General features: G+C 45.6%; 1 protein-coding gene across 1 annotated transcript; it reads right to left on the bottom strand.

Moving 5' to 3' along the window:
* Positions 1 to 5,670: 5,670 nt before the first annotated feature.
* On the bottom strand, positions 5,671 to 55,935 carry RCOR1 (REST corepressor 1). Its single transcript, XM_040478298.1, has 10 exons — positions 55,332 to 55,935; positions 31,321 to 31,373; positions 28,136 to 28,297; positions 27,308 to 27,426; positions 24,169 to 24,247; positions 21,103 to 21,297; positions 14,261 to 14,338; positions 13,727 to 13,784; positions 12,984 to 13,213; positions 5,671 to 9,712 (listed from the first exon to the last, which is right to left on the bottom strand). Exons 1-10 carry the CDS (start codon positions 55,507 to 55,509, stop codon positions 9,671 to 9,673), a joined length of 1,194 nt encoding a protein of 397 aa, XP_040334232.1. The 5' UTR covers positions 55,510 to 55,935; the 3' UTR covers positions 5,671 to 9,670.
* Between the last annotated feature and the right edge of the window lie 10,392 nt (positions 55,936 to 66,327).

Here is a 66,327-nt window from a genome sequence, read left to right as displayed (position 1 = left end):
TGCTTTGAGCCATGGCACAAAACTTGTACTCTTCCTCCCAGATCTGAAACCAGCCACTTCTCCAAAGATCCCTGGTTCCTTTCACTGGGAAATAGCATTCAGGGACCACAAGCCTGGCTCTGAGGTGGGGACATAAGAGAGGGCAGGTCCAGGGCCACCTGCATGGCTCAGTCGGTTAAGCGTCAGACTTCAGCTCAGGTCATGATCTTGTGGTTCGTGAGTTTGAGCCCCACGTTGGGCTCTGTGCTGACAGCTTGGAGCCTGGAGCCTGCTTCGGATTCTGTGTCTCCCCTCTCTCTGCCCCTCCCTTTCTGTCTCTCAAAAATTAATAAACGTTAAAAATAATAGTAAAAATAAATTAAAAAAGAAAGGGCAGGTCCACATTCCAGCCTAGGTCATGCTGCACCGGCTGGGGACCTGCCTGCCTTTGCCTTCGTGCCTCACGTCCAGGGCTGTCTCCCCACTGCTGAAAGCCTTGGACCCATTCAGCAACTTGAACCCGGCTCACGGATGGCTCACGCTCCTGGCAGGACAGGCTCCGTCTCCTGAAGTCAAGCCAGAGCTGCTGACGAGGCCTTCCCGGATGCCACGCAGGCAAGCAGGCTCTGGGCTGAGCCGGGACGAGCCCCATGGTTCCCTTCTGACCGGTCCCAGCCTAGCCACCTCGTCTCGTCGCAGGAAGCCAGTGGTTGTCCTGGTCGTGTAGCTGCCCCCACTTCCGTGTCTCTGCGACAGGATGCTCCTTGAGGGCAGAGAGGGCTCCTCTCTGATCTTCCTCAGTCTCTCTCCCAGGGCTGAGCTGCGGGCGCCAGGAAGGACTAGCTGACAAGCAGAAGCACCCCAGGCGCTGTTCCTGCGGTTCCCAGCGGCTGAATGGCTCCCCCGAGCTCATAAGCAGAGCAGAGACTGTGGCTCGGGATCCATCCAGGCTGGCTGCCTCTAAGGCGGCCCGAGCTCCACTGTCCATCCTGCTGCTGGGCCCGGAGGTGCCTCAGGGCCGTGCGGAGCAAGCTGGCCCTTGGCACTTGGCTTGAACAGGCCTGTAGGGACCTCAGTCCTACTGGCTACTCCCAGAAAGACTGGGGACGCTCCCCGGCTTCATCCTGCCCTGCACCCCATCCCAGGTTAGCAGGGGAGGCAGCTGGGTGGCCACCTCCCCACCAGGTCACCCAAAGAAATAGGGAATGTCCCCCTGTCCTCACGGAGAGGAAGAAAATGCTAGGGACTAAAGCTTGCCTAAGGTCACGGTGATTCGGGGACAGGATCCAAGCCCCCCCATTTCTACCCTGGAATGATCTGGCTTCACGAGCTGGAAGATGCTCCAGCCGAACACAGGCTGGAGCAGGTCAGGGAGGAGGAGGGGAGGGAAAGCATTTCAAGTCCGAATCTCCTCAATGAGAAAGGCGGTCAACCAGCAGGGCCCAGACTTGAGTCTAGAAGGCTGTTGAGAGCAACGGCCAAGCAAGCCCCAGCAGCCGCCTTCCCCCGGCAAATAGGCTCAGTCCGTTCTGGGCTGGAGTCACGCCGCCGCCTGGCTCCGGGGTCCCGGAAGAACAGCGCCAGGGGCCGCCAGCGCCGGGGACTCCCCACTGCCAGCCGCGGAGCTAGAGACGGGACGCCCAGGAAGGCAGGATCCAGCAGCCTGCGGCTTGTGACCCTGCCTCCGAGAGCCCCCGCCACAGCTCCAGGCAGCGCCCAGGTACCAAGAGCCCGGTGCCCGGCCGTTCGGCAGCCTGAACCTTCCCCCACGCCCCCGGCCCCACACTCTCCCCACGTCCCAGCGTCTGCTGCTGGCAACAAACCACTCCCACGTTCAGGGGCTTCGGACGGCAGTCCTTCCACTAGCTCACGATCCTGTGGGACGGGCTGGGCTCGTCTGGACAGTCCTTTGGCCTCCCTGGGTCACTCTCGAGGTCTCCCGGTGGCTCCCCTGGGGTCGCAGGCCTTGCTCACAGGACATCCCAGCAGTGGCCCTTGGGCCTCTAATGCAGGATAGCCTTGGGGGGCTGCATGGAGGCTCGGGAGGGCGGGCGAGGCTGTGACCCAACTGAAGAGGTGCACCCCAGTCGGCCCCAGCCCAGCCCAGCCCACTTTCCAGCAGCCGTGGAGGCCCCGTGAGGGATTCCGTGTCAAGGGCCACCCACCGCCTCCTGGCCGGCCGAATGACCCGGCAAGTCCCGCCCCGAAGGCTGCTACGAGCATTAATCAAATAACGCATACTTTGGGGGGCAAGGCAACCTTCAATGTATTAAGCAATCATTACTAAGACCCACAACTTGCTACACATGATTATCCACAATATGCGACTTAATTGCTGCTAAATTTATTTTCAATCGATTAAGTGCCATGAGCCACCGCACACGAAATAACAAAACCGAGTCTGTGCGGGGGAATCAGTGGACCCTGCAGCCAAGCTTCTCCTCGGGCCCAACGCGAGCGCCTGCCCAGCCCCGGGCCGGACTCTCGGACAACCTGAGCGCCCTGAAGAGCTCAGCAAACACCTCAGATCGAGCGCTTGGTTGCCACAGTGTCAGGAAGGGGGGCAGAAGTGCAGGACGGTGCTACGTCTCCACAAGACAATCAGGGTCAAGTGTGAGAATAAACAGGTCTTTTGACCCAGAAATTCCCATCCTAGATATCCATGCCACGGCTACACTGGCTACATCACCGGGTTATGCCGGTCGGTGACCAGTGACTGAGGGCAGTAGAAACAAATCAGCGGTCATAAGCAGGGGACCGTGAAGCCAACGGAGGTGCAAACCAACTGGACGCGTCCGTGCTGGTGGAGAAAGACCAAGGTAGTGGTGTCGAGTCAGAACAGCAAGGTGCGCGACAGGGTGCGGGGCGTGTTACTTGCACAGAAGGAGGCTCTTTGCACGCGTGCGTGGAGAGGAAATCTCCCGGGAAGGACGTGCCGGGAATGGGTAACCGCGGCTGCCCGGGGAGGGAACGGAAGCGCCGTTTACCTGTTTCAAAGCACAGAATAACAACTCTCAGTCATTTCGTCGCGGTCCAGAGAGGTGAACGTGGTGCGAGCCGGTGCCAGGAGGAAGGGGGCGGCCCTGCGGCAGAGCAGAGCACGCGGGAACGTCCCTGACGCAGGAGTGTCACGTGGCACGTGAGTGCAGTGTGTGTTTCTCTAGAAGGCAAACGGCCCGTCCTGAGCAGCAGCCCTGCCGCGCTTGGGGGAACGGGGAGTGTGACGGGAGCGGAAGGGGGCGCCGGGTCAAGATAAGTGGCTGGAAAGGGCTCGGGCGGTCACTGGCCACTGGCGGCAGGAAGGGGACGCCGAGGAGGAATTCGGGGCTTCCGGTGCGGTGACCAGATAGGCAGCAGTGCGGACGCCAGGGAGGAGAACCCGGGCGAAGGAGCAGGGAGGGATGTCCCTGATGCCGACGGACCCAGGGGGACCCAGGAGCGGAGCCGGGGCGAGCTCGGTCAGGCCACAGGTGCCAACGGGGGCCCAGGCAGGGGACACGGTGCAGGGAACACAGGCTGAAGGAGGGGGGTGGCCGGACGTGGCTTCGGGGTCTGGCTGCAACCGTGGCCCTGCTCTGGGCAACGTGTGCCCGGGAGGCTGCCCCGGGGGACCCGTCATCCCGCCCAGGCCCGGGGTCCACCGGGACACGGCGAGCTCCGCCGGCCCGACGATGCCCCGCGCTGAGCGCCTTCGGGGAGGAGCGAGTGTGGACGGAGCTCCGCTGAGAAGGAGAGAGAGTCGGCCGGTAGGAATGTTCCACACGCCGCGTGCCCCCGGGAGTCAGCACGCGGCCGTGGTCCACGGAACCCGGAGGCACAGAGCGCGGGGGTTTGGGGAACAGAACCGCGAGCCCCTGGGAGCAGCAGGCCGGCCGCCGGTCCGTGCGTTCTCCGGATGGAGCCGGCGCGGAGGCGGCCACGGGAAGCCGGGGTTCGAGGGGTGCTGCCACTGGCCGAGTAGGTCGGCCCGTGCTCTCCAGGTCTCTCCCTTCGACAGAAGGGCTCGAGCCCGCGCCACAGTTGCGGGCATAGGGCAGTTTTTCCCGCCTTCGTGTGCCGCCCTGGTCTGGAATGCACCAGAAAGCAGAGCCTGGGACGAGGGTCTGTGGGGTCTGTGACTCTGGACGTGATCCCAGCGAACAGGAGCGGGGCGAGAAGGGACGGGAGCGTTTCCAGCCGGTCGCCACCGGGGCCCGCAGGCGGAGCTCTGGAGGACACGGGCACCCCCACCCCCGCTACCAGGGGCTGCCCACCCACCGCCTCCCACTCGGGTGCCATCAGGTACACCTGCCGAAGCGGGGCCACGCGGGACGTGGCCCGAGAGACGAGCTGGGCCCACGTCAAGCCCCCTTCATGCGGGGACCCATGACCTGTCTCCCCGCTTCCAGACGCCTGCACGCGCACGGTGGTCCGGGCCGGCCTCTGGAAAGGCCTCGCACGGCGCTAACTCCCTCCGCCTCCTGCCCTCGGTGCTCACCACTCCTCCCAGGCGATGGAGGCCGAGCGCAAGCAGCCGGGCGGGCAGCCGTCCCGGCAGACGGCCAGCCGTGCGGGCGGTGGGCCACCTCCCTCCCTTCCTCAGCCCGGCCCTGCCCTCCGCTCCCCCTGCGCCTGCACTCCCCCGGTCTCCCTTCCTCCACCTCCTGGCAGGACAGCCCGGGGTGCGGGGTAGGAGTCACCTCCGCAAATCACACACCGAGGCTTCTGAGCCTCTGTCCACCCCTCCCGGGTGCCGCCCTCGGGTCTCAGCCACTGAGACGGCGTGTGTCCCACACAGGCCCGAGGGCGCCCAGGCGAGGAACTCGCACGAGCGTCCCGGGAGCCCCTTCCACCCCGGCCGAGTCACACCGTGGAGGGCCCCATCCGCGGGTCAGGCAACACTGGATTTGGAAGTGGGGCTGGTACAGCGGTTCTCTAACCAAGTCCTACGTTCTGGCTAAGAAACGAGAGTGCAGAGGCGGCCAGTGTTCTTCCTGCCACTCCGAGGGGCCGAGGGCAGAGCTGCGTCCACGCTCCGCGGGCCAGAGGCGCCAAGGCGGCGGGCTCACCTCGTCACTGCCACAGTCCGGGGGCCGAGCAGAGGCCTGCATCCAGGTGTCGAGCCTGGTCACACTGAAAACAGAAAAACCACCGATGGGGAAAGAAACGTCCTCTCCCTGAACCTTTAAATTTAAAGCCTCAACCGCTGCCAACTTTTTTTTCTTTTTTAAAAATGTTTATTTAATTTTGAGAGAGAGAGACAGACACAGCGGGAGTGGGGGGAGGGGCAGAGAGAGAGGGAGACACAGAATCCGAAGCGGGCCCCAGGCTCAGAGCCGTCAGCACAGAGCCCCACGCGGGGCTCGAACCCACCAACTGCGAGATCATGACCTGAGCCGAAGCCGGCCGCTTAACCCACCGAGCCACCCAGGTGCCCCCAACCGCCGCCAGCTATATGAACTCACGCACCTCAATTTGGTCCCAAGCATAAGATCATCCTACGTTAGAAAAGAAATGCAGCTCAGGGACAGCTACAGGCTAAGAATAAGAGGCATCCCTGGCTGTGCCCACAGGGTGCCATTCTGGGGGATTTAGACACTCAGAGGCCCCAAGGCCCAGTGCAAAACCCCACCACGTCTGAGGGCGGGGCTCTGCTTGGGTGCAACGTGGAGGGTGCAGAAAATGGTTTTCTTTCATATTTTATTACATCAATGGCTTGAAAATTTTTATTTAACCTCAGCAAATATTAGAAATAGAAAAATGAATTCTGCAGAATTTCACAAATAAATTTTTCAATCTCCACTAACAAATGTTATCATTCAATGGCTAAGCAATTATAATGCTATGAACATTCACCACAATGAATGTGCTGATATAGAAAACAGGCAGAAAGAGACATTAAAATATTACTTACAACAGCATTATTACAACATATTTTCTTTAAAATTCCAACGTGGATTTTATCACTTTAAAAGATATACAGCATTTCCATTATATTTGCAAACTTAACCTTATACATCTTTTAAAATCTTGAAAAATTTTTAAGCAATCTAAAAAGCACTTAGCAAAGTTGATAGGTCTACATAATGGAATACTATCCACTCCAGTATAAACTTTAGTTTTCGGAGGTGACTGTAAACACTCATCATCACACAACATGCATAGACTACACTGACCTTCCTTCTGAATTGTAACATTGCTGCAATTGTGCTTTACTATCGTGAGGGAAGAGCTGCGGGGATCCGGGGAGTGGCAGAGAGAGGATTTGTTTCCGAGCATTGCACGAGATCACTAGGTTCAGATCAGCTAACTACCTTGAGTCCACTCGCAGCAAAGTTTCACTGGGTACTGAAAGCTGGACTCCTGGGTCACTAGGCTCGGACACAGGCTGGACGAGAGAGGAAGCGAGGCTCTCGTCGGGAGTGGGCTCCGTCTTTCCTTTGCTCCGCGAAGCAGGGATCCAGTTAGTGTAATGCACTGTGTGGCTTAGTTTTGGTACGCAAGTATACCAATAGTACATCTGATATTTAGAAAGACAAAAATAGGGCGTAGTTGAAATTTAAAGTGACGATGAGCACACTCAGAGTGGCGTGTGATGTCTGAGGGAACTTTTACACACGGGAGACGACTCCGTAATTAGCCCGTAAAACGCAGCAACGTTTTCAGTTGCGCGTTTTCATCAGAGAGGTGTGCGACTATCGAAGGGTCTCACAGGTTACAAACTACCAAAGACCCTTCTGAGGAAGTGGTGTCCCGATGGGCACAGATGTGCTGAGGCCACACAGTGGGTATGTGGTCAGCACGACGGAGGCCTGTACTTGCTGGGCAACAGAGCTACGTTACAGGACCGGTCACTGTTTCGGACCAGTCAGCACAATATTCAAGTAACAAGGTGTTTAAATGGATAAGTGAAAACAATTTTTTCCTAACGCCTTACACACCTACATAAAATTAAATAAAACAAACTTTTAATGCATATGCAATACAATTTATATCTTTTAGGATTTCTAAACTAAAAGTTAAACTATCATTTGCTTCAATGGTACTATATTTTGCACAATAACTTATACTTAGGAGAAATTTCCCACAAAAATATATATATAATTATGACATTCACATTGATCGTTTTTAAGAAGACAAAGCTTAAGTGAACATTGCATCCGAAGCAGCTGTCACTGTGGACCCTTACACATCCAAACACGACCTGCTATGCACCGAAGTCTTGATATGTTAAAAAGGGGGCTTCACATAAATAAGATCAATCACTCGGCTTTTAAAGCGAAGTAATTTCTTGCATTTACAACATCGTCGCAAAGACAGTGTAATGGAACGTCTGAAGCACAACGCTACCTTAGGCATGAAACTACAAGGGGGCCAGGCAAAGACAACCACCTTTCTAATCTTTCCAACCTCAGGCGAATGAGAATGCTATGCCTCTGCTCCGTGGAGGGACCAGAACCAGGCCGCTGTGGTCCGCCAAGCCGGAGCAGCGACCCTTCGGGACGGGGGACCGCTCGGTGCCCGGCGGCACGTAAGGGCACGGGGCAAGACACACGGGGGCCCACCACGCTTCCGAGGAAGCGCCATCGAGCCAGCGAGCACTGCCAGGAGGGACCAGCTCTCCAGGCAAACGGCCCGGGCGTGCAGAGAGGGACAGGCCTCCGACCTACGGGCAGAATGAGACCCCTGCCGCTGCCCTGTTATGAGGAAGGAGGCCCCGAGAAGCAGCACAGAGAACCCTCGGCCTCGCTTCTCGCCCAGTGTCCCCTCGAAGCGACGTGCAAACTGCAGGCCGCCTCCTCTCCATGTTCGCCCTGCCATCTCCCAAAGCCAGAGCAGGCTCACACCCCGCGTCGCTCCTAAGTGTCACTGCGCTGCCCGCGCCAGCCTCCTCTCATGCCGTTCACACGCTCTTACCTGACCCACGGACACTCCGGGAAGGGACAAGATGACGAAGTCAGGAGAGTCCCACTTCACTCCCCTTGAGAATGACCTTTCTCCGGATTTCTAAAAATGTACAATTCCAAAGTCTAGGTTTCTAGCTGACACTCTTCCTAAAGAGACAGTCAGCTGACCTTAAAAAAAAAAAAAAAAAAAAAAAAGGGAAAAAGCAAGGTGCTTGGGAGTCAAAACACATCAAATTTTAATTGCATATTTTAAATTCTTACGAATTCTGTTTGTGCCTTAAAGCATCTGCATTTTTTTTTCTTTTTGGTATTGAAAGCAGGAAAAGTGTTTCAATGACGCAAAACTACGGCGACAGAAAAGCTCCTTCAACATATTTAGTGCGGGCTGCACGGACCGCGGGCGGGACACAGGGGACGCGAGAGGGCAGTGTGAGGTCTGTCCCTCAGCCCTGCAGCAGGTCCACAGTCCAGTACGAGATTAAGTGATTCTGGAAATCTCAGAACATTTATGAGAAATATTTACTTGTTCCCAGTCCAACCAAAAGGCATTACAGACCACTTTTGCACACTGCTTCTTTCCGTCTTGGTCTTACTAGAGCCAACCAACGGGTCACTTCTCTGTCCTGTACTATGATAGTAAAAGAGGGAGGATGGAGTTTAGACGATCACATCAGCACATGAAGGACAAAAGGCTGTACGGGGTGACACGGCGTACCAGCAGGATGGGGAACACACAGCGTGTGGCTCTATAAAGCCATCACCCGCCATTCTAATCCCCTGTATGGAGCTAACCTGACATTTAAAATCTGCACTCTGTCAGAATCTGCAGCAATTTCTCCCCTGTCTCCTAATCTCAGTGATGTTCTCTTTGGCAAGCAATAAACTTTAAAGAAGAAGTAAGACACTAAAACAGAAAACGGGCCGATAACGTGGTTTGCCAAAAGGAGAAGGCACCAATTCCAAATGCACGAGCACCAGGTGCAGTGGTGTGGACCGCGTCTCTTGGAGCCGGATGGCGGGGTGGGGGGGTGCGGGGGCCGGGAAAGACAGAGCGGCACCTGTCCCGGGATTCCAGTGCTGAAAGCTGAAGGCAGAAAGTGTTGAGTCCACATTCCCTCTAAGCTGATGTCCAAGGACAGTTGCTGTGAATGAGCTTTCTACCAGCTGGGAAGGGAGAAGGGCGAGATTTGAGCCAGCTAAATTTACAAACCATAATTACACCCGATGTCTGGGGAGACGGGAGCTGTCTCGGGACGTTTGGCACGACGAAGGTTACAACGCAGTCTGCCAGCATCCTGCGATTTCCAAAGAAGCATGATATCGCTTAGGTGGACGCCTCAGAAAAGAACGAGAGAAACTTTCTAAAAGGCCGACAGGTCACAGTCACTCTGAAAATTACACGATGCGCGAGGTGGAACCGCAGGCCATGCAGGAGCAGAGTCGTGCCTTCCAAGTCGACTACCTGTTTGAAGCTGCTGACTGGGCAGAGCTGCCACGGGTGGGGCTCAGGAACTCCGACTGGGGAGGGGTCCCCGGGGTCACGGGAGGCGTGCGGGCCACGAGACTCCGCCAGCGCCGGGGCAGAGCGTGAGATGCGGCGGGACTCTGTGGGGAGCGGCGCCAGCGTGGAGGAAGGAGCACAGGATTAAGGCAGATGCAGCACAGGACTGGAAGTGTACGCCTTTTTTGGTAATAGCTGCTTGTCCACAGAGATGTGACGCAGATGGCTAGGTGATGGCGTGTGATACCTGATATCCTGGATAACACAGGCGTCCATACCAAGTGCTCAAAGCCGGCAGAGTTTCTCAGGACGCAGATGCATATCTGACGTCTAGCACAGAAGCAGCCTGAGGAGAGGAGAAGGAAGAAGGACGGAAGCATCAGAGCGCAGGTGAACAACTCAAGCCGCTACCTCTGGCGGACCCGAGAGGGCAGGAAGGTGTGGGCCCGCCCGGCTGTCCCGCAAACCCAGGGCCCCGCGGGCTCTCAGCACGGGGCCCGAGGAGGAGGCGGCAGGCGGCACGAGGGAGGCCTCTACAGCCAGGAGTCTCGGGCTCAAATCCTGGCTCTGCCGCTTTCTAGACGTGTATCCTTGGCGGAGGGATTGCTTTTTCAGTTTCGGCTTCCTTGTCCCCAGAATGCGCACAGTAACGACCCCCACTCCACAGGACTACGTAAAATCCCTGGGCCGACAGCAGCACTCGGGGCCGACCGCCCTGGCTGGAGGGGGTGCCGTGGCACGGGCCCCATTCAACCAACAGCCCCCGGCCCCTGCTGGGACGCGGGGACACACGGGAGAGTGAACACACGGGAGAGTGAAGGCGGCAGGGTCCTCTATAAAAGCCTCAAAGGCATTTCTTAACTGCACTCCCAAGTGTCCCAAGTATCTTACTCAGTGCTCACTGCTACCCTCATGATGTCCTTTTTTTAAAAACGTTGAAAAATTTTTTTAGGTTTATTTATTTTGAGAGAGAGAGAGAGTGAGCGAGCGGGGGGGAGGGGCAGAGAGTGACAAAGAACCGCAGGCAGGCTCTGCACCATCAGCACAGAGCCCAACATGGGGCTTAAAACTCATAAGCCGTGAGCTCAGGACCCGCGCCCAAACCAGGCAGGCGTCAGACGCTTAACCGACTGAGCCACCCAGGTGCCCCTTGATGTCCTACTGCTGGGGGAACCACTGGGCTATGAACCCCAATCTGAAAACAGCTGTTCCTTCAATCGACACCGTAACTGATGAGAACAGTTGGCCGGGTCAGGGGCTTTGTGTTCATTCCGTAACTGTGAGCGAGACTCTACCTCCAAGCCGGTCATGGTCCGCATCCCCTCACCCGGACACACATCCACCCCTCGCCGGGAACGGCATCCTTGTCCACCTCAGAGAACGCGGAATCTCAAACGCTCAAAAGCCTCGGGCCGCCTGCCCTTTCTCAGCCCCGAAGGAAACAGCCCACGGCTAACGGTTACGTTACTAGAACTTCTGGCAGTTCTCAAGGCCTCCTCCCTCCTTGTGCCGCGTAACACGTAAAATCTGAGGGCAGAAGGGGCGGGCAGGACGCCAGCAGACACCTCTCTTAGCTGCTGGATTCCACAGCATACACAAGAATGAGGAGGCCAATTTCTGGGCACTGACTGGACAATTAACCAGGGCTCTTACAAGTCCCCCCGGGACACAGAACGGCAGCTGGTCCTTACAGATTCATTTCCTTTTGCAAACTAACGTATGGAGAACAGAAAAGCAGGGCGGTGGAGCGGGAAAGCGGGTACTACAGGGGGCACGAAAGGGACCAAAAAAAGGGAAATGAACCGTGGGGGGAGGGGGTGGAAACGGCTGAAGAGGGTGACAATGTTTACAGACAAGATAAATGTTGTCCGCTAAGGACAAGTCAGGCGATGCCGCCAGCTCCGCGGAGAAGGCTGGGGAAACAGATGCGTGGAAGACGGACCACCAAGGCCAAGCAAAGGCATGCCTGTGGCGGGAGGCCAGTCGTGGCTGGGCCAATGCTACCACGGGGCGGGCAGAGAATGACCGGGCTGTTTTCATGTGCGATCAACGTGGTAAGTGGGCCGTGAAGAATGGCCTTCTGGACTTTTTCAGAAAAAAAAAGTAACTGAGAGTGAATGAAGCAGACGTAAGAAAAGAAAGGAAAGTATATGCACGAGAACTGAGAGCCTGTCCCGTGGGTGGAGACCCTTGGTCCCAAATTTATGACCGTATTTTTAGGCTTACCCCTGCCAACACCTGCTTTGATAAAATCTGGAGAGTTTCCTATGATTTCTGCTTCCTGGCTCTAAAGCTGGAGAACATACATGGAAGAAAGCTTTCATTCCGGCAAATTCTAACGTTCCTTCCTTCATAATTCTCATCTTCTCAATGCCTCCTAAATTGAGTCCAGGACTTCAGAGAGGTTAATCTGTTGCTAAAGGGGCAACAAGCACCGGGACAAACATCACTGCTGAGAGATAAAAACTTCCGCTTGTAAGCCATTATGTTCCGGGGTCTCAGGCTCGGGGGAACCACTCACATTGTTAATAATACGAATTTTGCTATAAATGTCATCGACAGTCCAAAGATTTTCTGGCACAAAGCTCTATAAAGAGCCCAACCCGCTGGGTGCGTCACGTTGGGCGGGGGGGTCTCCCTCGTGAGGCACTCCGTGCTCGGCTCAGGAGGGGGTCTCTGGGCTGCTTCTACAGCCAGACCCTTGGAGCAAAGGGGGAGAACAGACAGTACTAACTAGGTAATTTCAAATCACTCCCGCATGGTTTGGGGGAGCCTCTGATGAGAAGATTTTCCCGGAAAGCTCAACTAATCCTTAAAATTCCGTGTCTGTGAACAAACTCACACCAAAGCGATTGGCAATTGACTCTTACCTCTGCCCGGCCCCCTCCTCCTCCTCTCTGTGGGAGTGGGGGTAAATACGTGGCAGGGCAGGCCAGGCCGGACGGGGAAGTGGCAGGTGACCCCGTCACAGGAAGCAGGGAGGTAGCAGATGGGTCTGTGCAGCCTCGGTGACCTCGTGCCTAATCTCTGCTGAGTAGGCGATGAAATCGGTATAGCTAACCTGGAGAGTGCCAGAAAGTCGGCCACCAGCCTGGAAGCTGCGGCCAAACGCAGGACCCAGAACGGTCTCCATCAATACTTCAACCTGTTGGCCCCGACAGCATCAAAGCCTGGACGACTTGGGACAGCAGAGATGGACGCAGGAGCTCCTGGCTGGCTAGCCAAGCCGATTCACCAGTAAGGTCATTAACCTCCCACTGAGCCGACAACACATTTTCGATACCGAGCTTCACCGACACTGCTCACGGCACCTCCAACTTACCGTTTTATGGCTGAGTTCTTACAGGACCTAAGGAAACTTTGGTAACGTGCAATATTTTGTGGCTGGAGAAAACCAGGATGGAACTAGGAATCTGTACAGGAATTAAAATGTGAGCAATATACCTAGTGACCAAAACTAACTGGTGTCAACACACATATTAAGGTTTTTATAGGTAAAAGTCAAGTCACTGACAGAGCTGAGAGCTAAAAATATTTCTCCAGCTGAGAAAGGCCATCAAAGAAGAAACTGAATATGGAGCATGAACCTGGCAGAGATCCTACTGTTTCAGATTTACCTCGTCTTCCTCTTCAGGCATCTTGATAGAATTATCTGGGGACTTGATAGGTTTCTGGCTACTGGGCCCATTGGTCTCTTCCTTCCCATGTTCTGCCTCCCATTCTTGTAAAACTTCATCTATGTTGAAGCGGCGTCGATAGTTTACAAAAAAGTTTTTCACTTGTACCACTGATTTGTTCCCAATCACATCTGAGATCGCCTGAAAATCTCGGCCGTATTTCCTGATGGCTAAGGATGTAAGAGAGCACTGTTTTTCAATACAGGATATAAACAACTTTTAAAACCCCACACAACTGAGACTTACCCCCCTTCCTTTAGATCCAGATAAGAAAACACATGGAGCTTTTAACTGCAGGCACGATCTTAATGTATTATACAGTGGAAAAAGCAGCAACCTAGATCTGTTTCGTAGATGACTGATCCAAGAAGGCCAGTATGACCCTGTCATCCAGAAACCTGCACCTCCAGTCACGTATCCCAAGACGACTGATGTCACCCAGCCGGCACCCGGTGGACTTTGTGCATTCTTTTCCGGGTCCCTAGGACTAGAAGAGCTCCAACCATAAAACTCTTAACATTCAGTCTGCTGCTTTCAGGATTTTATACTTTCTGACCATTCAGAACCCGACACACTCCTAAGAGCGTGTTTCAACACAAGTGGTGCCACGGGAGTGGGGTGGGGCATGACTCTTCCTAAAGGCACCTGCGGCCCCAAGCCCCTTACTAGGAGGACCCCCGTACCTTGTACTGCGAGAAGCTGCTCTTCCGTGGTCCAGCGTGCGTTACACTTCTGAGCGACCTGCACACCCAGAGGAGCCGTATGAGCATAACGCAGTTACAGGCGAGGGCATCCTCATCAGACTTAATGAACCTTAATTTTTTCTTACAATTTCTCAGAATACCGGAATTTCAACGTCAATTGGGTTTATAAAGATTGTGTCTATAACTTTCTTTCTATGGGACGTATACTGGAGATACATTATAGAGATATTAAATTCTTTTTTTTTTTTAATGCTTATTTATTTTTGAGAGAGAGAGAAAGAGAGAGAGAGAGAGGGAGAGGGAGGACGGGAAGGAGGGAGACAGAGAATCCAAAGCAGGCTGAGCTGTCAGCAGAAAACTGGATGCGGGGCTTGAACCCATGAACCGGGAGACCATGAGCTGAGCCCAAGTCCGAAGCTCCACTGACTGAGCCCCCCAGGCGCCCCAATATTAAATTCTTAAACACATGAAACTTGAGTATGACTTCTAAGGTGATGGTCAATATAGTCCTACCTCTGGAAGCCGATACGGTTCTATTCCACCGTCAAGTTTTTCTTTAAGAGCACTGTTCGTCTGTTTAATATTCTGAATCTGAAAGAAAGGAAATTTTTAAATTTTAAAAATGAACAACTTTTGTAAAGGTATGAAAAGAAAACAGAACTAAAAAAAAAAAAAAAAAAGAGAAAAAACCAAGAGCAAAGAAGTTCCTAATCTGTATGGTAACCAAAATTCGAGGTCGCTATAGTATCCCTTCAGAGCATCTACCGAGATTCTTTAACGGACTTGCTTAGGGCAGCAGACAAGGGACAACAGGAAGGAGGACATGGTGGCTAAAAGGCTCCTGCGTGCCCAGCCCTGATTCACAACTTGAGAACATGTCACCCCGAGTGGCGGAACCCACATCTGAAGCCTGACACACAAGACCAGGCCACACCTGGCGTCCCGCCAAGTGGACCGAGCGGAAGCAGCCGAGAGGCAGTGCTCTGCAGGCCGGCAGGTGCACCTCCTGGGGCCCGGCGCGGTCCGCCCAGGCACCCCCTGCGCAGGAGCCCGCAGGGCAGCCTTCTTTGACGAGGGGAAAGCAGAAAGCAGCGTGTTACCTTCCCACAGCCTAATTTTGGCCAACTGTAATTCTTCACTTTCTCACAAATTAGATCTTTTCCACGTGACCGTATTGCTTCGACGCACCTAATCTTTCACTGCCTCTAAGTAATCGAAAGAAAGACATGAACAACGCCGACCACTGAATCGATCCACCGGACAATCCGCTGGACTTGCGCACGGACTCCTGAAGGAGCTGGGCCTGGGAACGGGCTCCCTCTCAGCTCCACGTGCAGGGGCACCTCCGTGCCAAGGACCAGGGGGACATCAACCCTAGGGTTTTTCATTTCTAAATAATCCCATGGGCAAAAAAGCAAGCAAGGGGAGGATCAGATTCATTTTCCCAAATAAAACATCAGAGACACTCCGGAGCAGAAGGTGCCCTCAAAAGCAGCAACCTTATTAAGGCAAACGAAGAAAAAGCAGGACTTTTGAGAGGTGGGGGATGGTGGTGAAGGACACAGCCTCACAGACCCTTTAATAATTCTCTCCTCCTTGAATAATCTTTTCCTACTTAGACTCAAATTTCATTTTCAAGTACTTACACTTCACAGAATTCCAATTTTGCATTTCCTTTCCTGGGTTCACTTCTTCTGAAAGGTTTAAAGGGGGGGTGGAGATGTACAGGGGACTGGCGGCCCCGTGAGTAGGACCAGCACTCTAGGGACGAGGAAGTGACCCTGTCTGCCACTAGTAAGGGCCTTAAAGCCTGCCAGACACACGGCCCACGCCAAGTGAGAACACAGAGACAACTGAAAAGAAAAATGAAGGAAATGTGCATAAAATCTGCTCTATAGTAAAACCAAAACTGAAGACCTCGGTTTTCTGAAATTTGCTTTAGTTTATTTTTGAAAAGGTACAAGTCAGAAGAAAATAAACTGGTACCAGAAATTCACCCACAGTAAGCTCTTGGGAAAGTAACCCCCAATTCTCAGACCGGCACCGTGTCACAGAACGCTCTCTGACGTGACGTCATGCTGAAGCCGTGCCGTCTGACACGACGGCCACCGCCCGCAGCTTGCTACTAAGCACCGGATATGTGGCTGATGCAGCTAAGGAACTGAACTTCTCATTTCTTCTACTTTAATCCAAACTTAAATGTAAATAACCACACGTGGCTACTGGCTACCCCGTCCAACAGCACGGTCTTAAGACTCCTGCCCAGAGCTCTCAGGTACCAACCACCCATAAAATGCTGCAAGGGCATGTTCAAGGCTATGTTCATAATTCAAGGTTATATTCAGTGACATAAACTTGTGACAGAGAATTAACAAATTCTCAAAAGAATCAGCTATCCAGAATACTACATGCCTCCCAGCATTCCGGTTACTATGTCGTTCTATTCATTCTGCCTGGTTGTTTACACAGGTAAGAAATGGGGTATATATTGCATTGTGAGTAAGTAATACACATTTCCTAAGGAGACCAACCTATTCACCACATGTATTTTCTCTCTGAAATTGATAAAGAAGCAGAGATTACGTAAGTGACTATACAGAATACCTGCAAATTCTGAACTAAAAGTTAGCTCTAAATTCTCATTAACCTTCACCTCTCTTCCTAATGCATTTTCCTTATTAGAAATACTCAGTGTTGGGGCGCCTGGGTGGCGCAGTCGGTTAAGCGTCCGACTTCAGCCAGGTCACGATCTCGCGGTCAGGTCACGATCTCGCGGTCCGGGAGTTCGAGCCCCGCATCGGGCTCTGGGCTGATGGCTCGGAGCCTGGAGCCTGTTTCCGATTCTGTGTCTCCCTCTCTCTCTGCCCCTCCCCTGTTCATGCTCTGTCTCTCTCTGTCCCAAAAATAGATAAAACGTTGAAAAAAAAATTAAAAAAAAAAAAAAAAAGAAATACTCAGTGTTTATGAATAAGAACAGGGTTTGGTTACCATCATGCCAGTTGGAAAGGAAGCCAGAGTGGCAACAAGCTGGATAAAAAATAGGATATAAAGGGGCGCCTGGGTGGCTCAGTCGGTTGAACGTCTGACTTTGGCTCAGGTCATGATCTCAAGGCTTGTAAGTTCCAGCCCCACGTCTGGCTCTGTGCTGACAGCTAGGTGCCTGGAGTCTGCTTCAGATTCTGTGTCCCTCTCTCTCGGCCCCTCCCCTGCTCGTGCTCTGCCTCTCTGTCTCAAAAATAAACATTAAATTTATTTCTTTTTTTTTAATTTATTTTTTATTTAAAAAATATTTTTTTTAACATTTATTCATTTTTTGGGAGACAGAGAGACAGCACAAGCAGGGGAGGGATAGAGAGAGGGGGGACCCAGAATCCCAAGCAAGCTCCAGGCTCTGAGCTATCAGCACAGAGCCTGATGTGGGGCTTGAACTCATGAAACGTGAGCTCATGTCCTGAGCCGAAGTCAGACGTTTAACCGACTGAGCCACCCAGGCACCCCTAAATTTTTTTTAAATAAAATTTAAAAAAAATAAAATTTTAAAACATTAAAAAATTTTAAAGTGACCAGCATTTAAAGAAAAAAACAAAATAGCAGTCAAGTTCGCCTGGTGCCTTACCTAGCGACTTTTTTTTCCCTACTTTCCTGTGTGACCCTTTCATTCTCTACTCAGAAAGACCCAGCGCAACAGGCACTGGCTGCCAGCTAATCTAAGAGCCGTCGGCCCCTAGCCCCCTTCTGGCATCTTCGACAGAGGCTGGTGGTCCTCCTCGGGGCTAGGAGGAGCCGTTTTGCAAAGATGCAGCACGCAGGGAGGACAGGAGTTCCCGAGAAGGTAAAAGCTTTTCCTGCTGGAAGGACGGGAGGGTCGGCCCCGCCTCCGGCCCCTCTCCATCGGCCCCCAGTGCAGACGCGAAGGCCACAAAATGGCTTTGGAAGCTTCCAACGGGAGCCAACAAGCGAGATGAAAAGCAGGTTACGCTAAGAATGGTGGAGGAGAAAATGCAAAAGAATCCGGGTCTGTCACAACACCGTGAACAAACGGACTAATGCCCGGAGCCACCGATGCTGGGATTTCTTGCTATTTGATAAAAATAAATCCTCAATTGTTTAAGCTGCTATCAGCCAGGTTTTCTGCTATTTTCATGTGAACCCTTCCCTGGGACACCACCACATGTGGAAGCATCCAGATAAAATGGCCACTTGTGAGTCGACAAGTGCACTCGGCAGCAACCCCGACAGGCTGTGAGGGGGGCAGGCGACCTGTCTCCTCTGTTAGCGATGAACTGAAGCCCCCCTATCCCACGTGATTCTCAGTAGCTACTTTCAAATAAAAAAGTCCTGCTCCTGACTCTGGCCGTGAAACCAAAGACAGTTCTATCTATTGTACTGCAAAGTCAGTAACACCTGCATGCAAGAAGGGCCTCATTTTCTCTGCTCAAAAGATTAACATCGACCAGTGAGCGTCAGGAGTCCGCTCGGCACAGGGGGAGACAGTCCCCTCCAGGAGGAAGGAGGACGAAGATGCGGGTGGGGGCTCCGGGCCCCGTTCAGAGAGCCCCTCCAGCACAAACAGAGCTTAAAACACTCCCTCTCTCGCTCGCTCGCTCTCGCGCGCTCTCTCTCTCTCTCGCAGCCCTCAGACAGCCTGTAAGATCAGGCAGGCAAGGATTAATCTCCTCATTTGAAAAGAGGCCCAGAAAGATTAAGTGACTCTCCCAAGATTAGGGTGCAACTGTGCCAGCAGCCAAGCCTAGGAGCCAATCCTCTGACTGCTCGGGGAACACTTGGTCCTGCTGTGAGCTGTCCCCCGCCCCGAGCTGCCAGACCAGGGCACAGACCCCTCCTCTCATCTGGGAAAGGACTGCCAGCCTCCAGTTTAACCTTCTAAGGAACCAACAAATCAACACATCAAAAGCAGCAAAAACTACAAGTAAACCATCAGTCCACAATTTGCCTCAAGTTCCAGAGACAGAAGGATGGGGGAGGGGCAGGGCACTACTGAAGGGACAAGAGTCAGCTGGCTACTCCGCTGAATTTGCAGTTTCAATGTACCGCGTAATGATGAGCCGTTCCCCATCCCAGGGCAAATAATCAGAAAAGGATTATCATAAAGTAGCAAATATCCAGGGAGAACTCTGACAAAGCCCCAAACACAGTGGCGGCAGAACACGGAGAGAGTGACAGGTCTGTGCTGCTAGGGGAGGGATCACGTTCACGAATCACAGGGGTGGCTGTCTAGTTTAATGTTAATTCTCTATTTTGATCTAGAGATTCAATACAATTCCCATAAAAATTCTAGCAGAATTATTTTTCTGGACACCAAGAAGGTGAACCTACATTTTCTAAGGAAACACAAAGGGCGAGGAGAGACAATCTTGGAGGACCTATCGCCTGGCCCAGACACTCAGGTTTGTAAGGCCCCTGTAATTGAGGCAGGATGGTGCCAGTGAAGACGGACAAACACACCAAAGTCACAGCAGACCATACACATACAGACGCTGCATTTGAAACAAAGATCCCCATCACCGCAGTGGGAAAAGGATCGTTTTCGTTTTCGTTTTTTCCCCGATAAACAGCCCTGTTAACCAGATAGCCACGTGAAAAACAAAACGAATATCCACCCTATATGTAACAGCACACACAGAAAAACATTTCCAGATAGACGGAAAATCAAAATGTAAAGGCAAACAACACTTAAGACAGCATGGGAGAATATCTTCATACTCTTAGGAAAGGTTCTTACCAAAACTGAAAAGAGCACTAACCACAAAAGAAAAGAATGAGAAACTAGACTACCTTAAAATTAAGAACTTCTGTTCATCAAAAGGTGAGCCTCAGAATGGGAAAGGGGAAGTAATTTTGACCCACCCCCGGCGGGGGGGAGGGCGGTAATACTTTGGCAAGGCCTGACGACATTTCTGTTGTCACACCTGATGGGGCAAGGTCACAACCGCCGGCATCTAGAGGCCAGAGATGCTGCTTAACATCTCACAATGCACAGGACACTCACAACGAGGAATTCTCCGGGCCCAAATGTCAACAGTGCAACAGTTAGTAAGCCCTAATGCAGGCCAACCCAACCTCACATAAATTGGCAGCCCACCGTGGAAAACTGTTTGGCACTATTCTAGAAAATGCTGGACACAGGCAGACTCTGTAATTCCACTCTTAGGTGTACATGCAACAGAGATGCATACATAATACAGCAAGAGTCAAAGAAACATCCACGTCAGCATTAACTGGTCAACGGCCCCAAACGGGAAGCAACCCAAATGTCTAGTAATGGTACAGTGGGTAAGTTTTAGGATATTTACACAACAATGAGAAAGGATGACCTGGATGGATCTCTTATGTTGAACGATGCTGGGCATAAAAGAAACTACATCATATGACTCTGTTTATATAAAATCCAAAATGAATAAAAATAATGTCTGGTTTAAAACGTCAGACCAGTGGCCACCAACTGGAAGGAGGTGGGGAATGAGTGAGATGGGCACTAGTGAAGCCTGGGAGGCAAGGCTGAGTCCCCTCGGGGCAGCAACTAAACTGGGAAATGGGGGGCAGCTGGGTGGCTCAGTCGCTTGAGCGGCCGACTTCGGCTCAGGTCACGATCTCACCGTTCAGGAGTTGGAGCCCCGCGTCGGGCTCTGTGCTGACAGCCCGGAGCCTGGAGCCTGTTTCAGAGTCTGTGTCTCCCTCTCTCTGCCCCTCCCCTGCTCACTCTTGTTTCCCTCTCAAAAAAATGTAAGTAAACAAATAAACATTAAAAAAAATGTAATAAAAGGGGACATGAATGGGGCTTGGGAGGCTGCAGTTCATCTCTTGATCCAGATGGTGGCCGTGTGGTGGGTGTGTTCACATTATGAAAATTTACCCAGACACATATACACACTGTGTGTGTGCGTGTGTGTGTGTGTGTGTTTTAAAGATATACATATATACCTTTAGTTTCAAAGTCAATTTAAGAAACATCAATGTGGGCACGCCTGGGCGGCTCAGTCAGTTAAGTGACTTCAGCTCAGGTCACGATCTCACTGCTCCTGAGTTTAAGCCCCATGTCGGGCTCTGTGCTGACCACTCAGGGCCTGGCGCCTGATTCAGATTCTACGTCTGTCTCCCTCTCTCTCTCTGGCCCTTCCCTGCTCACTTGCTCGCTCTCTCTTTCTCTCTCTCTCAAAAATGAATAAACATTAAAAAGAAAATAAAAAAATTTAAAAAAGAAAGAAATATCAATGGATCAGTACCTAAGTCTTCGGTCCAGTTCCTTAGAAATAAAATGCCCTTCAGAGGCTTGTGGAAAGAGGACACTCAGGTGTAGGGACCCCTGAGCGTCAGTGAGCCCCGACCCGCGGTACCTGCCGCTTGATGGAGACCAACTCCATGTCTAGCTGCCTTAGCACCGTGGTGGCCGCAGTGGCGTTGGCAGAAACAGCCTCCACGTCTTCTTGAGAAAGAAACATTCCTTTCGGAGGTTTCCTTTTTGCTCGATTTTTAGCTTGCGTACTATGTTTTTCCTTTTTGATCTGAGGAACTGTCTCCGTAGGGGGCACCTGCATGGTACACAGATTTGAAAAATGAGACTCCAAAACATGAAAATGCCAGATGAACAGTAATACGCCTACTTTCCTAACGTGGCTCTAAACAATCTGACAAATACCATGCCGTATCGTAATTACCATCGACAAACTAACAGGCAGTTAACAGAAACACTGGCCATTGAATGTTGGCTGAACACTTCTAAGTAGAATCCACTGCCCTCCTATATAAACACAACCTTTTACTATCACTCTGAGCCTCTGGCAAGAAGCGTTCTGAGCTTCCTGCAGTAATACAGGAAGAAAAGAGATCTGTCTTCTCTTCTGGTGTGCTTTGTGTATGTGAATGGTGAGCTCCTTTATCCTAACAGTTCTTGGCCAAACAGATGGACTTAGGGCCACAGAAAGATAAAAGGAAAAAATGATTCAGCACATACATAAAACCCATTTAAATTCTTTAACTCTATATGGAAGTTTATAAAAAATATAAACTTCCACATGTAACTATGACTGTTTTTCATATACCCTCCTTTTGGATGACACTTAACTTTTAGGGCAACTGTATAATTTGCTTCAAGAACATAGGCTGTCGTTTGATAACGCATGACTGCTGCTAATTTTTTTAAGTGCTTTCTCTAAAACTGAAACGTTTGGAAATGAAATGCAGTAAAATCTTGGCAAGGAAAGGATACTGTCCTGATAACAATTTTAAGAAGTTTTTGTAACAGTTCATAATCTCATCTTGTTAGTGTATTAACATTTGCTGATGAAGCCGAGAATATGTGCAGGTTTTCTGCTTCCTATCTTAAAACACTGACATAAATCGACCCTACAGACTACGACGGTACCAGTACATTCCTGAACAGGTGGTAACAGACGGTACATAAAAATGTTAGTAGGCAATAAACTACATCTCGTCTGTAACAGCTCTATGCTGTTTAGCAGAGATCACCTACTGACCACGTGCCTGTTTTCACGACATTTTAGTACAGAAAGAAACTTAAGATGTAAGTCATTTTTCTCTTTTAACCAGGAATCGTGCTACATTAAGACTTACGGAAGTTAAATCAAGCCTTTCCCCTTTCATTTAAAATATTCCCCTGAAGAAGCTAATTGATAATGATGTATCAAGACAAAGCTTCTTAACTGTAGGTACAATTTGATTTCCCAAAGAATCTAACTTAGCTAACCCTTAAAATGATCTTGTTATTTGGGCATTCGTATAAACCTAGCTGGAGTGCCATCCAGAAAGAATTATCAGTTTTCAGTTTGGTGACACATAGCCTACCAAATGAAGCCTTAAAAATGTAACTAGAAGACTTTGACCCAACAATTCAACTTCCAGAAATTTGTTCCAGTGGAAAAAATTAAGTGAACCAATATTTAATCATGAGACCAGCATTTCAGCATTGTTTATAACAACAAAAAGCACGGGGGGCAACTGATAAAAAAGCCCTAAGATTGCTTAACTGAATTATGAAAGATGTGTAGGATAAAATAACATGCTAACAACAGCTATGTACACAAAATGTATTTGACATAAAAACATGTTGAAGAAAGACCAAATTTAAAAGGTTTCAGAAATGATATATTGAGATCCCATTTTATGTTTTTAAAAAAGCAAGTATAGAGTCTTAAGTGTGTATATAGGCATATACATTTCATGGAGTCATCTGGAAAGAGTCACCAAAATGTTAGCAGTGATTAAGGGTGACAATATCATCATTTTCTTTTTCTCCTTTTTGTTTAGCTGGATCTCCTACTTTGCCTACAAAAAGCATGTATGTTTGACGCGATTTTAAAGTTTAGGTGTGCCTGGACCCTTTTGTCTTTCCATGCCGAAGAACAGCTCTTCTCCTACTTCAGAACCTTCCAAGATCGAGAACTCTTTGAGGTTTTACTGAAGCTGCAGATACAGACTCTCTTCAGAAAAGCACTTCTACGAACTTATATATAAAAGTCATAACCACGCTGGGATCCAACACTCCAGCCTGAACTGGGGCCGATGGACTAAGGGGCCCTTCCTTCCAGGGACTGTAGTGCTATCCTCCCTGCAAGGGCTCTGCCGCAGGGGATGCTGTGTTGTGGGGGCTTTCCAGTCTGTGCCAAGGAGCCCCGGGTTTCCCTGGGGGGCCCTCAGGGATCCCACATAGGCCTTATTCAATTTTTATGAATGGGCAAAATAACCTAAGACTGCAACCCATTTCAAAAGGCTTAATAAGATCATTCAGACACCCCATCGTTCTCAGTGAAAAGTTCACAATAAAGAAATGTCATAAATATACACAGAAAAAAAGTTATATACAACTGTAGGAATTCATGGGCCTCTCGAATCTTCTGACATAATGATTTTTAAGATGTGAAAGATTAAAAAATTCCCCATGTGTGAGGCTCGCTGCTGTAGGACCTATGCTGCTGTTTCTGAGTAATGGGAAAACTTGCCCTGAGTCCCTGCTAGCCCTCTGCAGTGCACTCATGACCCAGCTCATGACCCCACTGTGCAGGCCCCTGCGCCGGCCATCGAGAGGACATCCCGAAGGCTGAGAGGAGGAACCAAGCCCTCACCTGGTCCTCACCAGTACCACGCCCACACTCGTTAACTACTGGGCTGATGGCTTGGGAAAGAAGGCAGTGAGGACGGCTGCCCAATGAGGACAAACTCGTTACTCAGTAACGCTATCGCTTGCTTTCGGGCTTCCTTTATTCCTGTTTCTTGGCAAACAAAATTCTAAAGTCTATACAGCAAAGTTAGTATTGTTTAAAAAGTCATTATCATGACGCCTTGTACATAGCAATAAATATATTAAATAGAATAAGTAAGAGGAATGTTTTACGTATGGTACTAATAAAATTTATTTGCCTAAACAATACTAGGGAAAAAAATACCTCCTTTTTGCTTTCCTTGTTTTGATCAATCTCAATGTCAATGGGGTTATTTCCATTTGTTTCTTCCAGTTCATCCTCACTGGAAGGCAAGAACAAGTTACTGAAAGACTATTTGGTACTAATTCTATTTAATATACAAATATAAGCAATAAATTGATTTAATGACAGATTTAATACAAAATCAGTATGTTTTCAGATTGCCGAGATAAACATTTTTACAATTCAAATAAATTAAAACCAGCTCCTAGTTCTCTTACTCTAAATGATTAAAACAACAACAACAACAACAACAACAACCACCTACTGAAATAGATTTTTAACTTCTGGACCAGGTCTAGAACATTGTTGCTTCGTATTTGTAAAATGTTTCTTCCCAACTCTCAACTGAGAAGATCAAATTTAAGGCATTTATGTAATTGCCCCGTAATCATCTTGTGGTGGGCTAGGACACAATCATTACATGTAACTGAGAAATTACGCAAAAATAAAGTCCCCATGCGCTGGGAACAAACCCCCACAAAGTGAAACTCCACTCCAAGTCCCAAGTACACACTCATGACTCAACCCAGGCGCCAGAAGGGGGAGAGCCTTTTGGCTCTGGATAAACTGAGATTTTAAATTAGGTTAATTTTAAAAAGAGCATTCACATTGACATGGTACTTCAAATGCCTTTCTTTATAGCCTTCCACGTGTTATTATTTTTTTAAAAGAGCTCCATAGTAGAGCCTTTACTGTGAAAAGTAAGAAAACTGAGGATCGCAGAAGCCGAGCACAGCTTGCCCCAGCTTCCCCCCAGTTACATCCAGTTCATCGTCCCACCGTCTCAGGATCCGGCCCAGATGGCCGTGCTACCTTCCTGTGCTGAGTTCTGGCCCAGGAGAGAGAGTTCAAAAGGAGAGTGAGCCAGGGCGGAGGGACCTCTCTCGTCCCTGCCGTCACTTCCACCAATCCCTCAGGTGCTAGCGCCCCGGTCTGCACAGGTGCTCAAGGGCTCAGGCTCCCCACCGGGGGCTGGGGGAGGGTGTGGGGGGTGTGGGGGGTGGGGGGTGGGGGTGGGGGCGGTGCGGGGGACAGGTGCTCTCAGGGTTGGTGCACAGAGAAGCACCAGGGAGCGGAGCCTGTGGTGAGGGTGGGGCAGTAGATGCTCTTACCGTTTCATACTCGGGGGACAACAAACCCCAACCTATTCTTTTATTTAACTCTAATTTCAGGGTTAGCAGAGTACAGCTGTCTGTAGTACAAGACTTTGTTTATAAAAAGTAAATGAGTCCTACCTAACGTATAATGGAAATAAATATTTTTAATCAAAAGTTATTGGAACATAAAAACAAATGCATTAGCATTTGCCACTTTTCTTTGATTACTGAGAGCACTAAACCAAAACAGACCCACTAGTATATATGCTGCAGACCACACAGCATCCAGACGTATCAAGGTCAACACTTTTACAGACTCTTACAGCTGGAGAGTGCTCGGCAGACGTTCCCACCATTGCCCCACTTTACAGCTGGGCCCACGGATGTGAATTCTCCAGAAGTCATACTACCACCTTGTTCCCACGATATCCTATTTAAAATCATAAAATACCCTCCTGAGATGGGGCCATGGAGATCAGATAGTCTCTCTCCCTTCACTTCATTTGTATTATTAGTTAAAAAAAATAACATTTTGGGGGCGCCTGGGTGGCTCAGTCGGTTGAGTGTCCGACTTTGGCTCAGATCATGATCTCGCAGTCTGTGAGTTCGAGCCCCGCGTCAGGCTCTGTGCTGACAGCTCAGAGCCTGGAACCTGCTTCGGATTCTGTGTCTCCCTCTCTCTCTGCCCCTCCCCCGCTCACGACCTGTCTCTGTCTCTGTCTCTCTCAAAAATAAATAAACATTAAAAAAAATTTAAAAATAACATTACAGGAGCATCTGGGTGGCTCAGTCATTTGAGCGTCAGACTTTGGCTCAGGTCATGGTCTCGCAGTTTGTGAGTCTGAGCCCCACGTCGGGCTCTCTGCTGTCAGCGCAGAGCCTGCTTCAGATCCTCTGTCCCCAACTCTCCCTGTCCCTCCCCCACTCGTTCTCTCGCTCTCTCAATAAATAAATAAATTTAAAAAATTAAAAAACAGCATTACAGAAAACGTGGAAAACAAATTTCAAAAAGCCACCAACCTAACACAAAAACCACTATGTCCACTTGCTGCCTTCTAGACTGTGAGCAGCTTCATTTTAGAGTTGAGGAGGCGGAGGCTCGGGGAAGAGGCGTGTGGCACTGACCCCGCACGTGAGTTCACACCACCTCTGGAGTGAGACTCCAACCTGCCTCTGCACGTGAGCACAGGGCCGCCCCCTGCTCTGCGCCATCTGGCGGAAGTGTTGGCTCGGATGTATCCTACTCACCAAGCTATCCCTATAGCTGGTTTCCTTAGGAAGAAGAATCACAGAATGTTTCCCTCCCTCTCACACACAAAATAGATGGTCAAGAAAAGGATTAGGGAAATCTAAACTGTACTGTCATCTTTTAACACACCAGACATAAAAACGTGGCAAACAAATCTTGTGTAAGTATACCCAAAAAAATTCTACCTAGGCAATAATAGATTTCCTTCTTATTAAAAGGAGACACCCTTCAGCGGTATGAAAGAGTATGTGGAAAAGTTCATTCATTTAAACTGGAAGTTTCTTGGGGCGCCTGGGTGGCTCAGTCGGTTAAGCGGCCGACTTCGGCTCAGGTCATGATCTCACAGTTCGTGGGTTCGAGCCCCGCGTCGGGCTCTGTGCCGACAGCTCGCAGCCTAGAGCCTGCTTCGGATTCTGTGTCTCCCTCTCTCTCTGACCCTCCCCCCGTTCACGCTCTGTCTCTGTCTCTCGGAAATAAATGTCTAAAAAAAAAATTGAAAAATAAAGAAATAAGGCGGAAGTTTACTGAATGCAGGAAGAAGAGAGTGGTAAGAAACGAATACCCAAAGAACGGTGGGCTCACGCATTAATGATACAGCTCACGAATGTTACTGAAGAATATTTGTGTACATCTGGCTCCACCAGGAAGGCATTTGGGGAACTCCCTTTCCTTTGGGCACCAACCGCCTCTTAGAAATTCTAGTGACCGAGAGATCCCCCACGCGGGGAGACACCACCTCCAGGCAGGAACTGACCTCTCCTCCCGCTCCCGCTTCTGTTTCCGAGCATGGCGGTCCATCACACTGGTTTTAGTCCTTGTCTTCTTCCAGGAGTAGTAAAATTTCACCAGACTTGCTATAGATTTATCAGGAAGCTAAACATAAAAACTGAGTTGGTTTCGATTTAGAGCTGATCGTTACAAATCAAGTGTGCTTAGATACGGTTAATAAGGACAGTCACACACACAGAAATGTTTTAAGGCACAACCCTTTTCTCTGAGAAGAAGATTCAAGAAGAACTCTCATCGGTACATTTCCAAACTACTGCAGTGTGACTGTAAGTGAAACTCAGCCCAGGAAGGATCGCCAAAGGCAGGCTGAGACGAACCCAAGTTTTCATACACCTAAAGTGTCTAGCCTAACTCCTAGGTTATTTTTTAAAAATTCACTTCAGCACTCGTGCAACCATCCATAAAAGCTTTCCTGGTAGGAGTCCACCAAACAGCCTTCTAGAATATAAGAGATAAGCCAACCTTCCCCAGGCAGACAGGGTTCCACGAGGTGCCACACCTCATCAAACAACCATCAAAGACGCTTTCTATCGGATTAATGTGGGGAGTCCCAACAAGACAGATGGGGACGGGGTGGCGGGGGGCTCGTGTTACAGCTGCTCTCAAGCTGGGAAGTGCCAGGAGATGCTTTGCTCCTGTAACTTGAAGCCTCTCATCTACTCCACGGCAAGCATGAGCTACTCTGTCCACCACGGGAATATCTCGGCTTGCGGATGACATCCCTATCTTTCAGGTATGCTGCAGGGGAGAGAGGCTGGGTAAAAAAGAAAAATCAGTGGTTTCATCTACTTACCATTTGTTGGATTCTATGAAAAGTTTTCCCATGAAAACTAAAGGCTTGCTCAAACAAGACTTTATCTTCCACAGTCCACTCATCTGGGAAGGGGGTAAAGTTGGGCAAATCAGCCAATGACTTTTCAATATTATGCTTATGCCAAAAGAGCATCCCAAGAGCCTAGAAAAATAGTATCAGTGAAATTTTAGACCAAAGACGTGAGTGAAACATTAAAATGGAAATGAGGTTGGCAAAAGAAGAGCACGCACGCCCTGCAGCCCGGGAAACACCGCTACGCGGCTGATGCGTACGCGCTCCCGCGAGACACGCTCCACTGTGCTCACTTCTCAGATGAGAACACGGTGGCCCTGAGAATCAAGTCCTTGCCAACGGCCCAGGGCTGGTAGGTGGCAGAAGCAGTGTGGCCCTAGGATTTGTGCTCTTTATTTATTTTTGAGAGCGAGCATGCGTACAGGTGGGGAAGGGGCAGAAAGAGAGAGAGGGGGAGAGAGAGAGAATTCCAAGTGGGCCCCGCATCGTCGGCACAGAGCCCGATGTGGGGCTCGAACCCACGAACCACGAGATCATGACCTGAGCCAACACCAAGAGTCGGCTGCTTAACCGACTGAGCCACCCAGGTGCCTTTGGAATCTGTGCTCTTAAAAGCCACACTTGAATGCCTCTGTATACGAAAGGACAAAGTAATTTATAGATGCACTTAATTGTTTTGTTACTCTTTTCCTGAAAAAACTCAAATATAAAGAGGTTTTCTTTGTTGTTTTTTTTTGTTTTGTTTTGTTTTTTGGTAACCCAGAAGGGAGAAAATATTCAAATGGGTGACAAATTGGAAATGAGAGATAATTCAGCAATTTTTTTCCTGGTAACTCCCAAGTGAGACCAATCAGAATTTCGAAGACCAGAATCCTTAAAAATTCATCTAGGTATATTTAGCAATCACCTAATGACTTTTACACTTTCTAAATAGAATTAAAAACTGGTGATGTCAGACTGGCTCAGTTGGTGGGGTATGCGACTCTTGGATCTCGAGGTCGTGAGTTCGAGCCCCATGATGAATGTAGACATTACTTAAAATCTTCAGGGGCTCCTCGGTGGCTCAATCGGTTAGGCATCTGACTCTGATTTCTGCACTGATGGTGCACAGCCTGCTTGGGATTTTCTCTCATTCTCTCTCTGCCCCTCCCCTGCTTGTGCTCGTGCTCTCTCTCAAAATAAACAAACTTTAAAAATAAGTAAATAATAATAAAATCTTAAAAAGTTGGTGATGTTCTGAGCAACTTCGTGAAATTCACGAGTAGGGTTTAGAAAAAGAAAAGGGATATACCTCTTGCTTTTAAAGATTCTGGTACTATCCTACTATAACCAGCTTTTCTTTCTAACATTCTACCAAGCTGAAATAATTAAAAGTATGGCCAAGGCTACAACAAAGGGTTTAAGTCTATATAACGTAACTCAGTGGTGACCTCAATCATGAGGATAAAAGCTTGCAACTTACAGGCTGTAAAATCTAGATCAATGCCAAGGAAAGCACTAATCCAAATTAATATGCTGATTTTTAAAATAGGAGTTAGAGGGGCGCCTGGGTGGCTCAGTCGGTTGAGCGTCCGACTTTGGCTCAGGTCACGATCTCACGGTCCGTGAGTTCGAGCCCCGCGTCGGGCTCTGTGCTGACTGCTCAGAGCCTGGAGCCTGTTTCAGATTCTGTGTCTCCCTCTCTCTCTGACCCTCCCCCGTTCATGCTCTGTCTCTGTGTCAAAAATAAATAAACGTTAAAAAAAAAAATTAAAAAAAAATAATAAAATAAAATAGGAGTTAGAAATAAGCTGAAATAAGGTTATCATCAAGGGGCGCCTGGGTGGCTCAGTCAGCTGAGCATCCGACTTCGGCTCAGGTCATGATCTCGCAGTTTGTGGGTTCGAGCCCCATGTCGGGCTCTGTGCTGACGGCTCGGAGCCTGGAGCCTACTTCAGATTCTGTGTCTCCCTCTCTCTCTGCCCCTCCCCTGCCTGTGCTCTCTCTCAAAAATGAATAAACGTTAAAAAAAAAAAAAAAAAGATTATCATCATACTTTTGGGGAAAAATTAATCTTGTAGATTTCTAATAGCTTCCAAACAATTTTTAAAAGAAAACCTTAGTCAAATATTACAACTTGGAACTGATTCAAAACAGTTAATATGAAAAGAAAACACTGTGGGTCTGAGTGAGACATGTCACTCGGAGTCAGGATAAAACCCATCACACAAATGACAAACCACATATTCAAACAGGGAAGTATTAAGCCCTAAATACTACCAACCTGCAGAAAAACAGATGCCTTTCAAATCAAAGGGCCCTCTAATACTCATCTCAAACAATAAAAAGGGGACCAGGGCCTTGTTTAATTTGCTAGTGACCACCAAAACATTGCATGGCTACTTAACACACAGAACACAATTTAACAGGTCAGCTATAAAAACCATTTAAAAAAAAACATTTTTTATTAATTTTTAATTTTATTTTTTTAATTTACATCCAAATTAGTTAGCATATAGTGCAACAATGATTTCAGGAGTAGATTCCTTAGTGCCCCTTACCCATTTAGCCCATCCCCCCTCCCATAACCCCTCCAGTAACCCTCTGTTTGTTCTCCATATTTATGAGTCTCTTTTGCTTTGTCAACCCCCCCCCCCCACCCCGGTTTTATGTTATTTTTGTTTCCCATCCCTTATGTTCATCTGTTTTGTCTCTTGAAGTCCTCATACAAGTGAAGTCATATATTTATCTTTCTCTAATTTCGCTTAGCATAATACCTTCTAGTTCCATCCACGTAGTTGCAAATGGCAAGATTTCACTCTTTTTGATTGCTGAGTAATACTAACACACACACACACACACACACACACACACACACACACACCCCACATCTTCTTTATCCATTCATCTGCTGGTGAACATTTTGGCTCTTTCCATACTTTGGCTATTGTCGATAGGGCTGCTATAAACATGGGGGTGCGTGTGTCCCTTTGAAACAGCACACCTGTATCCCATGGATAAATGTCGAGTAGTGCAAATGCTGGGTCTTAGGGTAGTTCTATTTTTAGTTTTTTGAGGAACCTCCATACTGTTTTCCAGAGTGGCTACACCAGCTTAGCTCGCATTCCCAATTAAAAACCCATTTTAACAACAAAAGAAAACCATGACATTACCTGTTCCATGTTGTACCCATGCTTCTCTTTAGCAATGGCAATGTATTCATCTACTGAAAAACAAGACAAGAGGCCAGTAAACACACTGAGGGACAGGAAACCACAGTACATGAGCACTAGAATTATATATATATATATCAGGCCTGCCATGTGCAAGAAAAAAATAAAGAACAGACAGTAACAAAACAGAATCATATATAATATGATCCCATCATGGATCTTACACATAGAAATCCTACAAAGGAATGGCTAAAAATATACTCTAATATTAACGGTACTTAACATATCCCATCTATGGATGGGAGAGATCATGATTCTTCTTTTTAAACTTAGTTCTACTTAAATTTTCTATGATAAACAAATATCACATTGGTACCCTGAAAGATAATCAAAAGAAATAAAAAGAAATATTAAATTGGGGTTTGTTTTTAGTCTCCGCTGAGTTTGAAAAACAAACAACTTAATCTCTATACTAAAAAATCTAAGAGATGAATTACATGAACCAGTGCCTGCTATCTGCTCTCAAACTCCAACACAAGGTGACAAGTGCCAGTTTTTCAAGCACTAAGGTAACGCCAAGGAAAACTGACTCGATATCCTGGGGAAGTTGCCATCCCCAAAGTTATTTCCTCTCTACATTTTCTAGCCTTCCTTCCAGGGAAAAAAAAAAAAAAAAGAGAGAGAGCCTACTAATCAATAACACTTCGTTACATTCCTATATAAGTTTTTTGCTTTGTTTTGTTTTTGGTAAAGTACAAAAATAACACAAGCTCCAAAAAAAAAAAAAAAAAAAAAAACCAAAAAACCAAATAGCACAGAACTGTCTGAAACAAACAGAATTCTGTCCCCAGGCCATCTCCCCCCCAGTCTCTCTCTCCAGGTGCAATGACCACACTTCAGAGCTGAGGAAACAGGCTGGAGCGGTTGGTTCACTTGCCCACTGTAACACAGCGAGTTAACAGAAGCCTGATCGAAGGCAGAGCCTCCCAGGCTCAGAATGCTAGTCAATGACCCCACAACCATCTTACCTGATTGTGGCACAACCGGTAGCCAATTTACCAAAAAGAAATCAATTCTGAAAGAGAATTCAAACTCTTTTATGAACAGGTATTCTAACACTAGAGGAAAAGCTTTTCCACTGACAGAAGAAAAAGTCGATGTCATTCAAACAGTGACTACACATAGTGCCACTCAGTATTAGTTTCAACACCGAGCACTAGTTTTCCATTTCCTTTTTAAATATTGAAAGTCCATACAAACAGACAGTGATTTCACTCAGAACATATAGAGCGGACCCTTGAACTCGGGTGTGAACTACGCGGGTCCACTTTTACGAGAATCTTCTGCAGTCCAGTGCTGTCCAAGTGTTTTCTCAATAACACTGGCTTTTCTCTGGCTTCCTTCACTGAAAGAATGCAGTACGTGTCACATATAACACACACAACAACATGTGTTGGCTACTTATGTCATCAGCAAGGCTTCCGGTCAACAGCAGGCTACCAGCAGTTAAGTTTCTGGGGAGTCAAAACTTGTACGTGGATTTTTTTTTCTACCTCACAGGGTGTTGGGCGCCCCAAGGTGTTCAAGGGTCAACCGTAGTGAGATTCCTATTTACCCGTGAGTGAGCGAATGACAAACTAAATGACCCTGGTTTGTCACAAAAGTTGGAACCGGTGGTCTGAAAAACGGGGAGGAATTATTCCAAAGTGTTTCCCTTGCTTATTATATCACAATAGGGTGGATTATGCCAAGTAAGAGGAAAATGCCCTAAGATTCTTTAAAACAATGCTGATGCATGGTGAGGCAGCACGGCTCACACGGGACCCCGGCGGAAAGACTGCAGGTCGGGTGATAAAACTAAGTAATGAGAGGGGCGCCTGGGTGGCGCAGTCGGTTAAGCGTCCGACTTCAGCCAGGTCACGATCTCGCGGTCCGTGAGTTCGAGCCCCGCGTCGGGCTCTGGGCTGATGGCTCGGAGCCTGGAGCCTGTTTCCGATTCTGTGTCTCCCTCTCTCTCTGCCCCTCCCCTGTTCATGCTCTGTCTCTCTCTGTCCCAAAAAATAAATAAATGTTGAAAAAAAAAATTTAAAAAAAAAACTAAGTAATGAGATGTGTTCAAGCCAAGGCTGTGTACGGGGAAGAGGGAAAACAGTCTGCAGTGAACTGAGGGTCAACCCCAGAGAGGGTCTGCTGGAAGGGTGGTTCCCTTTCATAGACATCCGGCAAATGAACCCGAAACTTGCGCTCTACAAGCTCAACTCCACAAGCGTACAAACGTCCAGACACTATCATTACCTTCGCTGGATGAGGGACGCGTGGTGCGTGCACAGCCACCGCCCAGGCATGTGATCTGCGAGCAAATCCGCGCACCAGGTGTCTGGGCAGGGCAGGGGGCAGGCCCCGCGCGGGGCTGTGCGCTGTCCCAGTAGCCTGCCCTGCCCACCGTTCTCGGGGGCAGATGCTATCTGCTCCAGTCTTTTCTGCTCCATCAGTAACAGGGCCAGTAAACCTGTCTCCCCAGGTCTCCAACGGGATTTAGCTCAAAAATTACAAGGAAAACAAAGCATTCTTTGGATACTACTTTGGTATTTTCATCTGCTTTGTTTTTTAACAGAAAAATTAGCTGGTGGCAGGAACAGTAAAATTGACCAGTGGATTCTGAGCGTTGCAGGCAAGTTTGGACAGAACATTTTCTGTGCTGCAAACAGTAAAGTGTTGTTAATAAGTAACCTTTAAGATCACACCTCTTTTAGATTTCCTTGTAGACTCCTCTGAGGACTCAAATCTAAAACAAAGGAAGAAAGGACTTAATCAGAGCCACTTAGGGGGAAGTCACTTGGTATCTCTACTAGGTGAGGTGAAGGTGTGACAAAACAAGTCAATAGATGGGGAGCCTTGCAACTTGCAAAAGAATTACCATCTGATACCCACCAGCAAAAATACAACCGTTCACTCTTTTCATGTCCCCAAAGTCCAACAAAGACTGGATGAACAATTTGCCAAAAGAATGCTGGGGGTGCTGTCACGTGAATGATGTCACAGGAGAGAAAGGTTCTTTCCCAGCAAGTGAAAAGGCAGCACAGGTCAGGTGTGTGGTGAGAGAGACGCAGGTCCAGTCTTGGCTGTCTCTGGACAAAAGGAGTTCACAGGCAGTGGTGCCTGACGCACGGTGAGCGCTACGGTTTCGACTGCGGTACCTCTAGCCACTCTCCTGACCTTCCCAGGAAGTAGCTCTCACCAGGAAAGCTGCGTCAGCACCGAACTGAAAACCACAGCAGAGCAGGAAGTCCTCCCAGAATGCTGAAGACCGGACTTAATCCAGAACAGGGCCGTGTGCGCGCACAACGGATGCTGCCGACGGCCTTGTCTCTCACTTCCTCCCTACTGTACGCACAGGGTCCTCAGCTCTCGCTCCCTTTCACAGTCAGGGGGACAAGGGCTACCCACCCACCAGTTTCTAGAGTCCCCAAATATCTTCTCTACCACCTACCCTACTCCTTTCCAGAACATGCCAGTAGCTGCTGGTAGGGCACGATGAAAATGTAAAGTGTGCATTTTCAAAACCTCCCACATGCTTTCCTTAAAAGCAAAAATAAGCTTTCAACCTAAGACGATAAAATCCACTCCCAAATGCCTTCATGAAAACAAAGGATGACCGGATACGTTAGGTGGTGGATGAAGGATGAATCAGGAAGGGAGGCAAAAAGCTCTAAAACAACGAACACGGGGTTCCCGGGGACTTTTCCAGTACTTCCTCATCTCTGGCAACAGTAATCTTGATTTCATCTCTAGTAAATTAAAGGTTAACCAGAGTCCGTCCCAATCTGGGGGTGAGGAGCCACTGCAGGCAGGCGAGGGTCATTAAGTATGCCGTGATTAGGACGATGCCCAAAGTCCATGTGGCTTAAGGAAATGCCAGGATGTTGGCAAGGACCCGGTCATTCGCAGCCACCAGGCTTCCCCACCGCACGGGGGACAGAACCAGGCAGTCATCTGGGTGCAAGAAGAAGCTGACCGGACATTCTAAGCGGAAAGATCGGTTACTTGGCATACTCTCCTTTAAAACCCATTCTATCGTTGTGTAAGTGCAATATTTTAAAAACTTGAATATTCCCAAGGAATATCCAAGGAACAACCAAGGAGAAATGTCTAATCTTAAATTATGATGGATAAAGATACGTATCACTTCGATTCTTTAACAAGTGCACATACGGGAGGGCAACTGGGTGGCTCGGTCGGTTAAGCGTCCGACTTCAGCTCGGGTCATGATCTCACGGTTCGTGGGTTCGAGCCCCGCGTCGGGCTCCGTGCTGACAGCTCGGAGCCTGGAGCCTGCTTCAGATTCTGTGTCTTCCTCTCTCTCTGCCCCTCCCCTGCTTACACTGTCTCTCTCTCTCTCAAAAATAAATAAACATTAGAAAAAATTAAAAAAAAAAAGTGCACAGACTGTACAAACCATTGGCTTCTCTGACAAGAATTTAGCATTACAGAAAGTACAGGTAAAGGCGTTATGTTCTGGGGCAACATCACTTAAAGGTAGAATGTGTGTGAGATTCATCATGAAAATTTACAAAATTCCTAAAGCCTACTCAAACATTTCTTGAACTACCCTTACTGTGTACAGAAAAGCAGGCCAAAATACAGAAGAAAAATGAACTGATTTCCTGAGGTAGCTTGAAACAACACAAGTAACAGAGAATAGAAATACATAAATAACAGTACAGATGTTGACTAGCATGGGATCCAAAATAATCAGTAAATAATGATGATAATGATGTTAAATCAAGACAAGCTTCCTAAAGATTCAATAGCTATACTGCTTAATAACAGTAGCTAATATTTGAGACTTTACTATGTGCCAGCCACTGTTCTAAAATTCTTTAAGGGATTCTTTTTTTTAATTTTTTTTTTAATGTTTACTTATTTTTGAGACAGAAAAGAGACAGAGCGCGAGTGGGGGGAGGGCCAGAGAGAGAGGGAGACACAGAATCCGAAGCAGGCTCCAGGCTCCAGGCTCCGAGATGTCAGCACAGAGCCCGATGCGGGGCTCGAGCTCACGGACCGCAAGATCATGACCTGAGCCGAAGTCGGACGCCCAACCGACTGAGCCACCCAGGCGCCCCCCCTAAAGGATTCTTTTTAATCCTCTCCAATAATTCCATTATCAGTCCCATTCCCAAAGAAAGAAACTGAAGCTCAGAGAAGTCATTTGGCCAAGGTCACACGGCTGGTAAACAGCAGAAACAAGACGTACATACACACAGAGTGTGTGACCACAGCACCTGTGATGTTAAACCTCTACAGGCTATCCCATCTCCTGAGTAAAGGACACAGAGAGAGAAGGGCACTCCACGGTACAGAGAACTGAGGCAGGCAAGCCAACCTAGTCCATGTCGCTTGAGTGGAGTTAAGAAAATCAAACTGTGGTCGATGAAGGAAGTGATGGAAAGTGAGGGTAACGGGCAAATGGCTGCCTTGTCGGAGGCCTCACTTGTTTTCTATATTCAGGTTTCAAGCCGACGAACTAAATGTCCTTAGCACCATTAGCGGGAGTCTCGAACTCAGCTGCAAAAAAGGGAAGAATGCAGATGAAAGTTGCCACGGTCACCTGAGCTCACCCACTCCTCCCTCCTCTGGACACTGCAGACTCAGGACACCTTGTGATCTTGCATATGCTATTTGGAGCGAGAGGCTGACACCATAAGGTGGGTTGAGGACAAAGCTATAACCTTAAATACAGTTCGAAAAAAATGTTATCATCGTAACATTTGCAGCAGCATTCGTACTACAAAGGAAACGTGGCACCAGTTTCTCTCGCATAACTCAAACTGAGCATGCCAAAATTTTTTTCATATCGTGGCATCTCCTTTTATTATTAAAATCAGAAATGAGTTATCACTAACAGAGAATCAAAAAGAGCTTAAATCATTTAAGTAAAGCAATTATGCCACCTGGTGGGCACAGATATTACTACAGTTAACATCCCAATGATCCCCCCGGGGCATGGCGGGGGTGAGGGTGGGTGCACACAGTAGTAAAATGCACTTTTGTTAAAATCCCACTTTACAGAAGAAGCGCCATCCCCCAACACTCTAGTAAATACTACAAAATCCAACTCAGTCTCACAGACAATCTGATCAAGTGGAAAGGAGAATATAAACACTGGGGCGCCTGGGTGGCTCGGCTGGTAGAGCATCCAACTTCGTTCTGGTCACGATCTCACAGTTCATGAGTTCGAGCCCCACATGGGGCTCTCTACTGTCAGCGTAGAGCCCACTTCAGAGCCTCTGTCCCTTTCTGTCTGCTCCTCCCCCACTCGTTCTCTCTCAAAAGTAAACATTAATATATATACATATAAATATAATCACCATCATCATCATCATCATAACATATAAATATATATATAAATACCCCACCAAACCACACTTACTTAAATTCAGTTTCTGGCACCTATTCCTACCTAATCTCTACCTCTATATTCCCCCTCCAACCAGTATCAACTTTGTATGACTGCAGATAAATTCTACTCCTTTTTTCCTCATCAGCAGAAGAGTGGATTGACTATTATGGTCTTAAAAGTGGCTCCAGGGCAAACATTTTATGAGTAATTAAAAAAAGCTTTTTTTCATGTTAAATTTAACATTTTGTGTGCTGCATTACAAAAATAACTTAGCCAATAAGAGCCACCTGGGTGGCTCAGTCGGGTGAGCGTCCAACTCTGGATTTCGGCTCAGGTCGTGACCCCAGGGTCACCGGATCAAGCTCCGTGTCCGACCTCACGCTGAGCACGGAGCCTGCTTAAGGGTTCTCCCTCTCTTCCTTGGCCCTTCTCCCCTCCCGGAGCATGTGCTCACTCTCTCTAAACAAAACAAAACGAACAAAAACTTGCAATAGGAAAAGGGAAGTACATGCCTCCACCTTTACTCCAGTTCTCATACACTTGTGTGCCTTCCAGAACCACACAGATAGGGTCTCTTGTGTTTTCAAAATGGATCGTCACCAGAATGACGTCTGGCTGTAATTACAACAATAACCACCTTTCCCTTAAAAATGCCCAAAGCCTACGGTGAAGAATAAATCAGTCCAGCGACCCACTATTCTCATGCGTCTCTCCCAGCAAGTCAACCTGCCTGACGACCATGTCCCTAAGCAGGCACCTGTGCACTCAAAATAACTTCACTTGCTCTCTTAGGTGTTTCCCTTTGTACAGTATGAGCAGAAGGAACAATGCCCGAGACGAGGTCTGCCTCTGTCGTAACTAAAGGCCACATTCCCGGGCAGAAGAGGGGGTGAAGAGACACTACGGATTCACTCACAAGCTCGTAGCTGGCAACAGTGGAGCCCTCTGTCCTTGCTTTCCGTTAGGAGCTTACAAGCTAAACCCATTTCCTCATCTGTCGGACAAAAGTATAAGAGATGACGTCCGGTTCTAACCCTTCACAAGGCAGCAGAGGAGCCAAAATACACAAAAGCAAAATCTTACTGAAATGAATTCCTTCATAAGCACCTGTGAGTCTCCATTCGAGGCAGACTGCACTCTAGAGCCACAGAAGCAGTTTATGGAGAGAAACCCAGTCCTCCAGCCCCATTAGAGCTGTACGTCCGCCAGGCCAGTGGTTCCCAGCCCTGACCCAGGAGAACCAGCCAAGAAACTTCTCTGAAGTACTAACTCTTGCGCTCCACCCTCTTTTGTACACATACATGTGTTTGCACGTATGTGCGTTTATGTGTGTGTGTGGATGTATACATCGGTTTTAGGAAGCATGATGGGCGTAGAGGAAAGGCACATGTATAAGGCACAGCTCGGTGAGTTCTGAGGAAGTGAACACACCTGATCAACGAAAGAACCGATTATACTCTAGATGTTCCGGTTTGCTTTTACAATGCCCCCAGATGACTTTGAGAATTGGTGAATTAGAGCATTATATTAAGGTAAAGAACACGAGTGGGGTAACAGTCTTCATTTTAATGTGATAAAAAGCACTTCAACAAGCACAAAATCTTTAAGTTTGGGTATTAAAAAGATCAGACAATATCAGGACCACAGACATAGGAAGAAATGTGCTTCTTTATATTATTACTATATAAAAGGAGGTTTGCGAATTTGTGAGTTGTGAATTTCAATCATGCAAAAATATTTCCTTTCAGTGACTATACAAAGTGATTCTCTTCTAAATTACTGATTTCAGGCCCACCTCCTGCAGAGGAGTTATGAGCAGGGAAAGGCAGAGGTAGTCAGAAGAAGGGTTTATGAGCCCGCAAATCCTAGTGACTCCTTACAGCTTGTCTACAAGCCTTGAGTCATAGGGGCCTATGTTTAACCCTGCCTCCGCCGCCCTGTACTTACAATGGTCCCTCCCTCAGTACAACCCATTGTGTACAAGGGCACACAAAAGAGGGATCTCTAAGTGAGACGAACAGGCCAAGGGAAACACAGAGGGAGGCTGGGTTCTAGGAAGTGCGCAGGAGCACGACCTGATGCAAGGTCGCTTCCCCTCTGTGGGCCCAGGTTTCCCGAGCCCTGAAAACGGAGGCTAAACTGCACAGTGCTGTAGTGAGAATGGGGGGGCGGGGGAGAATGGCGTGTTTGTTGGGAGTGGGCAGGTTTTTCCGCCAAAGCTGTAAATCCTACCACTTCCAATGCCTGAATCTTGGGGGGGTGAGGGTAGGGGTGGGGGAACTTTCATCCAGTTAAAGAAACTGGAGTTTTTTCAAAGCAGGTGTGCAGAAAGGTGGTATTTTATATTCAATTATTCTATTTTACATTTAACCCTTCTCCACTGATTCAATGCATCTTTCAGGCCGACTGTGTGCCCAGTGCTGCTTATACAGTTAAGATTAAAACAGTCGGCCTTCAGAGAGCTCAGTCTGGAGGGCTGAGAAACAATGACACAAATAATTAGCTCCAATTGTCATAGGCGTCAGAGAAAAAGAACTCTGAACACACTTAACTGGGAAACCTGATCTGCAGAATCAAGGAAGGCTTTCTTTTCTACTGGAAAAGGACATTATAAATTCCTGCTTACTCATTTGTTATTTATAGTAGGGGAAAATTGAAAAAATAGAAACATTCAAGAATGAAGACATGGTGAAATAAACTGAGCTATATGATGGGATATTATTCAGGGATCAAAACTCAGTCTAATGTTTAATTATCAGAAAATTAAAGTTGAAAAACTATTATTTACAATATGACCTATTTGTGCTTAAAACCAGAGCGCACAGAAGCATAGAAAAAGGACATGAAAGCAAAATTTTAATACTTGTTATACCCACGTGATGGGTATAGGAAATACAGGCTATTTTTAATGATAAAAACAAACTTGTATGTATATATGTAATTTCTTTTCTGAACCATTGGAGAGTGTCATAATTATGCCTCCGTACTCTTAGATCCTTGGCCTGTATCTTCAAAGAGTAGGTGTATTATTCTCTTACACAACCACAGAACAGTAAATTCAACATTTAAACAATAATCTGTGTCTGTTGCTCCCAAAATGCGCTTTACATTGTGCTCAAGAGTTTAAGTAAATCCCAGTTATCTCATCCCCACATATATATAATATGCATCTTTTTAACGTTTTATATAAGTAACCTCCGCACCCAACATGGGGCTTGAACTCACAACCCTGAGGGATCAAGTCGCATGCTCTTCCAGCTGAGCCAGATATACGCCCCAATACACAACTTTTTAAAAATATGGACATGTTTCTGTGTCTCCCTCTCTCTGCCCCTCCCCCGTTCATGCTCTGTCTCTCTCTGTCCCAAAAATAAAGAAAGAACGTTGAAAAAAAAAAATTAAAAAAAAAAATATGGACATGTTTTTTATAGAACCACAATACCACTATCACACTTAACAAAAATAGCAAAATTCCTTGGTAGGAGAACAGTGCTGAACTCGCTGGACGGTCTGAAATGTAGAAGTCCCACGAAAGCAATTACTGGCAAGGACACGAAGCAGATAAAGTTTGCACTTTCTTGGTAGCAGTATGAACCAGTTTGACCACTTTGGGAAATACTCTGGCACTGACCTCACAGCTGAGGATCTACACGTCGGATGGATGGATATCAAGAACTAAGTCAAAGAAAGTTCCCAGCAGTAGCAGTTGTAACAATAAAGAACTGGAAGCAAATGTCCATCGTGAACAGAAAGAATAAATAAATTATAATGTGACAAGAGGAAATTCTTGAAGTCTAAAAGAAAAGGATGATGATAAGACACACGGATATGGTGAAAGGGTACAGTAACCCTTAATGTTTAACTGCAGGCTTCAACCATAGTCTGTAAACCCAGCTGTGTCTTTTCTAGGAAGTTCTTACCACTTTACCTAACTCTAAATAAATAAGAATAAAAATGATAAAAATAATGTCCATACATTAAAAAAAACATTCACATCCCAATTATCAAGCTCTCTGAAAGCCATTTCTTTATAAAAAACTGAAAACTAGGGCACCTGGGTGGCGCAGTCGGTTAAGCGTCCGACTTCAGCCAGGTCACAATCTCGCGGTCCGTGAGTTCGAGCCCCGCGTCGGGCTCTGGGCTGACGGCTCGGAGCCTGGAGCCTGTTTCCGATTCTGTGTCTCCCTCTCTCTCTGCCCCTCCCCCGTTCATGCTCTGTCTCTCTCTGTCCCCCCCCAAAAATAAATAAAAAACGTTGAAAAAAAAATTAAAAAAAAAACAAAAAAAACACAACTGAAAACCAAGGCCAGTAGTGCTGATCCGACCCCTACCCCTGCACACAGTCCAGTCAAAGAACTAGCAGGCACGAATTTTAAGTACACTTTTCCCTCCTGTCGATGACCTTGTAATTTACCAGGGCAGGTCCCCATCAGACTGTGAGTTACACTTGCACAGGGATTTGTCAGACTGTTCCCTCTCGTATTCCCCCAGTGCCTGGCGCATACACATCTCTCAAATATGTACCGAGCAAACGAACAGTCATTAGGCGGGTGGCAAAGAAGATGCTGGAGGATTCCAGATGACCAAGATGCAGAACACACAGCTGGAAAGCCTGCGTTTGCAAATCTTCACACAGGGCAGTGTCCACAACCCCATCATTTCCTCATTCACTGGACGAGTATTTATCGTGCTCCCACCACGTGCCAAGAGGACTGCCGGAGAACGGAGCACACACACCAGGTTCCTCATCAGTTTTCAGTAGAGAGACGAAGCAAAAAATACCATGTCGGACAATGATAAATAAAACGAAGGAAATGAAGCAAGGTAAGGCAGTACTCTCATTTCGTAGTGTGGTCAAGGAAAGCCTCTCTGTCAGTGGACGCGTAAGCAGCGAGGAGGAACTGAGGGAGAGGGCCATGTGGACACTGGGAAAAGAGTATTCCAGACAAAGGAATGGAAAAGGCTCAGGAGTGGGCTCAGACTACGTAGGGCCTTGTGGCCAACTGTCCAGTCCTCTGACACTGTAGTGAACTGGAAAGCCACTGGAATGTTTTGAACAGTGATTCTTGACATGTACTATGTATTTATTTGGAAGTTAAAAAATGTACTCTGTATCTATGAAACTTTCACACACAATATAATCTTGACAATGTGGACTGAACTCAAATGCCCTAAGAGAAGCGCCTGCGTGTGCTGCAGCTCCAAAGAAGGTTCTCATTCCAAGAAAGCTACAACTTGTTTTAAAATCTCTAATTTGGGGTGCCTGGGTGGCTCAGTCGGTTAAGCGTCAGACATTGGCTCAGGTCATGATCTCACGGTTCGTGGGTTTGAGCCCCACATCGGGCTCTGTGCTGACAGCCTGGAGCCTGCTTCAGATTGTGTGTCTCCCTCTGTCCCTCTGCCCTTTCCCCACTCCTGCCCTGTCTCTCTCTCAAAAATAAATAAACTTTAAAAAGAAATTTTTAAAAAATCTCTAATTTGACTTTGCTTTTCGACACATCTTTAAATTCTGTATGTCTAGCACGATGTAGGTGTTAATTTTTTTCTTTATAGTCAATAGTCAACTAGCTTCAAAAATCACATCCAGCTTGATGGTCTCTGGCATTAGCTAATGATTTCCATCTATGTCAATTTTAACATGGAGATTTGTGCTTACCACGGTACCAGTTTCTCCTCATTTTTATAAAATAAAAGCAAAATGCAATCAAACACTTAAATAACTGCAAAAGCACTGATTATACATAACCTATAAAGTAGGCGATGCATAAATGAGCGGGACCATCTGTTTTCCCGATTCCCAATAGCCAACGTTACCCTGCAAATTTCTACACCCAAGGCAAGTGCCGCTGAGTCTAAGAAATCTGTTTCTTCGGGAAGCGACCCACAGTGGGCACAGTTGTACGCTGGCTTGCCCTCTGGCTCCAATTCACTTCCTACAGCCAAGCCCCACCTTAAAGAGAGTCAAACAACAAAAGTCATGCTCTGATTATCCCCTTTCCTGACCTATCCTCTCTCCTAAAACTGCCTTCTAAACTGTGCTCTCAGGCCACCGTTTTGTATTACATTTGACTGCACTTGCTTTGGCAAACTTCTGTTTGTTTGTTTTTCATTAACACAGTAAAGTGAACCAGACTGGGAATAAGGTCTGGCCTAACTGTATACATTTCAAAGAAAACAAGACTATCTAGTAAAAAAAAAAAAAAAAAAAATTTTTTTTGAGATTTCTCGTTACCAACATGTCCACTTGGTTTTGCTAACTTTCAGCTGCTCTGCCACACAAAGTCCAGGCCCTGGCTGGGTGTACGTGTCAGGGCAGGGACAAGAGAGCAATATAAAGGAGTCATGTACTGCACCCACAGCGGCGGCCCCCAGACAGAAGGCTGCCCTAAAGCCATTAGGCTGGGGCAAGCAGGGCGGGCATCTAGGGTGCAGACCAAGGGAGGGCAGCCTGAAATGGGGTGGGGAGGGTGCTCACACATGGGAGCAGAGGGGGGCAACCATGTACCTCACAATGGTGACCAGGGAGCAAAGCCGATAGGGAGATGATGTCCTATCACAGAAACAAGAGTGACTCATAGGCATCTTCATGCACACGCGTGGAATAACTGACGGCAGGGTGCAGGCGTGCCCAGATATGACAGCGCCCTGCTTACTTAAAGGCCTATTAAAGCCCCCCGGACCCCCCCCCCTTACCCCACGTTCCCATGATCTCCATCTCCTTTGAGCAAGTTCAAACACTTCCAACACTGCCAATTTGACTTCCCACTTTTTTTTTTTTAATGTTTACTTATTTTTTGAGAGGTAGAGAGAGAGCACGAGCAGGGGAAGGGCAGAGAGAGAGGGAGACACAGAATCTGAAGCAGGCTCCAGGCTCTGAGCTGTCAGCACAGAGCCCCATGCGGAGCTTGAACCCATGAACCGTGAGATCACGACCTGAGCTGAAGTCGGATAACTGAGCCACCCAGGCGCCCCTGACTTTCCACATTTCGATCAAGCCTCCCTCTAACAGCAACAGCCTTGAGGGCATCAACTTCTCTCACCCGGAATGGATCGACACTCACTGCCTCTAGCCCTGGCTCTCCACTAAACCGCAAGGCTGTCAAGAGACTTGGCACAGTTTCAAGGCTTCTCACCTCCCCAAGGACCACAGGTGTCGCAGCCAGGCAGGTCTCCAAAACAGAGCACTGCATTTTCTCCCCGCATCTTCGTACACAGACAAATACAGGCGCACAGGCGTCCTTCCCCCGGTCTGCAGCACACTTATGCACCTTGCCCACAAGCCAACTCTTACCCTCCTCAACATTCTACCCAGAATGTCAACTGTTTCCAATACTTCCCCTGTTTCTATCCAGGAAAATGTAGCGCTTTCTGCTGGGTCCCACGGCGGGGGTGGGGTGGGGTGGGGGAGGGATGCTAACAGCCCATAGGAGGTGCTGGAAGCTAAAATGAGACTCCACTGTCCTCATCTCCAATTAGTGAACATTTTTCCATTTCTCTCACCATCTGCCAACCTCCAGATTCTACCACTTTTCAACCTTCATTCATTCCTGTGTCCCCTAAATCTCATGCCATTGTTTCATCAAGTCATTTTCCAGAATTATTTAATATATATACTATTTACTTATTACATACTATATATTATTTAGTATAGATACTATATATACATATGATAATAATAATAAAAGCATACTGTTCTCCTCTACACTACCTGGAATTATTTATATTTCCTCCATACGCAATGTGTCTCTACAAGGCACATTTTCTAGGCATACCCCAAAGGTCGTAGCTCTCGCTGAAGTTTCACTCAGACACAGCCCAAAGCAGCTAGTCTAGTATCAGTAATGCTTTAAGAATGCAATTATGGTTTATGAAGAAGAGCAGCATATGAAGGCAGATGTGTGTAATAAATGCCACCTGGAGACCAGAGATCTAGCCCAAACTTGGCTACTAAGAAGCTGTGGTTCCTCAAGCATTTGACCTCACTGTTCTAGACCTCAAGTTTTTTGCATCCAAAAAAGAAGAGCCGGAGTGGAGGAAATTACATAAATTACATAAATTACAGTTTACAGGTTCATCTTCCCTTCTTTCTCCGTTAGGACATAAGCTTCTTGACTCCCTCGCTCCTGCCACACACAAAGCGCTCAATAAAAATGTGAATGAAACCAATGCTCACCAAACGAACTCAAAGTCCAGATAACCCCAATCAAGATACTTTTGGAGAGAGCTTGAAACTATGAGCCTAAACTTCACCCAGAAAGATAAATACATCAACCAGGAACACTGAAAAGAATAAAAATGGTACAAATCAGGAAACAACAGACCAGTCAATGAAACAGAGTCAAGAATTCAGATAAAGACCAAAGTACACACACGGGTTTAACCTAAGTGAAGATTTGAGAAAGAACTAAATAGTTCCAGATAGAACAATGATGTAACGAGGAGAGAGGCGGGAGGAGGGGAGGGCAGAAGAAACAGAGGTGTGCGCAGGATGTAACATGTGGGGGAAGGGCTTTTTTCAGCATGACAGTATGCGAGCAGCCACAAGTAAGATTAATCAATTTAACTACATGTAATTCTAAAAAACAAACCAAACAGCACATAAGGTAAGGCCCGACTGCTATGTACAGAAGAATTAACAAGTGAAGATACAGAGGTGCCTGGGAGGCTCAGGCAGTTAAGTGACTCCATCTTGGTGCAGGACACGATCTCACAGTTAGTGAGATCGAGCCCTGTGTCAGGCTCTGCACTGACAGTGTGGAGCCTACTTAGGATTCTCTCTCCCTCTGTCTTTGCCCCTCCCCCACTCACATGTGCTCGCTCTCTCTCTCTCTCTCTCTCTCAAAATAAATAAACTTTCTTAAAAGTTCAAAATACAAAGATGCTCGACCTTAGTAATAATTAATGAAATCCTTTTCTGTCAGTTCAGCCAACTTTAAAAAGCAATTAATATTCCCATACAATGAGGTATCACCCCACACCCATTAGGATAGCTACTATTAAAAACACAAGCAGAAAATGGTAATTCTGACAAGGATGTGGAGATACTGGACCCCATGCACTGTCGGTGGGAATATAAAATGACAGCAGCCCCTGTGGAAAACAGGATGGCAGGTCCTTAAAAAATTCAAAACTAGAATTACCGAATCCAGCAATCCCGCTTCTGAGTATACACCCAAAAGAAATGAAGGCAGGGTCTCGAAGAGATATTTGCACACCCATGTTCACAGCAGCAGCGTTCACAACAGCCAAAATGTGGAAACAACCCAAGTGTCCATCACTGGTAAATGAGAGACAAATGTGGCCTTTCCTTACAAGGAAGAACTACTCAGTCATAAAAATGAAGGAAATTGTACCACAGGCGACAATGTGGATGACACCTGAGGACATTTCTGTCGCGTGAAATAAGCCAGTCACCAAAAGAGTATAATTCCACCAAACGAAGTACCCAGAGGAGTCAAATTCATTAAGTCAGAAAGCAGAATGGTGGTTGCCAGGTGCTGGGGGAGGGGGAAATGCAGGTTTGGGTTTTTTTTTTTAATGAGTTCAGAGTTTCAGTTCTGCAAGATGAGAAGCGTTCTGGAGGCTGGGTACACAACAATGTGAATGTACTTGAGACCACTATCCCCTTAAAAATGGTTAAGATGGAAATACAAACCAACATATTTCATTTGCTTGTTATAATTTCACAATCAAATTTACTTGGAAGCAAAGAAATGGTTAAGATGGTAAATTTCACATCATGTGTATTTTACTACAATTAAAAATAATTATTGAAGGGGCGCCCGGGTGGCTCAGCTTGTTAAGCACCTGACTTCGGCTCAGGTCATGATCTCGTGGTTCAGGAGTTCCAGCCCCGCATCGGGCTCTGGGCTGACAGCTCAGATTCAGATTCTGTCTCCCTCTCTCTCTGCCTCTCCCCCAACCACAATCTGTCTCTCTTTCAAAAATAAACAAACATCGAAAAAAATTCTTTTTAACAATAATTATTAATAAATTTTTAAATTTTTTTTTCAACGTTTTTATTTTTATTTTTGGGACAGAGAGAGACAGAGCATGAACGGGGGAGGGGCAGAGAGAGAGGGAGACACAGAATCGGAAACAGGCTCCAGGCTCTGAGCCATCAGCCCAGAGCCCGACGCGGGGCTCGAACTCACGGACCGTGAGATCGTGACCTGGCTGAAGTCGGACGCTTAACCGACTGCATCACCCAGGCGCCCCAATAAATTTTTTTAAAGAAAAAAATTAAGAGGAGCCTACATGGCTCAGTTGGTTAAATGTCTGGCTCTTGATTTTGGCCCAGGTCATGATCTCAAGGTTCGTGAGTTTGAGCCCCACCTCTTCCAACGAAGAGCCTGCTCAGGATTCTCTCTCTCTCTCTCTCTCTCTCTCTCTCCCCCCCCCACCCTCTGCCCCTCCCCTGCTTGTACACTCTCTTTCTCTCAAAATAAGTAAAACATTAAAAAGAATGAAAGAAAAAATTAATATACCCAGTACTGGAGATGTCTTAGAAAACAGGAACACTCCTATAATGTAGAAAAAAATCTATAAATTTAAAAAGTACATACCATCTGACCTACCAACCCCACTTCAATGATGTTCACTACAACACTGTGTAGAAATGCTTAACTATGAAACACCTGTATTATATGACCATTAAAAAAAAAGTGTGTCAGGACTAACAGACACCCAGAACGTAGGAGATTTTATCTTGTACGTACCTATTGCTTTTTAGTTTAAAAGAACATGAACTATACGCGTATTATTTAGAGTGGCTAAAATCCAAAACACCGACACCACCAAATACTTACAAGGAACTCTCATTCACGGCTGACAAAAACGCAAAATGGCACAGCCACTCCAGAAGACAGTCTTGCAATTTCTTACAAAATTAAACGTATTCTTTAACAAACAATCCAGCGATCCTGCTCCTTCGTGCTCACCCCGAGGAGCCGAAAACTTACGTCCACGCCAACACCTGCACATACATGTTTACAGCAGCTTCCTTCATAACTGCCCGAACTCGGAAGCCACCAAGACGTCCTTCAGCAGGTGAACGCGTAAACACACCACAGGCCGTCCAGACAGGGGAATGCTGTTCGGCGCTACGAAGAAAGGAGCTACGGGCCAGGAAAAGACATGGAGGAAACTTAAATGCGTACTACTAAGTCAAAACAGCCACTCTGAAAAGACTCCACATTATAGGACCCCAACTCTCTGACATTCTGAGAGAGGCAAAGTTATGGAGACGGTAAAAAGGTCAGTAGTTGCCAAGAGTTAGGGGGTTGGGAGGGGACGCATAGGCAGAGCACAGAGAATTTTTAGGGCAGGGAAAGGATTTAGTACGATATTACAATAGTGAATACGTGTCACGATAACGTGTGCCGAAACCTACAGAACGCACAACACCAAGAGTGGATCCTGACGTAAACTATGAACTTTGGGTGACAACGATGTTATGAGCGTAGGTTCACCGATTACGACAAGTGCACCGCTCTGGTAGGGGATGGTGGGGGGTGGTGTGCACTGTGGGGGCAGAAGTATTTGGGAAAGCTTGGTGCTTTCTTCTTTTTTCAAAGTTTATTTACTTATTTTGAGAGAGAGAGAGAGAGAGAGAGAGAGAGAGAGAGAGAATATACATGGGGGAGGGGCAAAGAGCGAGGGAGAGGGAGAATCCCAAGTAAGCTCCGGGCTGTCAGCACAGGGCCCGACATGGGGCTCAATCCCACGAACCGTGAGATCATGACTTGAGCCAAAATCAAGAGTCGGACACTTAACCGACTAAGCCACCCAGGCACCCCAAATCTCTGTACTTTCTGATCAATTTGGATGTGAACCTAAAACTGCTCTAAACATTACATATATTTTTGAAAATGAAAAGAATATAAAGAAATAACAAGAAATAATGCATTTGCCCCTTAGCCTAGGAACTCTACTTCTAGGGATTTATCCTCAAGAAATGAGAACATTCCCTACAGCTTTTTTAAAAAGCTTAAAAACCAAGCAACAGACTCTTTACTCTAGAGAACAAACTGACAGTTACCAGAGGGCAGGAGTGGGGGCACGGTCAACTAGGTGATGGGGATCAAGCAGTGCACTTGTGGTGATGAGTGCCAAAAACTTAAAAAGATAAGTAAGTTTCAAAAAGAAAGAAGAACTGAAATACTTCAAACATCCACTTATGGAATGAGGAAGTCACAGGAATGAAAGGGACAGTGCAAGTGTGGCACTGTAACACCGCCACATGGTGACAGGTGGCAGCTACACTCGTGAGCATAGCGTACAGGGTTGTCGCATCACCGTGTTGTCCACCTGAAAACTAGTACAACGCTGTGTATCAACCACACTTCGGTTTTTTAGGAAAATCAAATTATGGGACACCCATACCTGTTATTTAAAAACTAGGCAATAGTAAATGTGTTGAGATAGAACAGAGTCCCAGATACACCATCAAGAACAAATTGTTGAACTCATACTTTGTGATAAAAAATTTATATATTAATTAATATGTATAAAAATATTAGGAAAAGCATATATATTATACACAGTGACTATGAGAGGGCATTATGTGTCTACATTATACATTCTGTATTGTGTGAAATTTTGACAACAGCATTTATTTTAATAACCACAAAATACTTTTGTAAACTTGCGGTACCCCTAAGAGGCACAGCTCTATCTAAACAGCCACTTGAGAAGAAAGAAAACACAAGAAAAACCAGGGATCTGCAGACATCCTTAGACGAGGGACACCTGCTAGCCATCTATACGTGTTCCAAATCTCCTATCTACACAGAGTCAGAATCAATGTTGGACAGCCAAGACTTTCACAGTCTTTGAAAATAAAGAAGAGGGGCGCCTGGGTGGCTCATTTAGTTAAGCGTCCGACTTCGGCTCAGGTCACGATCTCACGGTCCGTGAGTTTAAGCCCCGCGTCGGGCTCTGGGCTGATGGCTCAGAGCCTGGAGCCTGCTTCTGATTTTGTGTCTCCCTCTCTCTCTGCCCCTCCCCCGTTCATGCTCTGTCTCTCTCTGTCTCAAAAAAAAAAAAAAAAAAAGTTAAAAAAATTAAAAAAATTTAAAAAAAGAAAATAAGAAAGGAAAGTAGAAAAAACTTCTATTGTGACACTATACTGTGGAGAAGGGAGTTGCGGGGGAATGATAGGTGTGCAAACGGAAAAAATTATGTATACGTGTCTGCAATCACACTTCAATCACATTTTAAGGCCTATGATTAGATGACTAGCCAAGAACTAGATGATTCCCAAAGCTCCACAAGTGGGAGCCTACTAAGAGGAACCTAACTCACATCAAGATGCCACGTCATGTTCACATCCTCACACTTGAGCAGTTTGGCAAGTTCCCATTAACCCACATTCCATTCCTAGAGCCCTATCTTAAGAAAATACTAGAAACGCAATAAAAACAAACAAAAAACAAAAGAGGACAAAGCTCTAGGATTCAGTATTTTACTACAGCTTTCTTTTACAACAGGCAACAAATCTGAAACAATACACTTTCAACAGAAGGGTAGATACACTTCCATATCCATGTGATGACAGAATAGCGCATGGTTATCTCACAGTGTGGGAAAAGCTCCGGTCAATATTCGGGAAAATACAGAGACACAGACAAACCCACACATGGAGAAACACCATCATATCCCTTATAGGACAGAAGAGGAAACAAAGAGGACTGGAAAAAAATCCCAGAGCATTTAACAACACTTATCTCTGGGTAATGAAATACTGTGTGAGCAGTTCCTTCTTTGTAAGTTTCTGTGTCTTCTGAACTTTCAACAATACGTGAATGTTAACTTGTACACTGGTTTTAAAAGTCATTTTAAAGGCTTACATTAAAACCACAAATTTATTTTAGGCAACAGCATTGTTTAAAAATCTACTAACTTTGGGGCAACTGGGTGGCTCAGTCGGTTATGCATCTGACTGGCTCAGGTCATGATCTCGTGGTTTGTGAGTTCGAGCTCTGCATCGGGCTCTGTGCTGACAGCTCAGAGCCTGGAGCCTGCTTTGGATTCTGTGTCTTCCTCTCTCTCTGCCCCTCTCCCAGTCACACTCTGTGTCTCTCTCTCTCTCTCAAAAATAAACATTAAAAAAATTAAAAAAATAAAATAAAATAAAAATCTACTAACTTTATATTCTTATCTTTTCTTCTAGGTCTAGAAAGAATGAGAAAATATAAAAGTTAAATTCTGACTCCACAGATGTCAACAGGTAATACATGAGCAAAAGGCACTGATCAATGGTGAACTGAAGTAACAAAAGGACAGTGGCCGAAATACAGAACACTGAGACTTAATGAGCTCTCCCTGAGAGAGGCACTCAGAGCATGAACCAGCGTTCACGACCTCAGCAAACCTAGATAATGCTCAACCTCCTACTGTGTCAGTTTCCCAAACCTCTTTGACTTGTGGAACGCCAACTGTAAAACGGGGACAAAAACGTCCTCGAGTTATTGTGAAGTGTGAATGCATTTAATGCAGTGCTTGGCACAAAGACTCAACAAATGCTCATGATTCTGGATATTCAGTTCTGGGCACCAACATTTCAAATGGACACTGTGACCAACTGTAACGTCTAGGAGTGCAAGAGACAGAGACACCCAAAGAGCCAATCGTCTAGAAAAAACCCAAAGCAACGAGGCAGGCTGAACTTGGACTAGGACGTTAAAGGAGGTGGGATGGCCGGAACATCCAAAAGACTCATCTGGAAGATTTCTGTAGCAGAGTTCAAGAAAACAAAGCTCTAAAAATTACAGGGAGGAAGATTTCAGCTTTCTGTTAAAAAGAACATGTTCAAAAATGGAACTGATTGCTTTTTAAGTTAATGCAAGGGCTCAAAGGGGAAATAAACAAACAGGAAATACTTAAAACGTCCTCCCCAGCACAGCAAAGACATCAGAAATGCCAATACCCTTCCTTCTGCTATTCTGTTCTTCATTATAAACTCATTAAGCAGCAGCCTGATAGAGGCAAAATTAAGATACTCTTAAAATCAGATCAGACTGAGATTATTTTATTACTGCTAAATTCACCATTACTAAGAGTACTTGAACTTCCCGTGTTCCATGGAGGGTACTATACAAAAGAAAAGAAAAAGAAAAAGAAAGGGAAGGAAAAAAAAAAAAAGATCCTTCTTGGTCAAAATTAAACATGTTTCTCTACCGTATGAGCTCTCTGCACCCTGACTATGCTGACACGGATACCGAATACACAAGAAGAGATTATTTAATATGTATCATCTCTCACACTCATTTGGCAGTGGAAACCTATCAACACTTATTTTATTTATTTATTTATTTATTTATTTATTTTTTCCCAACGTTTATTTATTTTTGGGACAGAGAGAGACAGAGCATGAACGGGGGAGGGGCAGAGAGAGAGGGAGACACAGAATCGGAAACAGGCTCCGGGCTCCGAGCCGTCAGCCCAGAGCCCGACGCGGGGCTCGAACTCACGGACCGCGAGATCGTGACCTGGCTGAAGTCGGACGCTTAACCGACTGCGCCACCCAGGCGCCCCTCAACACTTATTTTAATACCGGAAAACACACTTCGGGAAATCCTGATCAAAGCCTACGAATTTGAGCCTTCACTCACAATTTAACAGTTTCCTGATAACATTTAGCACTGGTGACTTTCCAAGTCCAACCCCATTTCAGAGCACTGACTCTTGTCAAAGACCCCTTTGAAAATCCAATGTTCTTTTTCTCCAGAAAAATGAACACATACCAAAAAACTTTGCATGTGATTTCTAAGTTTACAAATCCCCATAAATTCTACCTATGAACCCCCATTGAAAAATTCTCCAAAAGGGGATATAGTTTTTCTTCACCCTTAAGTTATGAAGAAAATAAAAACTTTGGGGTCGCCTGGGTGGCTCAGTCGGGTGAGTGTCCGACTTCAGCTCAGGTCATGATCTCACAGTTCGGTTCATGACTTTAAGCCCTGTGTCAGGCTTTCTGCCGCCAGCACAGAGCCCGCTTCGGATCCTTTGTCCCCGTCTCTCTCTGCCTCTCTCCAGCTTGTGCTCTCCCTTGCTCTCTCAAAAACAAATAAACAGGGGCGCCTGGGTGGCGCAGTCGGTTAAGCGTCCGACTTCAGCCAGGTCACGATCTCGCGGTCTGTGAGTTCGAGCCCCGCGTCGGGCTCTGGGCTGATGGCTCAGAGCCTGGAGCCTGTTTCCGATTCTGTGTCTCCCTCTCTCTCTGCCCCTCCCCCGTTCGTGCTCTGTCTCTCTCTGTCCCAAAAATAAATAAACGTTGAAAAAAAAAATTAAAAAAAAAAAAAAAACAAATAAACATTAAAAAACAATTTTTTTAAAAAAGAAAAGAAAAAATTTGAAACTGCCAGAGACTTATGGCAATGTCTGATACAAAATTATTTTTGCTGATATTATTTGAGCAGAGGCAACAGAAAAGCTGAAAAAGCAAACTTTGAATATACACTTAATATTACTAGTAACTATAGGACCCCAACGCTCCCCAATAAAATCCAAAGTAGCTCAGTGTATTCATCCCAATACAACTTTAAACTCATAAAACAAAGAGTCAATTCACAAGTTCTTCTAGTTAAGTTGAAGTCTTACAGTATAAAGCCTGTTTCCAATGACATATTTTTGCCCTTTGAAACCCCTCCAATTAGAAATGTACGGATCTAGGGGCGCCTGGGTGGCGCAGTCGGTTAAGCGTCCGACTTCAGCCAGGTCACGATCTCACGGTCCGTGAGTTCGAGCCCCGCGTCGGGCTCTGGGCTGATGGCTCGGAGCCTGGAGCCTGTTTCCGATGCTGTGTCTCCCTCTCTCTCTGCCCCTCCCCCGTTCATGCTCTGTCTCTCTCTGTCCCAAAAATAAATAAAAACGTTGAAAAAAAAAATTAAAAAAAGAAATGTACGGATCTGTAAATTCCCAGCTGGGGGAGTCATACACCACGTTATAATTTCCTTTCCACTCTGAGCCTTTACTCCTAGTTACTCCAGTATTAGCCTGTACAGCATTTTGGATAAAGTAAATTATGAAACCACTGGTTAAGAATTTTAAGCCCTGGGGCTCCTGGGTGACTCAGTCTGTTAAGCGTCCGACTCTTGATTTCAACTCAGGTCATGATCTCACAGTTTGTAAGATTGAGCCCTACATCAGGACTGACAGCTCTGTGCTGACCGGAGCCTGCTTGGGATTCTCTCTCACCATCTCCCTCCCTCCCTCCCTCCCTCTCTCTCTCTCTCTCTCTCTCAGTCTGCCTCTCCCCTGCTCGCACTCTCTCTCAAAATAAATAAACATCAAGAAGAAAAAAAAAATATTTAAGTCCTTATGACAGGCCACAGTAAAGAAATGCACACTGTCCGGGGCGCCTGAGTGGCTCAGTCAGTTGAGCATCCGACTTCAGCTCAGGTCCTAATCTCACGGTTCTGCGAGTTCAGGCCCCACATTGGGCTGGCTGGTGTCACTGCAGAGCCCGCTTTGGCTCCTCTGTCCCCCTCTCTCTGCCCCTCCCCCGCTTGTGTGCTCTCAAAAATAAACATTTAAAAACAACAAAGAACAAAAAAACAAGTTTGCTTTAAAGAAGAAAGGTGAAAAATGAAAGTGTTCTAAAACTTACGTTTTGCTTCTGATAGATTCTGATTAGGTGACCAGACCAGCATGCCAAGATTGTCTCGTTCTTGACTGCGTCTCGCTAGTTTGGCTTGGTAGAAATAAAAAAGAAAATTATTATAATTTAACAGACATAACAAGCGATGACTAACAGCACCATTCTGATCTTTTAATCCTCGGAACATCGTGACATCGCCCACCCTTTACTGAGACCTGCCCCAAGGAAACCTGCACCCTTACCGTCACAGGGTGAGGGGGGCTCTGAGTCTGCCCAAACACGTCTACTTTTAAGTCTTTTACTGATTTAACAAACAGGTTTACTACTCTCACTTGCTTGGTCAGGAAACTCAACAGGTCATTTGGTAGAAGGAGGCGGAGACAGGACTGCATGGCTACAGTGCCCAGTGGTTAAACTGCTACACACTAGGATGCCCGGCCGTCAGACACGGGACACCCAGGATATCCGTATTCTTCCCGTGTGCTTTGAATACCCTTATCCTTCTCTGCCACAGTAACTTTTTAGGGACTTGACAACAGGAATCCAAAGATTCTTTTAACTACTTTATTAAAAAATAAGCATTAAAAATATTTAATCTGAAAGCAAACTAAAGTGCATTCAAATTCCTAAAACTCTAGGATACAAAATAGAAGACCAAAGGTTTACAAGTGCCAGGTGCTGAGCTGACATGTATAAATGGATTAACCACAAACAACAGTCATACACTACAACAGAGACATTTAATATGTTATCTTCAAAAAAAGTAGAATAAAATAAAATGTTATCTTCCACAGGTACAGAGGACTCAAGACACAAGAGGCTTACTAATCTCACTAACCCTTGCACTGGGTAGGCCCAAACTCATTCATTCTAAAGGTATTATTCTTACCTTTTTGTTTGTTTGCTTAAATACATTCCTCTAAGGATATGAAAGTTATGGACTCTGCTCTCTAGAAAAAAATCCCAATGAAACAGAAACACACACACAAATATAAACACACTTTTAGAAAATTCATAAAGCCTGGTTTAAGAATTCTTGTCTTTATGACACTGCCAGGTATCTAATCTTTTACTTAATTTTATCTGTCAATGTGTTCTAGGTTTTATAAAGAAAGAATTCCTATACTTTCAGTAAAACCTATGGGGCAGTTACTTGAAAGAAAAATGACAGGGTGGTGGGAGGGAAAGAACCAGAGTGGACACTGGAAATCAGGCAAAGTGGGAACAGCGTGTGAAGGATACAGAGACAGGAAAAGGAGAAAAGAGATGCTCCCATTGGCCCCTGAGGACACCTTTTTATATGTATATAGCTCAGTGTTACTGCTACACATAATCTAAAAATGAAATACAATCAACAAAGATGAGGACCCCACATGGAATACAGTCTTGCTGTATTTTATTTATTTTTATTTTTTTAATTTTTTTTTAACGTTTATTTATTTTTGAGACAGAGAGAGACAGAGCATGAACGGGGGAGGGTCAGAGAGAGAGGGAGACACAGAATCGGAAACAGGCTCCAGGCTCTGAGCCGTCAGCACAGAGCCTGACGCGGGGCTTGAACTCACGAACCGTGAGACCGTGACCTGAGCAGAAGTCGGACGCTTAACCGACTGAGCCACCCAGGCACCCCAATCTTGCTGTATTTTAAATAAAAATCAGAAGTCAAAACAGAAATAAAAGGAATCCGCATTGGAAAAGCAGAATTAAAATGGTTTTATTCACAGATGATCATTTGTGTAGACAATCTACAGAATCTACAAAAAGTTACTCAAAAAATGAGTTTTAGCGAAGTTGTAGGAAATGAGATCGATAGTTTTGAAAAAAGGTAAAAATCAAAATAGTTAATAAAAATCAAAATTAAAGAATATCTCTTTCAGGGGTACTTGCGTGGCTCAATCAGTTAAGTGTCTGGCTCTTGACTTCAGCTCAGGTCACAATCTCCCGGTTTGTGAGTTTGAGCCACATCAGGCTCTGTGCTGACAGCTCAGGGCCTGGAGCCTGCTTCGGATTCTGTGTCTCCCTCCCTCTCTGCCCCTTCCCCACTTGTGCTATCCTTCTCTCTCTCTCAAAATATAAACAAACATTAAAAAAAAAAAAAAAGGAACAAACTGGAAAATCCACTTGAATCAAACTAATTATAAAGATTCAGTAATTAAGACGGTGTGTGGTCCTGGCACACAGGGAAATAAATTAACATAACAGGAGTCCAAAAACAGAACCGCACATATAGGACCAACTAATTTTCCTTCCACAAACGTGCAAAGGCAAAATTCAATGGAGAAAAAGAATCTGTTCAACAAACGATGCTGGAACAAGTGGATGTTCATATTAAAAACAAAACAAAACAAAACAAAACAAAACAGGGGCGCCTGGGTGGCTCAGTTGGTCAAGCATCCATCCGACTCCTGATTTTAGCTCAGGTCATGATCTCACAGTTGGTGGGATCTTTGTCGGGCTCTGCGTTGACAGCGCAGAGCCCGCTTGGGGTTCTTTCCCTCTCTCTCTCTCTTCTCCTCCCCTTTTCTTTCTCTCTCTCTCTCTCTCAAAATAAACATTTAAACAAAATCAAATGGATCCATACCTTACATATACAAATATACAAAAATTAACTGAAAACTGATGACAGAACTAAACGTGAAGCCAGAAGTTATAAAACTACTAGAAGAAAACATGAAAAAATCTTTTGAACTTAGGTTGAAAAAGTTCTTAGATACAATGCCAAAAGCACAATCCATAAAGGAAAAGATTCATAAATTGGACTTTATCCAAAGTAAGAACTTCTACTCGTCAAATGACCCATTTAAGGAAAAAAAAGCCAAGCCAAAGACTGAGGAGATAATTACAAATCACATATCTGATAAGGCCTTGTATCCAGAATCTATAAAGAACCCTCGGAACTCAACACAAAGAAATAATCATATTGTTAAAAAATGGGCAAAATAATACAGAGAAAGACAAATACCATATGCTTTCACTCTTATGTGGATCCTGAGAAACTTAACAGGAACCCATGGGGGAGGGGAAGGAGAAAAAAAAAAAAGAGAGAGGTTAGAGTGGGAGAGAGCCAAAGCATAAGAGACTCTTAAAAAATGAGAACAAACTGAGGGCTGATAGGGGGTGGGAGGGGGGGAAGGGTGGGTGATGGGTACTGAAGAGGGCATTTTTGGATGAGCACTGGGCATTGTATGGAAACCAATTTGACAATAAATTTCATATATTTAAAAAAACATGGGCAAAAGATTTGAATAAACATGCCTCCAAAGAAAGTATAAGGATAGCAAATAAGCACATGGAATGTAAAGCTATTAAAAATCAGTAGTCATTAGAGAAAGGCAAATTATTTTTTTTTTCAAAATTTTATTTAAATTTGTTAATTAACATACAGGGCAATATTGATTTCAGGAGTAGAATTCAGTGATTCATCACTTACATACAACCCCCAGTGCTCCTAACAGGTGCCCTCCTTAATACCCATCACCCATCTAACTATCCCATCCCCCACCCACGTCCCTCCATCAATCCTCAGTTTGTTCTCTAAGAGTCTCTTATGGTTTATTTAGCTCTCTCTTTTTTCTTTTCCCCTTCTCATATGTTCATCTGCTTTGTTTCTTAAATTCCAGGTGAGTGAAATCATATGGTTATTTCTCTGATTTATTTTGCTTATTAGCATAGTACAGTCTAGCTCCACCCACATCATTGCAAATGGCAAGACTTCATTATTTTTGATGGCTGAGCAATATTCCATTGCGCGCGCGCACACACACACACACACACACACACACACACACACACACACACACCACTTTCTTTATCCATTCATCAGTGGATGGACATCTGGGCTTTTTCCATAGTTTGGCTATCGTTGGTAATGAAGAAACGCTAATTAAAACGATTCAAGATACCAAAACATACCTATAAAAAGTAGAAAATTAAAAAGACTAACAATACAAAGGTTTGGCAATAATGTGGAGAAACTAGAACTTTCATGTACTGTTGGTCAGAATGTAAAATGGTGCCATCACTTCGCGGGGGAGGGGATCTGGTAATTTCATAACTAAAATTGTGGTATAGCCACTCAATGGAATAATTTTTCTCAGCAATTTTTCTTTAAAAAAAAAAAAGAACTATTTAAATATACATAAATGAATCTCAATTATGCTGAGTGAAAGAGTTAAAGGAAGGGCTAGAAAGAATTCTGTAGTGCTGGACAGGTTTGATGTGTAATAAATAGTACAAGCTCATAGTTTTCAATGTCCCCTGAGAGAGCATTGATGCAATGATGGTCCAGCAATAATGAGGACATGAGCACACCTAGCTCCCAGATCTCGATTCTAAACACCATTCTCCAATAAAAGAAACCAGGTCTCCTTGGAGAAATGGTTGATTCCAGGACTATGACAGGAAATCTACAAGAGGACCATGAAATATCTTGTTATGCCAGGAGGTAAAAAAGTGTTCAAAGAATGATGGGATCTGCCTCCTCCCTGGCCAAATCTAAAAACAATGTAAGCAAAAATAAATAAATGACAGCAATAAAATAACCACCTGTGAGTCCATATTAATATAAAACAAAAGGACAGATTAAAAAGGGAAGCCAAATGAGGCCAGAACAACCAGGTCAAAGTTGGAAGATTCACACCACTCGCTATTAAGTCTTAATGCATAAAGGAATAGTAATCAAGACAGTGTGGTACTGGCAAAACACAGGTACACAGATCAATGAACAGAAGGCAGACCAGAAATAGACTCCTATAAATATGGTCAACTGATCTGTAACAGAGGTGCAAAAAAAGCAATTCGATGGAGAAAGGATTCAATTCAATACCCTTCCAACAAAGAGGATTTTTCACAACTGGATCTCCATATGCAAAAAAAAAAAAAGTGAATCTGGGGATGCCTGGGTGGCTCAGTTGGTTGGTTAAGTGTCCAACTTTTGGCTGAGGTCATGATCTCATGGTTCCTGAGATGGAGCCCCGCATAGAGCTCTGTGCTGACAGCGCAGAGCCTGCTTAGGATTCTCTCTTGCCCTCTCTCTGCACCTCCCCTGCTTGTACTGTCTCTATCTCTCTCAAAATAAACAAACATTAGAGGGAAAAAAAAAAGTGAACCTCAACCTATTCCTCACACCTTAGAAGAATTTTATTCAAAATGGATCTCATATATAAAAGCAAAACCTAACATGGTAAATTTTTTAGGAAAAAAAAATGAGAAAATCTTCATGAACTTGGTTCAGGAAAAGAGGTCTTAGATATGACACCATAAGTGCAATCTATATAAGTTTAAAAAATGGTAAATTGAGCTTAATCAAAACCTTGAAACTTCTGCTCTACAAAAGAAACTGTAAGAGACACTGTAGACTGTGAGAAAACATTTACAAATCACATATCTGACAAAGAACTTGTATCCAAAATGTACAAAGAACTTCAAAACTGCAGTGAGAAAATAACCCACTTTCTAAACAATGGGCAAAAAATCTGAACAACTACTTCACCAGTGGAAAATATACAGATGGTATGTAAGCACATGAAAAAATGCTCGAGATCATTAGCCATTAGGAAAATGCAAATTAAAGCCACAATGAGAAATTAACACATACTCTATTAGAATATCTAAAATAAAAGAAATGGACAATACCAAGCACTGACTAGAATGGAATATCTGAAACTCTCATACAGTGCTAGTGTAAATGCAAAATAAAATGACAAAGGCAGTCAGGAAAAGTTTTGCAGTTTTTATAAAGATGCAATGATATTTAAAAAATTACTGACCCAACAATCAATCACATTCTTAGGTACATACCCTACAGAATTGACGTATGTTCACAATAAAACTTGTATACGGTATTTACGGCAGCTTTATTCACAACTGGTAAAAACTAGCAAGGTGGGGGAGGGGACCCAAATGTCCTTCAAAAAGTAAATGGATAAACTGTGGAGCATCCACACGTGGAATACTGAACAGCAATAAAAAATACACTACTGATATATGGCCTTATCTCCAATTCATCATATTCAGTGAAAGAATCAGGTCTCCAAAGGTTACATATAATATGATTCCATTTATATAACATTCTGGAAAGGCAAAACTATGGAAAAAGATCATTGTTCCAGGGGTTAGAAGTACGAGGAAGGCTAAGAACTGTCCAAGGTAATTTTCTCAAGAGATTAAACTGTTTTGTATCCCAATTATGGTGGTGGTGATGTGAAACTATGCTCGTCTTAACACTCACAAATATGTACACCAAAAACTAATCCATTTTGCTGAGTGTAAACTAAAGAAATAAATATGATGAAAACAAAGCAATGTCATTAATTTCTGGATAGATACTGATGTCTGCTAACGGTGCTAACTCTGAAGCTGCTCTCTTTGTTTAAAGTTGATTGCCAAGTTTTATAAACCTTACAAAATAAAGCCAGACTTGGACATGTGGGTGGCTCAATCAGTTAAGGCTCTGACTCTTGATTCTGGCTCAGGTCATGATCTCAGGGTTGTGGGCTTGAGTCCTGTGTTGGGCTCCACAATGGGCATGGAGCCTGCTTAAGATATATATACATATATTCACTCACTCACTCATTCATTCATTCATTCATTCATTCTCTCTCTCCCCCCCCCCACCCCCAACCTCCACTCACACACTCTCCCTAACAAAGAAAAAATAATAAGCCCAGACCTGACTGAAAGTAGAAGGTAACTGAAATTACAAATGCCCGTGAAGGGGAAGAAAAAAGAGAATTCACACTAGTAGTGAAAATGTCCATTTGTACAACCCCTTTAGAGAGAAAACTGGCAGTGTGTGATAAAATAGAAGTGTGGATACCCTGCAACACAGCAATCCATATCTAGGTATAATATATATAGTAACAATTTTTTCAAAACTGCAGGTCAGACCTACTGAAGTTAACCTATTGGGTCCTAATCAGAACTTGTTTTCAAAGAATTAAGAATAGAAAGCATCAGCATGTTGCTTCATTATGTCCATAAACTTTGGTGAAGATTTCTTACACATACACACACATACCCCTACTGGTTTGGTTCTCTGGAGAACTCTGATATGGACTGTCACCACAGGCTTGATTATGGTTCTGAAATATAGGAAAATTTTAAAGGTCTATCAACAGGAATTGGCTAAGTCATAGTTAGATGCAGTCAAAGGAACTAAATACAGAATATAAAATTCATCAGATATACAGATATCAATAATTTTGATTATAAAAAGTGATTATAAAAAGTTAAATATATAATACCACAATGTAAATATTAAAAATATAAACACGACGCTACATGTTATGAGGGGTATATACATTTAAAGTATAAAATCTGCATGATAAAAATATTTAAAAATCAGGTAACGGCCACTCTAAGAGTGTGATCTTGCTTTGGCTAGTTATATGTAATGCTTCACTGCTTTCCGCAAATCTGGGTTGTCGGGAGGCAAATATTTTCTGAGTTTTGTCGAAAATTGTGCAACATTTTGTGAAATGGCTTTTTAAAAAGTCTTCACTGTGTGACATGATGTTACCTAACACAGTGCTGATGTTCCAACTGGAAATCATCTTGTCCCGCACTAAGGGGAAAATACTCTTGGCATATTTTCTGTTCTGCCCCGAAACTGAATTAGTTCTCATTCCCTAAGGCTTACTGCATTTGTTAACTGCTTGAGACCAGAGCATCAATTTACATTTATATTTTACATTCTCCCAGGAGTACTAGGGTTCCAATTCCTGCTCATCTTCTCTAACACTTGTTATTATTTGACTTTCTGATTCTAGCCAGGGAGTATGAAGTAGGGTCTCATTGTAGTTTTGATCTGCATTTCTCTGATGACTAATAATATGGAGTATGCTTGATATGCTTATTGGTCACGTATGTATAATCCTTGGAGAAATATCCATCCAAGTCTTTCACCCATTTGTAAAATGGATTATTTGTCTAGAATGATGGGAATATAAAACTGCATGGTACAGCCACTTTGAGAGACAGTCTAGCAGTGCTTCTAAGGGTTAAATACAGTTAGCATATAACCTAGCAATTCCATTCCTAGGTATACAACCCAGAAAAATGAAAACATATACCCACATGAAAACTCATATAATGGGGCGCCTGGGTGGCTCAGTCAGTTGAGCACCCGACTTCAGCTCAGGTCATGATCTCACACTCCGTGAGTTTGAGCCCCGCATCGGGCTCTGTGCTGACAGCTCAGAGCCTGGAGCCCACTTCAGATTCTGTGTCTCCCCCTCTCTCTGTCCCTCCCCTGTTCATGCTCTGTCTCTCTCTGTCTCAAACAAAACAAAACAAAACAAAACAAAACAAAACAAAACAAAACTCATATACCAATGTTCACAGCACCATTGTTCACAACAGCCAAAAGGTGATAATGATCCAAATGTCCATCGACCAATGAATGGGCACATATTTGACTCTTGAAAAACAAGGGGGGTTAGGGGTGCTAATCTCCCACGCAAAAATTTGGGTATAACTTTTGACTCCCTCCAAACCTAACTACTTGTAGCCCCCTATTGACTGGAAGTCTTACTGATAATCTAAACAGTCAACACATAGTTTGTATGTTGTGTGTAATATATACATACACACACACACACACACACACACACACACACTATATTCTGACAATAATGTAAGCTAGAGAAAGAAATTATCAATAAGAAAATCCTAAGGAGAAATATTTACAGTACTGTAAAAAAAAAAAAACCCTCATATAAGTGGGTGTGTGCAGTTCAAACCCATGCTGTTCAAGGGTCAACTGCATAGTATATCTATATGATGGAATATTATGCTGCCATAAAAAAGAATGTAGTACTAATCCATGCTCAGTATGGAGGAAACCTGAAAACATTATGCTAGGTGAGAGCAGCTAGTCACAAAAACCCCACATACCGTATAATCCCACTCATACGAAATGTCCCGAATAGGCAACTCTACAGATCAATGACTGCCAGAAGGTGTACGATACTTGGAAGAAATGGGGAATGACGGGGTTTCTTTGTGGGATGAGAATGGTCTAAAATGGACTGCAGTGAGGGGCGCCTGGGTGGCGCAGTCGGTTAAGCATCCGACTTCAGCCAGGTCATGATCTCACGGTCCGTGAGTTCGAGCCTCGTGTCGGGCTCTGTGCTGACGGCTCAGAGCCTGGAGCCTGTTTCCGATTCTGTGTCTCCCTCTCTCTCTGCCCCTCCCCCGTTCATGCTCTGTCTCTCTCTGTCCCAAAAATAAATAAAAAACGTTGGAAAAAAAATTTTTTTTAAATAAAATGGACTGCAGTGATGTTGCACAATTCTGTGAAAATACTGAAAACCACTGAATTGTATATTTTAAACAAGTGAACTGTATGTACATTTTTGTGAATTAGATCTCAATAAAGCTATTATAAAAAAACAAGTGAGAATTCTTGTTTAGTTGCTTTTAGCATATGTATTTCTTTGCCAATAAATGAATTAAAAAGTAAAAATACAAACTGTAGGTACAACAAACCACCGTGCAAATTTAAAGAGTGGCTAACTCAAGGGAAGAGGTGAGGCACTGGATTGGGAGGAAAAATGGGATTTGTGTTTGGCTGCATATATTTCCTTACTGTTTGGACTTTTTATCATAAAAATGCATCCCAGTACTGCGTCTGCAATCACGTTTTCTTTTAAAGAAAAACATGAAGGAAATTCATGTAAATTCTGTGAAGAATCATTTCTTAATGACACTTTTAGCTCTTATGTTTCTCTTTTCCTAAAAATGGGAAAACCTGCACAGATTAGTTACAAAAACTAAACTAAATGTATCTTCAGAATTCAAGAACTCTGGACTCAACAGGGACATCCGTTATCATGGAAATAAAGTAAAGAAAGCAGTATCACACTCAGTTTCAGTTAAAAAGTAAGTGGGCAACAAAGAAACAACTTTAAAAACCTGTAACTAGGAGTGCCTGGGTGGCTCAGTCAGTTAAGTGTCCAACTCTTGATTCTGGCTCAGGTCATGATCTCACTGTCCTCAGATCGAGCCCCACATCAGGCTCCACACTGAGCATGAAGCCTGCTTGGGTTTCTCTCTCACTCTGCCCCTTCCTGCTTGCACATGTGCTCTCTCTCTAACAAAACAAAACAAAACAGAACAAAACAAAACCCCTGTAACTATAAACCAAGATTATCCCCTTTTTACACTCCTTGGCCTAGCAGAAGTGGGAGGAAAGCTAACTTTCCTGGAGGATTAAGCTCTCAGGTTGCCACAATAAGATCAACCAAGATGATCTCACATTCAAAGACGACAAATACTCAAAAAAAAAAAAAAAAAAAAAAAAAGTACTATTAGTGAGAGTTTGTAGATACTGTAATTAACAAATACAGAATTATAAATACATATGAAATGTTTAAGGAAACAGAAGTTGGAATGAGTAAGCAACAAAACACCATCAAAAGGGGCACCTGGGTGGCTCAGCTGGTTAAGCGTCTGATACTTGCTTTTGGCTCAGGTCACGACCTCAAGTTTTCATGAGTTCGAGCCCCCACACCCGGCTCTGCGCCAGCAGCGGGGAGCCTACGTGGAATCCTCTCTGCCCTTCTCTCTCTGCCCCTCCCCCACTCATGCTGTCTCTGTCTCTCTCAAAATAAATGAATAAACTGAAAAAATAAAAAAGCATTAAAAAAATTACAAGATTTTAAAAAGAACCAGCTAGGGGCGCCTGGGTGGCGCAGTCGGTTAAGCGTCCGACTTCAGCCAGGTCACGATCTCGCGGTCCGTGAGTTCGAGCCCCGCGTCGGGCTCTGGGCTGATGGCTCAGAGCCTGGAGCCTGTTTCCGATTCTGTGTCTCCCTCTCTCTCTGCCCCTCCCCCGTTCATGCTCTGTCTCTCTCTGTCCCAAAAATAAATAAACGTTGAATAAAAAGAACCAGCTAGTACTTTAAAAAAAGAAAAATCATCCAAACAAAAAACTCAATGAATTAATAAAGTAGCAGGGAAGATGAAGTTGAAGAGCTATAAAATCTAAAATATTATTCATAAT

The sequence above is a fragment of the Herpailurus yagouaroundi genome, unplaced genomic scaffold, assembly GCF_014898765.1.
Source record: "Herpailurus yagouaroundi ecotype Mexico unplaced genomic scaffold, PumYag 141, whole genome shotgun sequence".
Taxonomy (NCBI): Eukaryota; Metazoa; Chordata; class Mammalia; order Carnivora; family Felidae; genus Herpailurus; species Herpailurus yagouaroundi.
This window is presented reverse-complemented; position numbering and strand designations above follow the sequence as displayed.

Bases quoted from the DNA above. Each gene is read 5' to 3' on its own strand.
- RCOR1 (XM_040478298.1), bottom strand. From the start codon at position 55,509: ATGTTCCGAGGATTAAAAGATCAGAATGGTGCTGTTAGTCATCGCTTG. The intron at 27,427-28,135 runs GTAAGTAGATGA...TTTTATGTTTAG, and splicing joins TTCATAGAATCCAACAAATG to CTTCCTGATAAATCTATAGC. The intron at 9,713-12,983 runs GTAAATCTGAAA...TCCTCTCCTCAG, and splicing joins TGCCTGAAGAGGAAGACGAG to GCTGCTTCTGTGCTAGACGT.